We start from the raw sequence: 72,089 nt of genomic DNA, 5'->3' as shown, positions 1-72,089 counted from the left end.
GCCCTGCTTATCACAGACAAATATTTCAAATTGTATTCTCCATTCAGAAATTCATTGTGACAGTGTTTGTCTAATTAGCAATTTTAGTGGCATCCTTTCTTTGGCATCGCACTAGCACAGCCTGTGCACTGATTTCATGCTAGCCTTCCTTATCAAAACCTGCTCTTGGGAAATGCATCTGGATGTAACTCACTCCACTATGTAACTTGATGGTATTTGTTTTCTGGAAAATTGGGAGCCATGGGAAGGGGGAGATTCTGTTTTAAACCTTAAAAAATTAGAAGCTTGGGGGGGGTGGGATTTGAAATATGTGTATAATTGTTTTATCAAGCAGCCTCAACATGGGCTATAAACATGAAATATTTTTCTTTTTCTTCAGTCACTGTTTTCAATCATGCTCTGTTAAATGTCACTTCCTTGTCTCTTCAGGACATCTTGGGAAAATGCCATACCTTTCACTAAAGCCCACTAGGCTTAGTGAAAGGTATGGCATTTTTAAGTCTCTCCTCTCACATTGGCTTAAATCTCATTTGCTCCTCTTCCTACCCACACCTCCTCCCTCTCTCCAGTGGGCCAGGTTTGTGGAGTGGGGAGAAGAAATGGTCTGATTCTGGTTACTTCTTTACCTTTTCCATTTCAAAGCTCAGTTCCCCCCTCCAGTTTGGAGGCAAAGATATTTCAGGTAATTGGTTCCCTGCTGGTGGTGGGGAGGGAACCAAGATCTCTGTCAGGCTCAGGTCCAGTCTATGGCTCTTCTCATAGAACTGTCTCCATGGGGATTCCTGCCTGGCTTTCTTGCGAAGGATCTCAGCTCTCTGCCCCCTCAGCTCCTGAGGCCCCTCAAGTCTCCCTTTAGTCTCTCTCAAGTAGTCCATGTTCCAGTGACTCTCAGAGTGAGGCATCTTCCTACCCCTCCCGGGAGCCTTGGAGAGCTGAAATGGGGTGACTCTATCCTCTTCTAACACAAACCACACCACCATCTGTTATTGCCTCTCTGCTGCCAAACACTCCCTCAAATCTTCTCTTTGCAGAAAATGTGCTGGCACCAAGAATTATTTTTATATCTACCCACAAACTTCAAGGAGCTTGCATCAAACCTTCACATGAAGCTCCCACCATGCTCTGCTCTTATGCAATAATACCACCAGGGTAGGACTACATTGAGAAATGAGATCCTTGTCTTCTCATCTCAGACAACCTCTCGCTGCACTTACAGAGCTTCAAAGACACCTCCTATAATATCCGTTAGGGTAGACAAAATTTTCTGGTGGACCCAAGATTCCTGACCCTTTTGTAATGCCCTCCCCTTAAGTGGGCAGATTTTGTGACTGTGATGGAGTTGAGTAGGTTGTTAATTAGTTCACTTCAAGTTATACAAAAGGGAGCCATCTGGATGGGCCTGACCTAATCAGATTAGCACTTAAAAGGAACTGCCCCCTTCTGGGAGGCAGAGAGGTTGGAAGTGTGAGAGGGCCAAGGGCAGGGGCCATGTGGTAAGCCTCTGAAAATGGCCTCTGGCAGCCAAAAGCAGTTCTAGAAGTTCAATGGGAACCCTAGTACTACAAGCATTTAGAAACAAATTTTGCAAACTTTCCGAGGAAACTTGAAAGTATCTTCCTAGTTGAGCTTCAGATGAGGACACAGTCTAGATTACACCTTGATTTCAGTCTTATGAGACTCAGTTACCCTGGACTCAGGTAACTGTGAGATAATAAGTTTAAGTTGTTTTAAGCCATTAAGTTTGTTGCCATTAAGCAGAAATAGAAAACTAGTGCATCCTCTCTCTTTTTTTTCTGTTCTTCTTATACCATCTTTAAAAAAATTATCTTTATTGTTGAAAGTATTACAGATGTCCCCCTTCCCCCCACACATTGATCCCCTCCTCCTCACTCCCACCTCCTCCTCTGGTCTTCACTGCACACCATACTATTGTCTGTGTCCATGGACTATGCATATCTATATATATAAAAGCCTAAGCGACTGTTACGATCGGTCAACTGAATGACTGGTCGACTGGTCGCTATGATGCACACTGACCACCAGGGGGCAGATGCTCAATGCAGGAGCTGCCCCCTGGTGGTCAGTGCGCTCTTACAGCTAATCTCCTGTGGCTGGCCAACCTCCCATGGTCCCTCCCTTTGGCCAGCCGGCCCCAACCAGCCCCAATCGGCCCTGATCACTGGCCAGGCCAAGAGACCTCACCCATGCATGAATTCGTGCACCAGGCCTCTAGTATGCATATAAGTTCTTTGGTTAGTCTCTTCACGCCCCCCACTCCCCTGCTTTCCCTCTGAGATTCATTAGTCTGTTGCATACCTCTATGTCTCTAGATCTATTTTGTCAGTTTATTTTGTTCATTAGATTCCACATATAAGTGCAATCATGTGATATTTTCCTTTCTCTGACTGGCTTATTTTGTTTAGCATAATAATCTCCATGTCCCTCCATGTTGTCTCAAAGGGTAATAGATCCTTCTTTTTTACAGCTATATAGTATTCCATTGTGTAAATGTACCACAGCTTTTTTATCCACTCATCTACTGATGGGCACTTGGGCTGTTTCCAGATCTTAGCTATTGTAAATAACACTGCTATGAACATAGGGGTGCATATATTCTTTCTTATTGGTGTTTCAGGCTTCTTCAGATATATTCCTAGAAGTGGGATCACTGGGTCAAATAACAGTTTTATTTTTAATTTTTTGAGGAAATTTCACACTGTTTTTCACAGTGGCTGCACCAGTCTGCATTCTCACCAGCCGTGTACTAGGGTTCCCTTTCTCCACATCCTCACCAGCCTTATATCTTCTTGAAGTGGGGTCCGTGCTGTCATGATATCTGTCAGGTAGAAGGACCAGTTCAAACAATCTTATAGCAAGCCTAGAAATAGCTGGCTTACTTTCTTGCTGACTCTTCATAAAGGCAGAGATGCAGGATGGTTAATAGTTCTTTATCTTCATATAAGAGCCTTAATCACAATTCCAGAACATCAACATATTAAATATATATTAGTGCCTTAATATATAAGAGGTGGGGCAAAAGTAAGTTTACAGTTGTTCGTATGGAAAATAATACAATAATCTTATATTAAAAAAAGGCTAATACTCAAATAGACTGAATAGCAGAACAACCAAACAACCGGTCACTATGATGTGTGCTGACCACCAGGGGGCATGTGTGAAACATGGCGGACGTTGGCTGCAGTGGGATGGTGGAGCAGGTGAGCAGGGGCACCAGACCAAGGTGGGGTGACGGTTGCTGTCATCGGGGCGAGCCTCTGGTGGTTACTGAAAATTCTTGCTCCCATGCACTGCGGTCCCGCTTGGTGCTCGCACCCACTGCTGGTGCCAGCCCCACTCGCACCTGCTGCCAGCACCCAGCACCAGCCCTGATCGCCCCTGAAGGCTTCTCCCCCTCCCCCTGCTCCTCAGGGGCAATCGGGGCAGCAGCCACCGCTCACACCCACTGACAGCCGGCCCCACTCGCACCCACTGCTGGTGCCAGCCCCAATCACTCCACGCTGTTAGTGCATGGGAACGGCGGTGGGAGTGGACAGTGAACTGGGGGCCACAGCAGGAGGAGCTGGGCGGGGGCACGGAGAATGGGCCAAGACCTGCCCCGTGTCCATCGCAGCCTCACAGCCCACAGTTTCTTTCAAGGTGCACAAATTCCTGCATTGGGCCCCTAGAAAATAATAATACATTGATAAACTGTGTTTTGCATATTCACAACTATAAATCTACTTTTGCCCATACTGATATGCACTATAGATATTTTAGTGGCTTTATTATACTGTTCAGTTCTAGTTAGAGTATGTTGTGTGTGTGGGTGTGTAAACGGAGAGGGAGAAAGAAACTTGACTTATTCACAAAATTAATACATGAAAAATATATTTTACACTACAAAGTAAGTACCATGCATTCAGGCGACTAAAATGCTGCAGCATTCATTTAACATTTGTTGAGAAGACTCTCTCAACACACCTCCAAGTCTTTGAATTTGCTTTTAAATATTTATAACTGGTAACAAATTGAGCCTCAAATAGCTGAACCCCAAGGAATCAATGCATTCGACAAATGTTTAGTGAGCATTCTGAAGATGAAATCTAAATAAGAACTAGGCCCCACCTTCTAAGAGTTCAGCATACGGAAAATGGGCAATGACAAAAGCAGACACACTATCCATGTCTGGCAGGGAAGAACTACTTTGTAGGGGACTATGTCTAAACCAGGAGGTGTATGCAAAATACTGTGCATCTTCATGTGTTTGTGAGAAAAGAGTTCATTACTGTATCATTTTTTTCTAACAAATCCAAGCCCAGGTTCACAAGGGAAGAGTGTCCTAAACAGAGAAAGATATGCCAAGATAAAGATGTGACATAATATAGACTGGTCCAGTAAATAGATCGACATGGTGACTTCATTGGGTATGTGTAGGATATTATGTCATCCCTTTACTATTACTGCATTGGGAGAAAATTGTAAATATGTAAAGTTAATAAAACCCTGAGATGAGAGCCAAGCAAATATCTATAATAATAAACGCATAACATGATAATTAGACCAGACATCCTTCAGGGGCTGTGAAAGAAGCCGGGGCTGTGAAGAAAGCCCGGGTCCCGGGTGCTAGAGGGAAGCCAGTCCCGGCAGCCGGGGAAAGGAAGGCCTACTTTTGCATGAATTTCGTGCATCAGGCTTCTAGTATATATACACTGAGTGGCCAAATTATTATGACCTCTGAACACATAATAATCTGGCCACTCACTGTATATCCTATGTAATAAAAGGCTAATATGTAAATTGTCCCCTCAACCATGAGTTTGACCAGCAGGCAGGCCAGCCAACTGCCCATGTCCCCTCCCCCTGACCAGGCTGGCTGGACCCCACCCATGCACGAATTCATGCACCGGGCCTCTAATATATACACACACACACACACACACTGAGTGGCCAGATTATTATGCATTCAGAGATCATAATAATCTGGCCACTCAGTGTATAAAGCAGTGTGGTTTATGGAACTTCTCTGATAGATTATGCAGAAAAGCAGCAGACACAATAGAAAGATTGGGGGAACCTGTCTTGATGTTCATACATACGAGTCTAATCCACTCATGGAGAAAAACATGACACATTTGCTTGGATCACAAATCAGCTATCCTAGCTTAGGGCTCAGAGATGCCCAATAGCTGCACAACCAAGATTTTAAGTCAAGGCTCATCTTATAGCTTGATCTTATTCCATCAAGTTTCCAGGCCTGATTAAGACATAGTGATGACACCCCCCTCTGCAGCCCTCCCAACCATTCCATGCTCACATTGCAGCTGGGCTTTCCAAGTGCTGCTCCGATTCTGATGTTGTTCCTGGCTCAAGGGTCTCATTTACTCATGTGGGAATTCACTGATTCGAGTCAATATTATCTCCTCTCTTGACATCTTTCCATATCTCTAATTTAAGATGGTTTCCCTTTCTAGTGGAGTGCACTGACCTCGCTACCTACAAAGTCAAGCTAATTCACACATTTCGTAAAGTGCCTTCTATTGGCTGGAGATTTTGTAGTTCATGGAATTAATTAAAGGGAAACAAACCCATGGTCCCCAAAATGTGTTCTTGCCCTTTTGTAATCCAACCTTTCCTACCCTGCGTCCTTCCCTGGGGAATCACTGATTTCCTTTCTGCCCCTATAAGGTAGTGTATATATATATATATATATATATATATATATATATATATATATATATTAGACTTTTATGTGAATGAACTCTGGAAACTGAGGGCCTCAGTGCTACAACTGCAACTAATCGAATTCCACCAAAAATTACAGGAGCCTGAGCCTCAATGAGATTGAAGCTTCAGGCAACACCTTGATTTCAGTCTGTGAGACACTGAGAAGAGAACCCAGATGTCTGTTCCATAGAAGCTGTGAAATAATAAATGTGTGTTGCTTTAGGCTGCTAACTTCCTGGTAATTTGTTATGCAGCAACAGAAATCGAAAATACTGCCACAAACAGGGACTCTATCCAGGCTACCATTTCTGCATATTTTAAACTAATAAGAAAATTTCCTCCACAGGGTCTAATACCATTTCATGACAGCCTTTCTAAATAGCAGCTAAAAATGTTAACTGCACATTTCCTTTGGTCTACCGCGATGCCGTTCACAGGATCCCTCTTGTGCATCTGATCATTCTGAAGCCTGACCGCACTCTGCATGTTAGTCAAAGAAAGATGAACTGGAAAGCGGTTTCCTTTGAAGACTGGCACTGGGAGTAAAAGGATGACGGCTATTAGAACTTTCTCTGTCTTTGGAGCTCCCATTGATTTCTCAAATATCAGAGGTGCTTTTTAAATAAAAACGTTTGGTGTACCTCTGTGTTAATTTGAACAATTTCTATTATAACATCACACACACACACACAACACACACACCCACACACACACACACCTGTTACCCATTCTTATGAAAGTCATATTTTATTGATTTGTTTATTCCTCGTGAGCCCAATAACAATAGTTGTCATTTGACTCTTAGGCATCATCTTATGCAATTTTACATGCCATGCCACCTACAGGCCTACTAAGTTCAATTATTATCCCTATCCATGTGATTAGAAATACAGCAAAATAGGCTTTGGAAAGGGAACAGAGCTAGATATATTATACATTATCCTATGTAATAAAAGCCTAATATACAAATCAACTGAATGGCAGAACAAACAGTCGGCAGGGGGCAGGGCTGGCGAGCAGGTGCTGCCAGGCCAGCCAAGGCAGGTGCCAGCGGGCAGAGGGAGGGGACAGCGATATTAGGGGATGATGGTGACCCGTGGCTGTGGAGGGTCGGTAGGGAGTGGGGCCGGAGCTGCGCCCTGGTGGTCAGTGCACTCCCACAGGGGGAGCGCCACTCAGCCACAAGCCTGGCTGAAGGCTGGTGAGCACAGCAGCAGTGGTGGGAGTCTCTCCCACCTCCGTGGCAGCACTAAGGATGTCCAACTGTGGCTAAGCCATCAGTCAGACATCCCCCGAGGGCTCCCGGATTGTGAGAGGGTGCAGACCAGTCTGAGGAACCACCCCATCCCCAAGTGCATGAATTTTCATGCATCAGGCCTCTAGTAATATATACAAAAAACTGATAATTGAAGACAAGATCATAAATTTGAAACTTCAAGGGAGAAGAAAACGGATCCCTCTTCCCCTACATATAAGCAAATGTCTAAGACATATATCTCAGAGCCTTGCTTGAAGTACAGCCTGTCTTACCCAAGGATTGTGTACTTACCACTACTTTGTATTAAAATTGAGTCACTAGTCAGGTCTGGTTTTATTCATAGTGAAATTAATAAGCTCCAGAGTTTGAACACTTCCATTTAATCTGCCATGTGAAAAATCTGATATGGTCTGAAGAGTAGCTGGGACTCCGATGCATGCCCTTTTTAGGTCTAGTAATACATGCCTAGAGGAAAGTTTCCACTATAGTCTTGACTGACTGCAGTCAAGGAGATTTCAATCTAGATTTAGATGCTCTGTTCTTTCTGTGTGGATTCAGTGAAAGGCCATTGTGGAAAGAGAAGATGAGATGAGAGCTTTTCTAGAAAGAATGTCTAAAAGGAAGATTAATGAACAAATGCTTATTTTGGAGACACTCTTTTGGCTTCTATAATTTCCAATATTCTTTTTATAATTGTCCTCTTCATTTTGTGGTTTAGGGAAATGTTATGAAATCTTCAAGACTAAGAAATACATGCTGATCTTTCCTGTAGGCCAATTATCTCTGCCAAGCAAAATAGAAGTTCTTCAAAAATTCCCTGCCGCTTTGGAGTCTAGAAGCATCATTTAAGTTCAGGCTGGCTGTTCAGCTGCGAAGGAGGGAAAGTTAGCTCTTCAGTGAATATGAAAGTCATCAATGTCTGTAAAGCAGATGGATGGCAATGCTCTCTTTCTTACTGCTCCCAGCTATACCTACAACTGCTCACTCTGGAAGATACGGCTAGTGTTCTCCTGATATTTATTCACTCTTTTTCCCATGGCACCAACATTTTTAGCTGGGATTATGGCTGCCCAGAAAAAGACCTCAGTGGGGTATGGCCATCTGACTATGTTCTGGCTAAGGTGATGTGAGCACAAGCAGGGAAAGCCTCCCAAGTCCTGCTTCTAAGAGGAAAAGAATGCACCTTCCCTCTCTGTAGTTCCCCCTTACAGTGGCTAGAACATGCTTCTGATGACTAGAGCTGAAAAAGGCATCTTGAAGCACAAAGTGGAATTGTCAGAGCCGCCTGACCTGCTCTGGACTGCTTTTACCTGAGCGGCTATGGGAAATAAAAATAAATTCTCTTCTTTAAACTATTGTTTTTTAAGAATTCTACTACAACTGTATCTAGACCCTAATTAGCTTAGAATTTGATACCAGAATTGGGGTTGCCATAATAGAATCCAATATATGTGTCACTGGCTTAGGCACTGAGCAGCAGGTGGAAGGAATATATATTATGAAGCTGGAAAGTTAGTGACTTGTTATTGCTGGGAAGCACATTTATGAAAACTGATACCTCTGATGTCTTAGGCAAAACACATTAATGTGGCACGTGAGTCCGGGACGTTGTAAAAAAACCAAAACTCAGAATGCTGGTGTATATTGGCTGTCCTTTGAGGCTTTTAGCAAAGACCTAGAGAAAAGAGGAACTCATGCTAGAACTAGAACATGTGTGATCGTAGATTGAAGTGCTCACATAAATTTAGGGAAGCTGTTCTCTGCATGTATCTTCCCACCTAAATGGACAGAGTGCCCCGTCATTTAAAATTGTGCATCACTGAAAAAGTGAATTACTTCTGTATTTAAAACTGAAGCATGTAAGAAGCTGGATGGAAGAATGCAGCGGTATAAACAATATAAAAATCTATTTCTCCTTGGTCATTTTCTTCCTCTTAACTGCAAGGCTGCTTTGGTCAAGCAAAGTCATTCCGTTAGTTTTACACCCATTACTTTGCAGACCAGTGGAATGACTGCTATGAGAAAGTTAATTGAGTTTACTCTGAATCAGTTCACACAGTGTTGCCTAGGTATTGTCAGGTTCAAAGCCATATATACATTGTCTCTAAAAATTGAACTCATTGTTTTCATTTGAGAATCACCTAGAAAGTTCTCATCTACAGGGCTCTGTAGACACTAGTGGACTCATTAATTAGATATTTAGAACCAAAAAGTAATCTTCTGCTCCTGACCACACGGAAAACATCTATTTGTGTCACAAATGCATGAGGACTTCCCATGAATTAAAAATATGTTTATTTGGGGATCTCTCTGAGGGGTGCAAGATGCTATTACAAGACTAGTCACTATTTGAGCTGTTCATTTTCAAAAGGAAAAAGCATTCAAAACCGCTTAAGCAGGTCTGTGTAGCAGATTATAAATTGCTTTAACTTGCTAGGAGTACCTGTCTCAACAAGAAGCCAACATGACAATTAACAATCACTTTTTTTTATTATGGTAAGAACAGTTAATGTGAGATCTACCCTCTTAACCAATTTTGATGTGTACAATACAGAAATGTTAGCTATAAGCGCAGTGCCACACAGCTGGTCTCCAGAGCTTATTCATCCTGCACAGCTGAAACCTCATACCCTTTCAGTAGCAACTCCCTGTTTCCCCTCCTCCCAGCTCCTGGCAACCACCATTCTACTCTCTGTTCCTATCAGTCTGACAATTTAGGTACTTCATATAAGTGGAATCATGCAGTATCTGTCTTCTGTGACTAGCTCATTTCACTTAGCATAATGCCCTCAAGTTTCAACTGTGTTGTTGCCTATGAAGGATTTCCTTTGTTAAGGCTGAATACCATTTCACTCATGTAAATACCACATATTCTTCATCCATTCATCCACTAATAAGCTTTTAGGTCGTTTCTACCTCCTGGCTATTGTGACTAGCACAGCCATGGACCTGGGAGTGAAAGTATCTCTTCAAGATCCCGATATATGTTATTTTGGATAAATACCCAGAAGTGGGATTGTTGGATCATATGACATTTCTAGTTCCTATTTTTTGAGGACTCACAAACACCAAAATGGATTAAAGATGTAAATGTTAAGACCTGAAACTGAAAACTCCTGGAAGAAAATGAGAAAAGTAACATAGGTCTTGGCAATGATTTCTAGGATATGACACCAAAAGCACAGATAACAAAAGCCAAAATAGACAAGTGAGACTGCACCAAGCTAAAAATGTCTGCACAGTGAGGGAAACAGCAGAAGGAAAAGGCAGCCCACAGAACGGGAGAAAATAATTGCAACTATATATCTGATAAGGGGCTAATAATCAAAATATATAAGGAACTCCTTCAACTCAATAGCAAAAACAAGTAAAACAAACACAAATAATCTGATTTAAAATGGGCAAAGGACTTGAATACAGTTCTCATAAGAAAACTTACAAATGGCTGATAGGTATACAAAAGATAAAGTCACTCGCGAGGAGGGCAAAACACCCCATCAAAACAAGAGGCAGAGAAGAAGAGAAAATAAAACCGGGAGAGTAATTTAGTCACTCTCTTTTCTTTGGAGGAAAATCTGGGAGGTTTGAAAAGGATTGAGGGAACGTTTTTGTCTCTATCTTTTTTGTTAAAACTTGGAAAGAAGAAAAAAGACGATAGAGGCTGCTGAGGAGGCAATAATTAAGGTGTTTGTCCCTGAATCTTGCTAAGACTTGCAAAAAGTAGACTCACATAAAGAAAAGGGATAGCTAAAGTTTTACAGGGAGCAGCTAATTAGAGACCTGATGCTCATGGCGAATAGGAGCAGAGGCAAAACTACTTTAGCAGAGGCACCTCTCTTAGTCACCCGGTAAGGAAAACGTGACTACACTGTGATGAATTCAGACGAGAGTTACCGGCTCTGGAGTAGTTCTCCAGCTGTCAAAAAGAAAGCCAAGGCTTTTTATTTTTGCACAGTGCTACTGTAGTGACAGGTAATTGGGAACAAAATATGTAATCCCCATCCTTCCACCGTCTTACAGATGCAGGCTCAGAAGGGACATCAGCCAGACAGACAGTGTCAGAGTGAGGGTAGTTTTCCAAAGCAACAAAAACACTGAGGGCCAGAGGTTCTGGTACAAAATACATTCAAGACAAAACAACTGCCAAGATCAAAATAAGAAAAGCCAAACTGGATGTCAGATTCAATGGTGGCGATCACACCACCATTCAATTAAACAGGCAAGATAGTTTGTCAGGGAGAAGGGAGGGGAGGCAATGGAAGAGGCAGAGGGAGAGCAGAGGGGTGCAGCATTCCAGGTTCCAGGCCAAGGCAGGCACACGCAAAGAATTAGGCTCAAGCAACAATACAAGGAACTACAAAAAAAGCTGAACACCTGAGCGTGAGAACGGAAGGTAGAGAGGGGTAAAATGTATGCCATGTTGAGGAGCTTGGACTTTATTCTGGTGGCAAAGGAAACATGGAAAGTATTTGCTTTTTGGCAACCCTGAAATATAAACAATAGGCTTCTGGGAGGTGACACTGATGGCCAAGGTATCAATAGGAAACTCTGGCAGTGACATAGGCAAGAGATGTTAGTGACCCGAACTGGGATGGTGGCATGAGGATGGGGATAGGTGGGTGTATTCTGAGATACAGAGGTAGCATAGAGAGGATTCTATTCTTTTTACTCAATGATTGGATGGAAGATCCTGGGAGCTCTTAGGATTTTAGGTTCCAGCACTTTTTCTGTGAATAGGGACACAATCATCTTGGCTCCATGTTCTGGGGACCTGTCAGTCAGCCTACTGTGTAAAAACAAAGTCTATGAAAACTCCTGGCTCTTTGAATGAGGTTGCTCTGTGTATGGAAGGAACCTCAGAGGAAGTTCAGGCTTTGCTATTCTGATTCGTGACAACAACCCCTAGAGATGAATATCAAAGGAGCAATCACAAATATAGTCACTTCAAAGGCAGACCAGACCCTGGCCCAGCTGGGGTAGAGCCATGTGGAAAACTTTCCATTTAAAAGGAACTCCATGGCACATCATTTTGTAATGTGGTAACTATTTTGATATTTCAAGGATTACAAATCTGGTTAAACTCCTAAAGAATAATAATGATAGGTAGTACAAAACTGGATATAGCAGAGTCTAAGAAGGGAAAAGCTGCTTGTCAGCCCCAGTACCAAAGTTTTAATGGGCCACGCTAGATTTCATGAATAGCATGAGGAATCATCTTGGAAGTTGCCAGCTTACTAGAAGCACACTTACTGTGGGCAGTCAGAATGTCTGATCTGAGAAGAAAATTTTCCATTATTTTTGTACAGTAAAAATCTAAAGTCTTTTCTAATCCTCTATAATAAAAGGCTAATATGCAAATCGACTGAATGGAGGAATGTCTGGTTGCTATGATGCACACTGACCACCAGGGGGCAGACGCTCAATGCAGGAGCTGCCCCCTGGTGGTCAGTGCACTCCAACAGGGAGAGTGCCACTCAGCCAGAAGCCCTGAGCTGGGCTCATGGCTGGTGAGCACAGCAGCGGTGGCAGAAGCCTCTCCCGCCTCTGCAGCAGTGTTAAGGATGTCAGTCAGACATCCCCAAGGGTTCACGGACTGCGAGAGGGCACAGGCCAGGCTGAGGGACGCCCCCTGAGTGCATGAATTTCGTGCACCGTGTCTCTAGTCTATATATACAAAAGCCTAATATGCAAATTGTCCCCTCTGGAGTTCCCCCAGGAGACCGGGAGTTTGATCTCTTGCTATGACATGTGCTGACCACCGGGGGGGGAGGGGGGGCAGCATGGAATGAAGGAAGGCGCCAGCCGGCAACCAGGGAAGGAAGGCCCTGCTGGTAGCTGGAAGGCCCTGATCATCCCTGATTGCTGGCCAGGCCTAGGGACCCTACCCGTGCATGAATTTCATGCAGCAGGCCTCTAGTAACATTTATAAATTTAATATTTTATATTGTAAAATACCTATGCATTTTCCTCCACAACAAAACACATTTGATCTGATATTAAATATCACATTTAAAGATGTTCATTTTACACTTAAATATAAATATATCTGAGAATATTGGAGTGGAATAACCTTACTGATTTTGGAAGGCACAATTTAAGGGGAAAAGAATAAGTTGGTTTTAGGAGCCATTTGGCACTGCTCACTAATATTAATAAGCCACATAAAAATTGAGAAGCTAATCTTAATAGTATTCAAATTTGAAAATTACTTTATGACATTTGATACATTTGAAACAACTGAACTTGTTCTCTCTGAGTACTTTGGCATGTAATTCAATCTAGCCTTCTGTATAATATTGTTTTTCTCCCCTCCAAAAATTCATCTTCAAATAGTTTAATATATGTATTAAAATCCAAATTATTTTTCAATTTAAATATACATTAAACTGTTTATAAGATACAACCTGCAGAATGTATATATGTAATTATGAACTAAACAAAAAATATTTAAATGAAGTATAATACAATAACTATGTTTACATATTTTCATATGGGAAGTCATTATTTTACAAGTCACAATCTTTAGGCTATTTATGGGAGCATAACCAATGAAAATGCTAAAGGAAGGCTCCATAAACTTTCCCTGGAGAAAATGCTTACCTCTCTAAAGCCTTAAAATAATACTTAAAAACAAAAATACCACTCCACCACGTGGCTCAGTGGTTGAGCATCGACCTATGAACCAGGAGGTCATGGTTCACTTCCCAGTTAGGGTACATGCCCAGGTTGTGGGCTGGATCCCCAGTAGGGTGCATACAAGAGGCAGCCGGTCAATGATTCTCTCTTATCATTGATGTTTCTATCTCGCTGTCTCTCTCCCTTCCTCTCTGAAATCAATAAAAATATATTTTTAAAAAAGTAGTACCTCCAGGAAAGACCCTGAGCACATAGTGAGGGGTAAAAGGGGCTGAACATGAGCAGTGTGGAAGGCGATGAGCCCCTCCCCATGTTCTTGGTCACTTTGCTCAGCAGGCAATGGGAAGATTGCTGCCCTATGCTAAATGAGGCTCAACTTTGTAATTACTGGTCCATAGAATCAGTCAGATGAAGAAACTTATAGGGCAAAACATTGAGCTTAGGCTTTTCATATTTAGAAGAAACTGTTTTATATCAGTACAGTGACATAAATTTGAAGGTTATAAAAATTGCACTGCTTTTGAAAGAACAAATATTTACTATGATGAAAGAGCTTTGAAAAAATTGCTGAGGCAATGAATTCAGTAGGAAAAAAGAGGAAGAGGGTTGGTTGCCAAAATTGATTCTTCATTTGCCTAGATGCCTGAGTGAGAATGTTCCATCACTAAGGAAAGTTTGGGAGAAAAGGCAGGCCAAGATGTCAGAAACAAAGGCCAATTTGGAGAAAGCTGAGGATGGGCAGGAAGGACATTGGAAGAGACTAACTTGGCAATAAGCTGGCTCTGATAGGAGCAGCCAAGTAATTGACTGTCTGATTAGTTTCCTAAGACCAGAGGTGGCACAAGCAATGCCAAAACCAAGAAATACAAATGTGACATAAGCAGCAGGTGTCTGCACATCAACAATTGAAAAGAAAAATTAAGCAAGGTTCTGAACTGGGCTTGGCAGTTGAGGAACAGATCCTAACCTTTCAGGAGAGATGACTGAGGAGGCTCTGTTGGGGGATAGGAACCAGCCAAACCAGCCAAGGTTTTGGAAAGAACTTTTATGATGGAGAAAATTAGAGTTAGGAAATAAAAAATCAGAGTCAGGAAAATTGGAATATAGTCTCAGTTTTATAAAATGAAAAATAGAGAATTTCTGACATGCATAAACATGCCTGGCTTAACTCATCCACCACAGCAATACAGGCAAATGAAGATAAAATTAATACACAGTGGCACCATTCACTCTCATGTATCCTGAATCCCTCCTTCTCCATCACACCCCCAAGCCCTGTAGATTCTACCTCTGAAATGTCTCTCAGATAAATCTCCCATTTCCCTGCCTCACTAATAATGTAATTTACTACTCTTAAGAAGTGAAGTCCTAACCTCAAATGTGGCCATATTTGGAAATAAGGCTTATGAGGAGGTGATAAAGGTTAAATGAGGTCACAAGAGTAGGACTATAGAGCTGCTGCCCTTATAAGAAGAGAGACGCTAAAGATCTCTCTCCCCACCATGTGAGAGCACAGAAAGAAAGCGACCATCTGCAACCCAAGAAGAGAGCTTATTCGACAGTAACCCTACTATCACCTTGATCGTGCCCTTCCAGTCTTCAGAACTGTGAGAAAATAAAGTTCTATTGTTTAAGTCACTCAGTCTATTGTATTTTGCTATGGCAGCCTGAGCAGACTAAGACAATAGGATAAAATGGAGATTCCTCCATATAGACTTCAAGTCTGCCCCTCCAAGCCAATTTTGACATCTTTCTTATGCTAAGTATTTTCCTGCTTATTCCTCTAACTGTACATGTGCCCAAACACTCCCCCCACTCTAACTTTTATCCACCTTTTATTGTCACTATTCTAATGTGTCTCTCTCTCTGAGAGACAGATGGCTGTGATGGGTTGAATTGTGTTCCCCCAAAAGATATGTTCAAGTCCTACCTCTCTGGTGCTTGTGAACATGACCTTGTTTGGAAATGATGCAATCATATTTAAATGAGGTCATGCTGGGTTAGGGTGGGCCATAATCTAGTGACTGGTGACCTTATGAGAAGAAGGACATCTGGTCAAACACACACAGGGAGACTTTGATGAGACAATGGAGGCACAAATTGGAGGTATGTTGCCACTAGCCAAGGAACACCGAGAATGGCCGGCAGCCACCAAAAGATAGGAGAGGGGCTGGAAACAGATTTTTCTTCTGAGTTTCTAAGAAAGATCCAACCCTACAGGCACTTTTATTTCAGACTTCCAGCCTCCAGAACAGTGAAAGAATGAATTTTAGTTGTTTTAAGCCATCCAGTTGATGGTACTCTCTCTCTTTCTAAAAATTAATAAAAAACATATCCTCGTGTGAGGATTTAAATGAAAAACCTAGCTGAGTCAGACACACAACCATAAAATTCAGGGGATCCAGTTCACTATGGGTTGACAGTAGTTGTATTCTGAAATACTTGTGTCCAGGTCCTAAATAGATGTTTGTGTTACAACCACAAGCTGAAGAAAAATCACTTGAAATGAGATGGATTTATTTTTTGGGAAGAGATGGAGACCAAGTGTGTCTGAAATCATTGTAAATTTCAGTTGTTTCTTAAGTACTTTTCATTCCTGACCAGTGATGGTTTGTATTACAGGGATTTTAATTCAGCTTCTCTTTGGGTGGTCTCCTTTGGAGGGGGCTCCTCATGGTCAGTTCATCACGTTGGCACCACCTCCTCATTAAAGCAGAGTATGTGTTACAGGGTCAATGTTAACAGAATCTGCAGCACGATCATAGCTGGAGAGCACAAAACCACATGACTTGATCAACATCTCCTCTTACACAGTGTGCAAATGATCTCTAATAAGCAAGACTGGTCAAAACCATGGTGCGAAAGCCCTTGCATGTATTCTGCATTTAGTATTAGAATAATCTCTAGGTTTGGCTGTGACTCCTGATAAACTAGAAAGCTACCCAAAGCCTTAAAATGTGGGATATGTAAATTACCGAGTACAAAAGTGAATTGTTAAGAGGTCTCTTCCCGGTTTTGTTCCTTTTAGGGCAGAAGTCACGGCAGGCAGCTCACAGGCCAGATCCAGCCTGCTGCTATGTTTTTGTTTTCTAAGAAACTTGAATAATGACAACAGATATTTTAAAATTACAAAATTATGTCTAAAAAATAGTCCAGATTTTGTGCTTCCTGTGTGGGGAGAAAAGGAATCTCACCGCACGGGACCCGCAGGCCTCCTGGAGGAGAGCTCAGTAGAACCCTCTCCTTTTGTGCGGGTGGTGCTGCCTTGTGCTCCGAGGCTCCCACAGGCCCACTCCACTCGTTGACACTCCTGCTTGTGGCCTGTATACTTTGGTGTGTGTGCCCCGTGGTCTAGGATCACTGCAGCTATCAGGAGCGTCTGAAGCCTTGGTAAGTAGCATAGGGCACCTGAGGATCATCGGTGAAAGACAGGAGAATGCACTGAATTGGCCTGAACCAGATCATGCAACACCAAGGTTCTCAGCTTCCCAAATGGCATGCTTCTCATGACTCCTGCTTGTTTCAAGGGGAGAAGCTGGGATTCATCTCCGTCTCTAGAGATGCCACTTAAGAAGCCGAGGCCAGTGCAGCTGCCGTGCCCAGCGGGTTTTAAACTCACCTTTTCGCTACTTGCTGGTAATACATTCAGAAAGGCCAGAAGATTTTCTCAACACATTTCACAATACAGTTCAGAACTCAAACATTCAGAAACGTTAGAAAAGAAGTGTTTATTCGCTTGCTATAGACCCTGGGGTTTTATTTGTTTGTTTGTTTGTTTTCTGAAGCGGTAAATGGTCGTGAGTCAGAATATGAAAATGAGAATTTTGATGAGAAAACTTCCCATGGGAACCCCTCTACAATGAAACTTTCAGAATCTTATTTGACAAGATCCTAAATAATTCAACCCTAGGTAAGTTGGGAAAATGTATTCCAGGGTCAATAGACAAGCAGTTTTCATTTTATTATAAAGGATTAGCACCCTTCAATTCAGCTGAAATCTCCCAAGAGATCCAAAGTGCTGAATGAGTTACATCTCATTTCCACAACATCCAAACTAAATGATCTCTAGTGTAAATAGTTCTCAAAGTGAAATTTAAGAATTGTCCTCATTGCTATAAGAAGGCTTTGATTTTATAAGGCTGAAAATGGTGTAAATACTGACTTCAGTAATATTTTAAAATCTCACTAGAAGATGAAAAATGCCCATTTCTCTCTTTTCAAATCCTTTCTCATATTTTCCCAGTCTAGGAAAAATACAGCTAGAACCATAGTCGGGCAAATAGAAAGTCTGGACAATGAGCAATAGATGATGATGGGGGTGTGGGGGAGAGAGAGAGAGAGAGAGAGAGAGAGAGAGAGAGAGGTAAAAAAAAAAAAAAGAGGGTAGATGAGGGAAGGAGAGAGATGTCATCAGAGAAACCACATAGGACTAATGTGTTCTCTGGACCTTCTAAAATCCAGAATCAAGAAGAAACAAGAAGTACACGCCAACAAACTCCCTTGCTCCTATGTCCGGGTTATCACAGCTGGTACTGAATAATAGTTTTCTGGCTTGCCAAGTCTCGGTGCAACTTTACCATTAGTAGAGTTAGAGTCATTACATGGATAAATTTAGAGCATTAAACACTCCAATTATCTCCCAAATTCCATAGTCCAAACTATTAGTGAGGAGCAGAATTAACTAATTTTAGTTTCACTTCTACTCTGTCCTGATTAAGTCTCAATCAGGGCCAATTAGATCAGTTACTTAAAGTCATATGTGAAGGCATTCCAGCTTGGGATTGGTCCCTCGTGGAGTAGCTATATCAGGCCTGGCTTTCATGCAAAAGTTCAATTTACCCAGATAATCTTTGTTCAGTAATTCAGGAGAATCATTCATTGGTCAAGGATAAATACATGGTTGGATTCTGGTCTTTGGATCTCCAGATGGTTTATGCCTGAAACTAACAAAGCTTAAATGATAGGTTCTATTCTAATACAACTCCATGGAGAACACTGTGCAATCCACTTACTGATAACTCAGTGTGTGAGATCATGCGTACACTGTGTGTGATATCTCTGATGGTCCCACATGAGCCAACACATGCAGGGTTCTCCTGTCGGCCACGTGTGGTACTAGGGCTTTCCCACGCTAACCAAGCATAGACAGCACCACTCCCAGGGAGCCAAGGCACAGTGAGGGCTGGTGGCTGAAGATGGGGCAGTGATTTATGTTGTGAATAAAGGACCAGAGAAGGTAGCCTTCACCCTCTAGAAGACAAGGTCCTGTGCAAGGAAGTTTTGTTGGGGCTGGAGCATCAGAAAGGAGAGGATAATTGATAAGTAGAAAAATAAGCAGAAAGCCTTCCAATAATTCACAAACTATACACAGTCACAAACCTTTGCCCCACACCTTGGGGTGAACATGTTTAAGAGCTCAGAATTGTATCTATTTTAGAAAGGTATTGAAATGCATGTACTGTGTATTATATAGCCTCCCATTAGGGCCTGACCCGGGACTCCGTAATCAAACACATCAGGGTTTCTACAGCAAAATATGTGATTATTTACACTAAGTGGAATAAGTAAACAATACAAATAACCTCTGTCAGTTTAGGTCTGGTTTTACCTTCAAATGAATTAAGAGAAATACTTTAAGTTTTCTGGGCATTGTGGATTTTAGAAATGGGCATGAATGATTGTGGGCCTGTATTCTTTCCTTCAACATAAATTACTAGTTTGGAATAAAGGTGCTGCAGACTCTATGTCTGGCACTTTTATTGCTGCTTCATTTCCAGGATTTGCTTCCAAACCTACTCTCCCACCCTAGGAGAGCCCCTGATTATGCTACATATCAGTGCAATGAGTCCACGATTTCATTCATTTGGTAGACATGACTGATTTATTGAACACCTATTATGGGCCCGTGACACACTTAGAAACAGTATAGCATAGTGTGTTAACTCTTTTATTAAGAGATCTTCTGGAGCCTAAAACAATGGATTCTTAAATTCTAGACTTACTGTTAAAACCGAAAAATGAAACATTTGTCTTTACACTTTCTACTCAAAAGATTTTGATGGCGAAATCTACTCTTAAATTAGTATTATGAGTCTTCTAAGAAAACACCTGTGTGGAACAAGTTTATGTGAAATTAGTCTTGAGCAGCAAGTAATACTTGAAACATTGTTCTTGAATTATCAGGAATTTTTGAATTTATTTAATTCTTTTTATTAAACAACTAGAGGCCCAGTGTACAAAATTTGTGCACTGGGGGGGGGGGGGGGGGAGGTCCCTCAGCCTGCCAGTACCCTCTTGCAGTCCAGAAGCCCTCGGGGGATGTCTGACTGCCACGGAGGCAGGAAAGGCTCCCGCCACCACTGCTACGCTTGCCAGCTGTGAGCCCGGCTTCTGGCTGAGTGGCACACTGTGGGAGCACACTGACCTCCAGGGGGCAGCTCCTGCGCTGAGCATCTGCCCCCTGTTGGTCAGTGCATGTCATAGCGACCGGTCGTTCCGCCGTTCAGTTGATTTGCATATTAGCCTTTTATTATATAGGATAGGTTCTCTCCTCACCATTCATTTTTTCATGAGGAAAAATTTTGATTATAAAATACTAAAAATCCAAAGATTTTTGATTATCCAAACAAATGAAAAACACAACAATGCCACATAAGTTAAAATTTGGCTTAATTAGGTTGAAAACGGAAAAATTACTATCTTTTGAGGCACAAGTTTAATTTGACACACTGAAACCAACAATCACTATTTAAGAATCTGCTTTAATTGCTTTGTTTTTATTTCACTGCAGTGCTTCCAATGTTCCATTTTTGGTATTAAAGTGGACATCCAAAGGATTTTAAATAGTCTTCCAGATTTGGAATTCCTCTCATTTAATAAAAGCAAGCCAGAGAATAGCTTAACTGGGAAATTTGAAAGATGGGACCATAACACAAGATCATGTCAAAACAGATAAAAACACACTAGTGTCATAACTTGGCATCACAAAAAGGATATGAAAGCCATGGCTCTGAACTTATGGAAAATCAATCCAATATTTTCAGTTTTGTGCCAATACCATGTCTGGTACAAAGCTTTGGCCGTGTTGGAGTATGATTTACACCTTCATAATCTTCTGTATCTCATGCCAGCAACCTATAGGAAAAGCCAACCCATCGGTTTCAAGCAGACAATCTAGGTCTTTCATTTGACATGCACAAATATGATAAATAGAAGTGTTGTTTTCGCATTTCTTACAAGCCTCACTAGCCCAGGGAATGAATAATAGTGCAAAGCTTTGAGCCAGTTGCCAAAGTGTGTATATGATTATAACAACATGTCATGTTAGATGCTGTGGAGAAACAGGGCAAAAACTATGCATGTGAGGACAGAATCTTATCACCATAGAAAATACTGAGTGCAGTGAAATTTTACCAACCATATATAACTGATGCAGGAATCATGATATGTCAGTGGCATGCATTTGTAGGGCAGTCCACTTACGACCATTCGAATGTTTGTTGTATACTTAGCTTTAGAGGGAAGTTAAGCTCCCATGGGAAATAGGTCATAACAGAAAACTCACAGTCTCTAGAAAGAACTAAAAACCTAATGTTTGCTCTATCACCAATACTTGATTACATATGTCTTAAAATAGCACCCTACTTTTATGAGCTAATGCTGCTTGAATCAGATTATCCCTAGATCTTATACTGTATTTTGGGTATATTTTTGCAAATGTGAGAACATTCTTTTAATTGTTCACTGAAAAATTCTATCTGCTTTAGATATTCATTCAGTATATGCATTATTGCTAGTCATTGTAGCACAATGCTCCTCAGGCAACGATGAGTATAAGCTCACTTTTATGTTCGTCTAACTGACAGGCTTGATAAATATATTAATATAACACATTTAAGGTATTTAATAAAATATGCATTGAAATAATCCCTTGTTAAATAAACTGATCGGTCCCATATCCCTTTGTCCCCCCCTGAAGGACATATTGTTAAAATATTGTATGTTCTACTCTTTCTAATTTTCAAAATTGTTCATATTAAAAATAAGCAAGATTTTATTAAAAATACCACAATGATAGGAGATATAATTACCCTTTTCACACTAAAAACAATATCTATAGTTCAATTCTTAGAGTGTCTAAGCATCAAATTATAATTATGATGTGGCAGATTATTAGGAGGGAAAAGCAATATAAATCCTAATTTTCTTTTTTTGTTTCAGTCTTTGAACAGACTAAGTCCTTCCTGGAATTAAAATCTGCTCAGAAGGATACCAAAGGTCACTTGACTCTTTGGGCGTTCTTTCATATTCTAAACTTAGTGATATTTTTTTATATGGACCAAAATTGCCGAGGTTATTTCTTACCAAAGCCATTTCTTTCTACCTGATCCCTGCTGAAATTTGTACATGTTTAGAAAGTGAACAAAGGAAGTGAAATAAAGATTGGATCTCTAATTTTAGTTCAATAAGTACCTTGTGAGAATTAGCCAAATAATTCAAGTAAAAATGTTGTTTCATTTTTGTATAAGTCAGCAACTAAAGAGCAAGAGTGGAAAAGAGAATTCAGTCTTTCAGGTTCAATGCTGTTACAAATTCCAATGCTGTCTCCCACCACTCTGCCTATTTATGACAGGGCAGGAGGAGAAATATTCCTCTTCACGCATTTCACTTCTTTTAGCCTCCTTTCTAACTACAGGCAGTCCTCGGGTTAAGTCGGAGATCCGTTCCTACGGCGACTTAACGCGAAAGTCGGAACCCACCTACATAAGCACCTTCGTCACTCACGTGGATCACATACACAGCAGTAATGAAGGGAAACAGTAAAAAAAATTTGAAAGACAGATAACAATTCCTGACCTTTACTTGTGGTAAACAAATAATAAAAAACATAAAGCACATATGTATATACATCAAAATGACGGAACTTTTTAAAAATTTTTATAAATACTGTAAGTGGGAGATGGCGATGTAACCACGAAACGACGTAAGTCGAGTCCGACGTAACCCGAGGACTGCCTGTATTCCATTTTAGCATTTCTTGAAAGCATGGATTGCTTTTTGTGCACTCAACATGCTGTCTGAACTGCTTTTCCTTGAGCAGTATTGACATCCAGTGGAGACTCAGAATAATTACAGGTGTGTCAACATCCCCAAGGACATAGCACAGATGGATGTCTGCTTTGAGATAGATACCACACAATGCAGCAACAAAAATAAGTTTTCTCTATACACATAATTGAAATAGAATGAAAGGGAGCAAATGCATAGGAGAAAACCTGTGACCTGGGGTGAGGGAAAGAGTTCTTGGCTATGGCACCATGTTGAACATCAAAACTGAAAATGTTTTCTCCCCAAAAGACACCATTAAGAAAATAGAAAGACAGCCTATAGAATGGACGAATGTATTTGAAAATCAAGTATTTGACAAAGGACCTGTGTCCAGAATATGTTAAGAACTCTCAAAACTCAATAGTAGATAACTGCTTTCACCCAAGATGAAAAAGATATAGTTTTACCATTCTGACCAACACTACAAAAGTAAAATGGACAAAATATATGACAGGATGTTTGAGTTACTGGACATCAGGCAACAAAGGACAGTGACGTAGAGAGAAGGGAGACAAACCAGTGGACCCTATGATTTTCCCAGCTTTCTGCCTTGGACAGTTTCTGGTCTGTGAGGAGGGAGGGGGAATCCGGGCAGAGCTCAGTGAACTCTCTGAGATGAGAAGCTAAGAGTCTGGGGAGGTGAAGGCAGATTTCACGAAAACAGGATCAGGACCAGGAACAGAGTCTATTTTATTCTTATTCTTCCTTGTATTTCCAGCTACTCACATGAGGACTGGCACACACTAAGTACTCAAAAGATACTGGATGGATGGATGGATGGATGGATGGATGGATGGATGGATGGATGGGTGGATGGATGGATGGATGGATGAGTAAATGAGTACAAGGAAAAATAGTCCCAAGTGAGAGCAAGTTTTGAAGGCAAGATTTATAAAGGAAATGAAGGAAAAATCCAGTTGATGTTTATGAACTATAAAGGTCCTATTCTAATCTCTCATTAGTTTGTGACTTCTTTTATGTGTATGTCAGCTACCCATCACATGTTGTGTACCAACTCTGTTTGTGTAATTTTTGAAGTTCAGTGTAAAATAGAACTTAGTGGGGCGCTCTGGAATGGAAAACATGCACTGACTTGGAAGGCTTGTTTCTGAAATCCAAGAGGTGACGTGCTTCAGTGTTCTGTCTGTGTTTCTTACAAGTCCCTGAGGTTGTCTCCACTGATTCAGGGCAGGGCTAGACTGAAATATTTTACCCCAGCACAGTACATTTCTGTTGAAAGATTCCTTGACTTTTATCTTAATAATTCTATCTTAATACATTAGCTTTTCTGAATTTCCCTGAGAATCTATGCTTCATTTAAATGGCGTGTTTTTGAATGGCACTAAGTCTAGAAACTTAATACCAAAGCTTTTCAGTCATCTTTCAAAGAGATTATCATGTTAGGGCTTTGGAAAGCCCACAGTGATCTAATAATTTCATTCTACTTCCTCCTGGGCACATTTCCACATCACATAAGCTTGGGCAACTGACACTTCAGTTCACCATCTTATGCAAACAGTCCACATACGTGAGTGAATGCTAGATACTGAAAATGAATTCCAGTCTGTTCTGAGAGTCGGTATGGGGAAAGTATATTTTTAGAATATTATACACAGCAATTGGAACTTCTGTTTTGTATTCATATTTCTTTTGTGTCTCACAAAGATGTATATCTTTAAACAAAATTTGGGAATTGATAGAAAATGGTGAAGTGAATCAAAGCTCTTACTTAAGAAGTCTTTCCCTTAAAGTGCCTTTAGAATCATCCAAGAGAGAAGCACACTCAGTAATTGCCAAAACAAATGGAAGTGAGCATATTCTTATTTGTGATGCATAGGATCAAAGCAACCCTAGCAGCCAACTTGAGCTACAAATATTGTCTTAGGAAAGACTTCTGCCAGAAGCCCTATGCTCCCATCCTAGTCCTTTCCAGTATAAGCTTCAACAACGGGTTGAGACAGGATTTCTTGCCTGCCCAACTTCCCCCTTTGTCTAAATTGCCCCTTACATTTAGTAGCTTTCTATAGAGTCTCAGAGATTCAAGACTCAGCCCTCTTCCCTCCAGTCCAATGCTACTTTGCTTTCTAGTCCAGTGTTTTATTCCAGGTCTCTGACTATCTTCACCCTGCAGCTTTGTTTGGATTTTTCCCTTGATCACTCAATTCTGTCTTTCAGGTCTTGCTTTTCTCCCCAATCTTTAATCCACAGATCAATCTTGACCTACTTCTTTGTTGTTCCTGGAGCCTCCGCCCAAATCCAGCATCCTGGGTATATGAAATTATGAGTATTCAAACCACAATAAGAAAATACCTCACAAAAACAAAAATAAGAGTCCAGAAAATGAACTCTCAAAGGAAATGAGTAAGAACTATATATCCTCAACAAGATCAAAAGAGGAATGGCAGGTATAGGCGAGATTGGATTTTAGACCTACTTCAGGCTGATTCAGCGGTAGAAAAGTATAGGAATTCCTATGGCAAATCATATCAGTTAAAAAATAGATAGAGTCCAGGAAAATATGCAGGACCCAGAACAAGAAGCAATAATGTAAGAGAAGATGAATGATGTGGAACTAAAAGTTTTTTTTAAAAAAAGTTACTATCCATTTCTGAAGAAAAGCATAGGATGAAATGTCAGGACATATACTCAGAGGTATAATTGAAGAACATTTTTCAGAATTAAAAAGAAACTAAAATTGGATAGTGAAAAGGCTTTCTATTTGCTAATCAAAATCAATAATAGTGAAGTAACCAAAATCTGGTGAAATCTTTAAATTTCAAGAATTCTTTAAGCTTCCAAGTCTAAAAATAAGACTAAAGTAAAAGAAGCCCAAGTTAGGACATTCTCAGACTCCTCTTCTGTGACACCCCATGCCAGAGATAATGGGGTGATGACTTCCTAGTACTGGCAGGGATGCTTTATCGGGCAAGCTGTCATTTGTACTCGAGAGGGGCTCTGCTCTGCACAGTTAAGCTCTATGTCTTTGGGAAGCACTGTGGGCATTATCCAGAATTCCCAGGTCCTGAGAAAATTTCTTGAATGAGAAGACAAAATGACTGCCAAAAAAGTTAACTTTAAGGATAAGCAAATGAGAGAAATGGAACATGAATTTACTGAAGGAAGAAGGATGATGTTAATAAGTCAACACAATTAAATCTCATAACCAAAGGAGGACACCTCTGTGCACATATAAATGAGAAAATCAAATCCTCATGTGAAACCACTTGCAAGTTAAGGAAGAAAAAAAACAAAATGGTTAAAATTCTCCAAGCTTGAGGTGAAAAAAATTATTGCACTTGATTAAGTAACTTTAAATTTATTATTTTAATATTGCTAGAATTTGTGGTATGTCAGCTATTTTATAAGCACTACTAAAATGTGGCATTTACTTCCCATACCTTACCTAAACATTCATCTTTAATCTTTCATTAATTCAACAAGCATACATCAAATGTTCATTGATCCAGGCCTTATTCTAGGTTACAGGGCATGCCTGAGCCGTCAGCTCTCCTGCTGGCTCTAGACACGGGGAGGGGTACTAATATGTTGGGTCAAGATCAAGCACATCCTTGATTTCAAGTTAGTTAGGTGAAGCTTTTGGTATGATGAGCCAAGATGGTCAAGTTTCTTGTGTCTATGGGATGTAGCTGTTGTTAACTGAGTCTTTTTTTTTGAAATGTCTATTGAAACTAAAATCCATTGATAGGTACGATGGGACGGGGGTCAACTACAATGTAGGAGGACACTTCTGCCATGGGAAAGACCAGGGCTGAGTCAGCGAGCAGAAGGTAGAAGGCTTAGGTGAGCTACTCTAAGCTTAAGGGAGAAAGGTACTTTTAATTTATTTTTTCTTTAGTTTGTTCTTCCCATCACCATTTATCCCCCCATACCTTCTTCTAACTCCTGCAGCTGCAATTACCACATTGTTGTTCATGACAATAAGTTCTTTCTCTTTTTCTGCTCAATCCCTCCGCTCCCCCTGCCCTTCCCTCCACAACTGTCAGCCTGCTCTGTATCGCCGGATACTTTTACTTTAGATTCTTTAACTAGGATTGGTGTTCCTTTGCTTCATCTTACCATCTGGATGACAAGATGAGTCTAGGGGAAAGAGGCCAAGGAGGCCACTTGCCTGTTTTGTATAGAGGCCACTTAGGACTGAGTACATTTTTTAAAAGCGTATCATGGTTTTGTATGATCCAATCCAATTAAGAAGGCCAGGGAATTTTGACATAATGATTGAGGTCAAAATTCTCAGTGTGGAATTTCCATAAAAGTTTTCTCAAAGCAACAACAAAAAGTTTGATGTTAAAAATCTGCTTTTTTAACTGATTAAAAAAAAACTTTTGGAGTTTTATATAATACATAAGCAAATTAATGTATCCAGCAGCACTCTTTATTTAATATTGATTAATTCAGCATTTCTCAACCAAAATTGACCACACAACCTTTTCATGTGAAATGCCTATTTATATGTGGGAAACTGTGATTGCTTATGTAATACTGGTTTAGAGTAATAGAGTGATCATTGCCTGGAGTTGTTCTCATGTCTGCATAAAGTAATAGTAATGACTATAGTTAATACACATTGATTACTTCCCATATGCCAGGCTCTATTCTAAATGCTTTATATGTGTTGTCATTTAATCATCATATCATCACTATGTGGTAGGTCCTGTTACTATTCCTATTCAACAAATGAGGAAACTAAGGCACAGAGAGATTAAGTAACTTACCCAAGAGCACTCAGTTTGTATGGGACACAAACTAGGATTTGAACTCATACAGGCTAACTCAAGAATCCGGGTTCTAAGCACAGCACTGGATTGCCTCCTGTCCAATGATGAATGTCTTCCTTCCAGTTAATAAGTGTCAAACAAACAGCCAGAAATGTAGGTGCTAGGTCCTGGCCATCTCTTCATCTCTTTCCAACTTGAAGACTCCACTCAGATTAGACACTGGAGAAAATAACAAATATAATATTGTTCTCATCCTTAGACTAGTGACAATCAGGAAAGGAAAAGAGACAACTAATAAATGCAACCCACTGTGATCCATACAGCATTCAGATTACTTCACAACCAGTTGGCAAGGGCACCAGCCAATCAGAATAGAAGCTGCCTGCTATACTGATCTCTCCTCTTCCTTTGCTAAAGCATGGAGTGATCAGAGAGTCATGAGGTGGGGCCAAGATACCTACGGTGTTGGAGCACTGTGGGGGCTCAAAGAAATGGCTGTTTTCTAGCTTATACAGAAATATTTCACTGTTTTAACAGCTGATATAACCATACAGCAGCCACATTTTTCTATACTATCTCTCACTGCTACACTTAAATAATCTATTTTTTTTCATTGCATCATACTTTTCTAACTCTCCCCGCTCCCTTCTTTTGCAATACTCCCAAAGTCTATTGCAACATGCTCATTTTCAGAAATGAACTAATTGATTTCATATTCATAGCAGCTGGAAGCTTTTGAAAGCCAGTGATAGAAACTCATGTCAAACTATATAAAGCAAAAGAAGAAAATTTATTGATGGAAGTATCCAAACCACAGAGATGTGAATCCAAATTCATGAATGACTGGACCCTGGGGCTAGATATTTTCAGAAGTGACACGATTGTCTCAGAGTGTTTGCTTCTTTCTTTCCCGTAACAGACAGACTTTTCCCATGTGCCAGTGTGCCAGCAGACCACTCAGGGTCATGACTTTACAATGTTGAAACCAATTTAAAAATTTCTAATAAGCCTAATAAAAATATCTAATAATTTATAATTTTCTACTAATTAGGAAAATATTGGGAAAGAACTCTGGACAGAACTAAGACACATATTCAGTGTAAATAGATGTTTAGAGTGGGAGAAAAGCCTATGTCCCAAAGAAAAAAAACTTACCAGAAAAATGTGGGTAAATCTTAAATTTTCAACTGTATAGGATAAGAAGTTCTTATATAATTTTATGCCAAAATGTGGGTACTTGACAAGCTTGTCTCATATTAAAGAACCTCAGGTCCTTATGGGCCAGGACATTTTGTAAGAATATGTAAAAAGGTATCTCCCATATCATATGAAGTGTTCTAGAAGATTTTATAGATATGGAGATGTTTGAAGGATGAGCAGAAATTTGTATGGTGAGCAGTAGGTAATAATCTAGGCAGAGAGAACAGTGTATGAAAATTCAAGGTGGGATAAAATGGGACAACAATATTTACCAGGTGCTTGGTTTATTCCTTCTTCATCATTCCACACAGGACTTGTGGTGGCTAGGACAAAAGCAGAACATTGTCACATCCATCAAGAGAAGTAATAGAAAAAGGGAAACGAAGCAGTATTAGTCAAGATAGGCTAATGCTATAGAAAGCAACCTGAAGGTCTCAGGGGTTTAATGAAATACAAATTTGTCTTAGTAGGTCTGGGGTGGTACCAAGAACCTGCATTTTGAAGAACTTCTCAAGTGACCTGCTGCTACTGGTCCAGGGACCCCATTTTGAGAACCACTGCTCGAGAGCCTCTAGGGACCACCTTCAGCATTCAGCTGGTGGATGGGAAAGAAGACTAGAGTTAGAGAAGACATAGCTGCTCTGAAATACCTTAGTTCAGATGGCAAACATCACTTCTGGTCGCATTCTATTGTCAAGAACTACTCACCTCAGCCAACCTAGAGACAAGAACTCAGGGAAATGAAGTCTAGCAATGTGCCAGAGAAACGAGGAAAACATGAATTTTGTGAACACTAACAGTTGGCGTTACAGAGCGTAATTAAACTAAAAGCTTCAAATAAAACATGAAAGTCCCTTCAATTTGAAAGGTGATGATTTGATTATTGAATTATGAAAAAAAGAATGGGTTTGTAGATTTTGATTCAGAGAACATTCTGATATTGTTACTTAGCTCTCTTAGTCTTGCATTAAAAAAAAAAATAAAGATTTAGAATTCTTCTGGATAGGTTTATTAGATACTTTGTTCACACACTCACCCCCAAATTTAATTTGCCTTGCATCTTAGCTTACTTTCTCTTTAGATTGAAGTAGGTTGTGTAAAATCCTTCCTGGAAGTAGGTAGACTGTAAGTGTATAAAAAAATATGCACATATGCTTAAATAAAAATTGTTTCCCATGGGGGGAATGGGGGTTGCTTCAACGAAGTGGTAAGCTTCATTTCAGTGTGGGGTTCACAATTCAGTTCACGCTTTGCTAAAATTATTCTTGCCGTCCACTAACATAATGGTAACCTGAAAGATTAAAAGAGCCTCTTGCTGTCACTGCATATGCTGTGCTCCTCATCCGGTGCCCAGTCCATACTGCAGTGGAAACCAGGAGGAAGCTGCCTCCCAAATCGCAGGTTGCCTTCACCTGTGGTTAATTCTTCCAGCTGCCTGTGCCTGCGGAATTTCCTTTCCAAAACTAAAGAACAGTAATTATTTCCTAATTTCCTATTTTTAATCACATGTTCACTCTCAAGGGAAGAAAGGAGTCTTGATTGTTTCCACACCGACGGAGATTCCTCATTGTCACCCTGGCCCTGCCATCGCTTTGACTGGTGCTGCCGTCAGTCACGTGAGAGAGTCTTGCACTTCACTCATTTGAATTTTGGATTTTTCGGGGATTGCAATTTTTGAAAATGACAACCCCAAGTGACAGCACTTTGTGAGCAACAGACTTGTCAGTGTCTCTAATTAATTCATTGTCCTTTGCAGAGAGACTTAGTCAGAAGTCACAAATCACATGGCTTGTAAAATTTTATGAACACGCAATAAAAATCCTGGGAAACTTTGGTCAAATTTCAGGCTCCCGGGATATATTTAAATTTTATGAGCAATTTAACATCATATTAGATTAGTATAAACTGATTACAAGGAAGCATATTTTGAGGTTTAGTGTTTACTCACAAACCAAGCTAATACTGGAGTGGCCATTTTCATAGTGGGCTTATGAATGAGCAAAATCAAAGGATAAGGTGGAATCTGCTACTTATGTGCAACCAGTCTCATGGTTTCATTTCCTTTCCATTCCCAGTACCCAGTGCTCTCAGCCTTTGAGGAGCAGCCTTGTGTAATGAAAAGAGCCAATGGCTTTGCCATCAAGATGCCAGGTTCAAGCACTGTCTCAGCAACCCATTAATTGTGGCCTTGCATTGTTAATTTAATCTTTTTAAATTTTAATTTTATCATCTAAAAAATGAGAGTTACACTGTTAAAAATGGAATCATCTCCACTGCATAAGAAAGTGTTGAAAAGTATGTTTTATAAGCTGTAAATCTGGGTGGTTGTTACCACTGACTCAGCAATGAGCCTAAGACAAACATTAAAAAGTAGATGAAGTGTGCTCCCTGCTTCCTTTGGCCAATCATCTCTCTCTTTTTTTTTTTATTTTAGATGAAAAGGGGGAAAATTTATTGGAAGCAAGTAACAGACTCCCACGTATGGAGAGGATCCCAAGGGGGTAACCCACCAAGCTCTTTTTTGCTAAGGTTTATAAAGGCTGCAGTTCTCTGTTTTGTTTTTTTTTAAATAAATCTTTATTGTTCAGATTATTACAATTGTTCCTCTTTCCCCCCCCCATAACTCCCCTCCTCCCGGTTCCCACCCCATCCTCTGCCCTTACCTCCCCCCAACTGTCCTCATCCATAGGTGTACGATTTTTGTCCAGTCTCTTCCCGCACCCCCCACACCCCTTGCTACCATGGCTAAAGAACACTCACTCATGTCCTTATGATTGTGTGAACGTTTTTATTTTCCCTCCCAATTTTGGCTTTTATCCAGATAAAGTTACAGGAAGATTGCTAAGATATTAATTACAATTGTTTATTCTCATGAAGATGAGATATCATCTTTAATCAGCATGTTTTCATACTGTTTTTTTTTAATTTAATAAATCTTTATTGTTCAGATTATTACAATTGTTCCTCTTTTTCCCCCCATAGCTCCCCTTCACCCGGGTCCCACCCCACCCTCTGCCCTTACCTCCCCCCACTGTCCTCATCCATAGGTGTACGATTTTTGTCCAGTCTCTTCCCACACCCCCCACACCTCTTTCCCCCTGAGAATTGTCAGTCCACTCCCTTTCTATGCCCCTGATTCTATTATATTCACCAATTTATTCTGTTCATTAGATTTTTAATTCACTTGACTTTTAGAGTCACTTGTTGTTAGATATGTATTTCTTGTTCATAATTTTTATCTTTACCTTTTTCTTCTTCTTCCTCTTCTTAAGGAGTACCTTTCAGCATTTCATATAATACTGGTTTGGCGGTGATGAACTCCTTTAGCTTTTTCTTATCTGTGAAGCTCTTTATCTACCTTCAATTCTGAATGATAGCTTTGCTAGGTAGAGTAATCTTGGTTGTAGGTTCTTGTAGGTTCTTGCTATTCATCACTTTGAATATTTCTTGCCACTCCTGTCTGGCCTGCATAGTTTCTGTTGAGAAATCAGCTGACAATAGTAAGGGTGTTCCCTTGTAGGTAACTAACTGCTTTTCTCTTGCTGCTTTTAATATTCTCTCTTTGTCTTTTGCTCTTGGCATTTTAATTATTATGTGTCTTGTTGTGGTCCTCTTTGGATTCCTTTTGTTTGGGGTTCTGTGCGCTTCCTGGACTTGTAAGTCTATTTCTTTCACCAGGTGAGAGAAGTTTTCAGTCATTATTTCTTCAAATAGGTTTTCAGTATCTTGCTCTCTCTCTTCTGGCACCCCCATAATTCGGATGTTGGTATGCTTAAAGTTGTCCCAGAGGCTCCTTACACTATCTTCAACTTTTTGGATTCTTTTTGCTTTTTGCTTTTCTGGTTGGGTGTTTTTTACTTCTTTGTATTTCAAATCTTTGACTTGATTCTTGTGATCCTCTAGTCTGATGTTGGATCTCTGTATATTATTTTTTATTTCAGTCAGTGTATGCTTAATTTCTAGTTGGTCCTTTTTCATATCCTTGAGGGTCTCACTAAATTTTTCGGCTTTTTCTAGAAAATTCTTGAAAAACCTTATAACTGTGCTTTTGCCTCTATATCCAGTCATTTGCTTTCCTCCATTTCTTTCATTTGTGACCTCTTCCTTTGTCTCCGCATTTTGGCTGCTTCCCTGAGTTGATAGAGTGGCTTTGTGTGGTAGGTGTCCTATAAGGCCCAGTGGCTCAGCCTCCCCAGTTACCTATGGTGGACACTCTTGGTGCACCCCTTTGTGGGCTGTGTGCACAGTCTTGTTGTAGTTAAGCCTTGATTGGTGTTGGTATCACTGGGAGGAATTGACCTCCAGGCCAGTTGGCTGTGAGGATCAGCTATGTCTATGCTGGGAGAACTTCTGTGCTGGAGACACCCTTATGAGACAAGACTTGCGAAAACCTCTGTGCTCAGCTTGGATGAGGCAGAGTCTCAGGGCAGAGAAGACAGCAATGGCTTCCTGTCATTCCTGCCCTAACAGGCCCCTGAGTCTCAGTGTCCCACAGTAATCACTGCAAGCACCTCTGAGAGAAAGCTGCTCTCAAGTTCTGTCCACTGCCAGACAGTCTAGTTTCTCCCTGAATGAGTCTGGGTCCCCAGAGTCTCGCCCAGAACTAGAGTTCAGAGCTGTCGGGAGCTTTTGTCTCCATCCCAATTGAGGAAGCCAGCCGCACACTCAGTTGCCAGTCCTCTCTGCGCGTATGCACCTCGGTACCTCTGCCTTCGCAGTTCCTCTGTGTCTCAGTGTGCTTTTCTCATTCCTGTCAGTCCAGTTTCTCCCTGAATGAGTCTGGGTCTCCAGAGTCTCGCCCAGAACTGGAGTTCAGAGCCATTGGGAGCTTTTGTCTCTTTCCCAATTAAGAAAGCCTGATTGAGAAAGCCAGCCACATACTCAGTTGCCCGCCCTCTCCACACGTGTGCCTTGGTACCTCTGCCTTCTGCAGTTCCTCTGAGTCTCAGTGTGCTTTTCTCTGTCCTAACAGTCCAGTTTCTCCCCATATGAGTCTGGGTCCCCAGAGTCTCCCCCGGAACTGGAGTTCAGAGCAATCGGGAGCTTTTGTCTCCCTCCTGGTTAAGAAAGCCAGCCGCATACTCAGTTGCCAGCCCTCTCTGCACACGCGCCCCCTCCATACATCTCCCTTCTGCAGCTCCTCTGAGTCTCAGTGTGCTTTTCTCTTTCCTTCTAGTTGTAGAATTTTTACTCAGCCAGCCTTCATGTGGTTCTGGATGATGTCCGTTTTGTCTTTTAGTTGTAGTTTTGAAATTGTTGTGCGAGGCAGCAGTTTAGGTATTTACCTATGCCGCCATCTTGGTTTCTCCCTGGCCAATCATCTCTTAACAGCAATGCCTGCCCAGCCTCACCAATCTAGTTCCTTCTGTATTTCACTCAGTAAGTGCTCTAACTGAGACTTTGTACCAAACCCTGCTATCTTTTGGAGACAGACTTCCAACACGGATGCTTACAGCTGGGACCTTTTTTCCACAGAATCTCCTTTAGACTTGCAATAGCTTTCAAAACCTTGGAATCATTCTGTGTGCATGGAGACTTGTGTCATCTCTCCACCCATGTGCAGGCCAGTCCTGGATAGTAGACATTTGTTCTATCAGATGTGCAGGAGGTATCTCAACCTTGCGGCAGAGTGCAGAATGAACATTTGTATAAAGTCATCTAGCTTTCTTGCTAGTTTATTTAACCTTGAACTTAGGAACTCAACTGACTTTCCTGAGTCCAGTTTATTTATCTATAAACTAGAGTCCAGGTACATGGATTCGTACACTGATGGGGTCCCTCAGCCTGGCCTGTGCCCTCTTGCAATCTGGGACCCTTTGGGGGATGTCCTGTGGGGATCGGGCTGAAACTGGCAGTCCAACATCCCCCGAGGGATGTAGTAGTACTCGAAGAGGCAGGAGGTCGGGGAGGAGCCTTCGCCTGGGCCGGGTGCTGCACCACACCCACTTAATCTGGCCCCACTGTGCCTGTCACTGCCACCACTTGGTAGCGCTGCCGCAGAGGCAGGAGAGGCTTGCGCTGCTGTGCTCGCTAGTCGTGAGCCCGGCCCATAGATCAGCTAAGCAGTGCTCCCACTGTGGAAGTGCACTGACCACCAGGGGTCAGCTCCTGTGTTGAGCGTCTGCCCCCTGGTGGTCAGTGTGCATCATAGCTACCAATAGACCGGGAGACCAGTCATTTGGTTGTTTGGTCATTTGTTTGCTTAGGCTTTTATAAATATACTAGAGGCCCATTGCACAAAATTATGCACTGGGGGGGGGGGTGTCCCTCAGCCCAGCCTGCACCCTCTCCAATCTGCGACCCCTTGGGGAATCCCACAGGGATCGGGCCTAAACACGCAGTCTGACATCCCTCTCACAATCCAGGACTGCTGGCTCCTAACTGCTCGCCTGCCTGCCTGATTGCCCCTAACCACTTCTGCCTGCCAGGCTGATCACCTCCTAACCATTCCCCTGCCAGCCTGATTAACACCTCACTGCTCCCCTGCTGGCCCAATCGCCTTCAACTGCCCTCCCCTGCTGCCTGGTCACCCCAACTGCCCTCCCCTGCTGGCCTGATCTTGCCACCAATGGCTCTCCCCTGCCGGTCTAATCTTGCCCCCAACTGCTCTTCCCTGCCTGCCTGATCACCCCTAACTGCCCTCCCCTGCTGGCCTGATCTTGCCCCCAACTGCCCTCCTCTGCCAGCCAATTTGGTTCTGATTGTTGGGTTTCTATTCCAGTCAGCATCAAAATCTCCGCCTCCTAGGCAGCCATTGGCTCCTCACAGTTCACCCAGATTTGGTTCCAATTGGTTGGTTTCTATGCCAGTCAGCTTCTCTGGGCCTATCAATGGGGCCTGATCAGAAAGGCGAAGCTGATCAGCAGCCCTGGAGGAGGCCTGGAGAGAAATGGAGGTGAGGCTGCTGGCCAGGCCGGGAGAGAAAGAGAGAGGCAAGTGCAGACCAACAGCTGCCCCAGAGGCTATGGATCAGACCTTGCTTCTCTCTTCAGGCCTCTCTCCGGGCCTGATTTTCAGCCCCCTCAGCAGTCAGTGCTGGGGCACTCCGCCTGCAGCCATAGCAGTCAGTCCTGGGTCACCACAGCAACCCATCTCTGACTGCAGGACTGACTTCCAGTTGGTTGAGCCTCTGGTTGTTGTGGATGTGATGGACCCAGGGTTTTTATATATTAAGATAGATAAGAGTCTTTTGGGAAAGATTTAATGAGATAATAAGTATGCTAGCTAAGAATTACTGAGCAGTTATTGTGTGATAGGAATTGTTCTAAGCACTTCACATGTAGTCACACAAATCATCTTCACAATAGCCCTATGAGGTAAGATTTTTATTCCCACTTGTAGATACAATTCATGGTAGTACATAATTTGCCCAAATTACACAATCAGTAATTGATGGAACTGACACTTAAGCTCAGACCACCTGACTTTGGAGCCCAGGAACTTATTACACATGTAAGGTGCTCAATATATTGAAGTTCTAATTATCCAAGTGGAACACGGACTATCACAAATTTTCTGATGGACAACATGATTTAGAAACTACTAGGTGTAGTAGAGGAGCATAAAATTCAGAATGAAATAAGTTAGATTGTAGTCTCAGTTGCATCTTATCACTATATGATCTTTGGTAAGATTATTTCCTCAAATGAACAACAAGAATACTTATTCCTCAATCACCATCCTTCCTGAGAAACAAATAAGATAGTCTCTTAAAGAATGCCTAGCAAGTCATAGCTGAACAAATGTGGGTGTTTCTTTTAGAAGAACATTCTTTCTGTTTCTCAATCTACTTTTGCCCTTCTTTTTAGCAATGGTACTCTCTCTGCTTTCACATCAGGGCCCTGGAACACTCATGGAGAAAAAATTCTTGATGTGAATACACTACCCTTATATTGACAGAATCTTTTATTCTTTTCTGAAGTGTATGAAGAGAGGGATTGGTTAATCTAAAAGACTGCCTCTATAAAAATGGAATTTCACACACCATTCCATTCGTGTGAGTGAGCTGTTTAAGGCCAAAGGAACTTTCTCAAGTGTGCTCGAAATTCTAAGACATACCATGTAGGTCATCCCCAAGGCAGAGGGTACAGACTGTTCCAACCAGTATTTTTGCCACACAGTGTTTTGTTTTTAAGTGACTATCAATGACTAGCAGTGCGATATGGGCTTAAATGTTCTCCCACGAACAAATCCTTTTAGCTTGGTCTCTATCATGAACAGTGAGTTTGCCAACCCTATAGATTAGCACCTTTCTAGAGCTTTGGAGAGAGATTCAGTTGCTTGGATGAGCCCCTACAGGACTGAACAACAACTGCTGTTTTCATCTACTCAATTCTGTACTTAAAGAGAAAAGCATGATCTCAGCTAGACAGCGAACCAGACCCTGATAAAGCTGACATCAAAAGATAGCTCACCACATTTTTTTTTTTTTTTGCAGCGGGTAGTGAGTCTTTTCTCAAAGGGGGTCTATGTGACGCATCTCTGTATCTGACAACAAGCATTTTTTGTGTGGAGTGGGATGAATGATATGTTTGTTTAAAAAAGTATTGTCACACTTTGTAATACCTAAATGAATCAAAGCAAATAGAGAGGGACATATAAGCCTCTAATCTAACTGTTCAGCTAGATAACGGCTAAGTTCAAGCAAATACAACATACAAGAACATACAAGACATTTTCAAATGTACGGAAATGTAGCCAAGTACAGCTGGAGAATAAGAAACTAAGAGTGGAATAGAGAAAGATAAGAATCTCTTTGTCTACAGATGGAAAATAGGTAACAGGAGAGCAAGAGTGAATGTAGAGAGACCAGTTGGCAAGCTAAGGTAAGAGTCAAGGCAAGAGATAATGATGGCTTGGACTATGGTGATATGGTAAAGATGGAGAGAAACTAACAGATTTGGGTTATATTTTGAAGGTAAAGTCACAAGACTGCTAATGAATTAGAGTTGGTAGATGAGGGGAGAGAAGACTCAGGATGACTTCAGGGTTTGGCGTAGATGGTTGCATTATTTCTCAGGAGAGGGAAGAGTAATTGAGGAGCCAATTTGGGAGGGAAAAATCTGTTTTGGATTTGTAATGTTTGAAGTGCCTTATTACACACCCAAATGAATATGCCAAATTGGCAATCGGCTTTAAGACTACAGCTCAATGGAGATGTTGAGAGCTAAAGATAAAATCAGGTGTTACCAGCACATAGATGGTAATTCAGAACCATGGAGCTTTCCCAGAATTCATGCATCCAAATGAATGGGATTTCCTTCGTGATGTTTCCTCCTCTTAGGAAGCTTCACAGTATACCTTTTTTTCTGGTGATATTGCCCATTTGTATAATACTTCAGGGCCTCAAATATCCTATCTAATAAAGAGGGAAAATGATAATTGACCCTCATGCCATCGCAAAGATGGCAATGCCCACAGCCAATAAGGAGGGAATATGCTAATTGACTGCCACGGCCTCAAAGATGGCAGTGCCCACAGCCACAAGATGGTGACTCCCAGTCCCCTCAGCCCCCCAGCTGCCCAGGGCCGGCCTGAGGCACAGGCAAGCCTCAGATGGTGGCTGCCTAGCCACCCAGGGCCGCCTGAGGCTCAGGTAACCAGGGCCGGCCGAGGCTTGCACTGCCAGCAGTGGCAGCAGCAGAGGTGTGATGGGGCATCGTCTTCCCCTGATCGCCAGGTAGCCTCCCGCCCCTGAGGGCTCCCAGACTGTGAGAGGGGGCAGGCCAGGCTGAGGGACCCCCCCACACACACACAGTGCATGAATTTTCATGCACCAGGCCTCTAGTTTTATTTATAAGAAAAGAAAAAAAGTCAGTGTTCTAAGTGTTCAACAAACTTAAAGAGAAGCATATAAAAAGCAGACTGTGTTTAAATATATCTTACAGCAAACTTTCCAGACCACTGATCTCAATAAAAGCAAATCAAGAGATGACAGTGTCTGATGTAAAGAACCCAGGTCTTGGTGTCAGGAAAAACTGGGTTCAAATCATGGCTCAGCCACATAAACTTTCCCCTGTGAGGGTCATTGTTCTCTAGTAGAAAAGTGGAGATTTTTCAGTGATTTTGGCAATTTTATGTAGATTCAACAGGATATATGTAAGTACCTAGTAAGAGCAGTAACATAGTAAGGGTTCAATACATTTGAACTATTTAAAAACTTTTCTTTTTATGAAATGAAACAAGTCACCATAAAATTAGCAGAATGGAAGGGTGCTTGCCTCAAGTTACCAGACTAGAAACTGCCTGTTCATTACAGAGATCATAGCCAGATTTACTCCTTCCGTGGGAAGAAAAGCCACGGGATACTTCTGCCCACTGTGAGCCCCACCCCAGCTCCACAAAGTAGCAACATAATAGAGTAGGCACTGGATAAATAATTCTCTAGGGCTCTAGGCAATTAATAAAAAAGCCTTCCCTCATCGAAACTCATTGTGATCAGTTTTTCTCTACATTTCCAAAGGTCACTAGAACAATTCATTAGTTTTCTATTTTGTAATCTCAAAATTCATGTAAAAGTTACAAAAAATATTACTCCATCAATAAAATATTTTAGTTTGACACTGATATGAGTTAAATCTTCCCATATTTAAGAAACAACCCTTGATTTTTCCAAGGTAATTGATTGTTAAAATTGTTAAGATATGGGGTGGGAAGGAAAAAGTAGGTTTACAGTTGTGAGTACACAAAACACAGTTTATTCTTGCATTATTATTTATTAATTATCGCATTATTTTCCATATGAACAACTATAAACCTACTTTTGCCACACCCTGAATAATAGACACATGGCATTTTGTAGATGCCGTTTCAGCTGGTCTCAAGCTACCCTGAATGTCTGCAGTGACTTTTAATTTTGCTGAGAAACAAATGTGAATCCATATGTGGTAAAGCTGGTGTGCTATAGTGGTGAGTCCAGCACAGCCAGTCTCTGAGTTTCCACTGCTCACCTTATTAATAAAACATTTTGACCTCAGTCTCCCTCTCCCTCTCCCTCTCCCTCTCCCTCTCCCTCTCCCTCTCCCTCTCCCTCTCCCTCTCCCTCTCCCTCTCCCTCTGCCTCTCTCTCTCCCTCTCTCTCTCTCTCTCTCTCTCTCGCTTAGCATAACATCTCAATGGATTTCATTATTCTGTACACAACACTTCTCATAGATACAGAGAACCAACTGACACTGTCAAAGGGGAAGGGTTAGGGGCCTCAATAAAAATGGTGAAAGGATTAACCAAAAAACCACACACACACACACACGCACACACACACACACACACACACACACACACACAAACAAAAAACCCCACCAAACTCTAGACCAGTGGTTCTCAACCTTTCTAATGCCGCGACCCTTTAACACAGTTCCTCATGTTGTGGTGACCCCCAACCATAAAATTACTTTTGTTGCTACTTCATAACTGTAATTTTAAAATGGTCTTAGGCTCTACAGCAGCGGTTCTCAACCTGTGGGTTGCGACCTACAGGTTTAGAACCACTAGCAGGGTCGCCTAAGACCATCGGAAAACACAGATATTTACATTACGATTCATAACAGTAGAAAAATTACAGTTATGAAGTAGCAACGAAAATAATTTTGTGGTTGGGGGTCACCACAACATGAGGAACTGTATTAAAGGGTCGCGGCATTAGAATGGTTGAGAACCACTACTCTAGACAGACAACAGTATGGTGATCACTAGAGGGAAAGAGGAGTGTGGGGAGGTAGGAGAGGGTAAATGGGGCATAAATGGTGATAGAAGGAGACTTGAGTTGGAGTGGTGAACACATAATACAGTATACAGATGATGTACTATAGAATTGTACACTTGAAACCTATATAATTTTATTAACAAATGTCACTCCAATAAATTCACTTTAAAAAGGTAGGAAAAAAGTAAAAAAAAAAAAAAAGACTTCACAATTGGCTGCCTCTGGGGTTAATCAGCCTAATGACATATTGTGTGTGGTCTACATGGCATTTATAAATCTAGCCAACACTTAAAAACTGAGAGAAGTCCTATGTTTAAAAATTTGTTTTAAAGAAAAAATGTAGCTTCTCTCTGAAAAATTCCTATATGACAAGAATTAGCTAGACAGGTATCCACCCCTCCCCTTTTTTTTTGCTGCACTTCTCACCACTCCCTGTTATTCCTCAGATGAAACCAGGATTGGTGGCCTTTTATTGTCACACTTGAATCTTTATGTTTCTTATAGTAAAAGAACAGTCATATGAACCTGCATTTTTTTGAAAATGGTTTTCTTGTTTTCATTTATGCCAACTACCTGAGTTTTACAAGCATTTAAGTCTGACTCTCTTGTACTACACATCATTATTTATTTAACATTTCTTGACAAGTAATAAAGTATTGTTTCTTGGTGGAACATGGTCCTAAAAAGAAAGCTAATTGCTAGCGCTGAAAATGAAAAAAAAAAAAAAAAAAAGTAAATGGTTCTTGGCCAAGAATTATATAAATATTTAAAATGGAATGTTTAAGCTCTGAAAAAATCACACTACATTCTTTAGTTATATTTTAGTATGCATTGTATTAAAAAAGTAAATCTAATAATTTTTGCAGATTTGAGGGTTCTTTACATTTTTAGGAATGCCTCTAAATTTGTTAAAATGTCTTTGGTTACAGATCCTGGTCCTTATACCTGGATTTTTAAATTCAACATTTGGTCACATTAGAAACAAAGTTTATCAGTAAAGTTTACCAGAGTCTGTATGATCTATTACATCATGTCCAGGAAAACATTTATCAGTATAAATCACGATCACAGCATTTTCCCTCTTATCTACCCAGGTCCATTGTTACATTGTGCTCTCGCTCTGGTTGCCTGCTCAAAGCACTTTATTAATATATCAAACATGAGTGAAGTAAGCCATAAAGCATCACATGTAATCATGAAACTTTCTTAGAACAAAGACACGGGCAATTTTTCCTACGGGAAAAGACCTGTGAAAATGCTTCCCAAAGTAAGGAAGCTATAATTTTCCATCGTACCTCCCAATTTACAAAAATGACATCATTGATTAACAGCTCTCTTTAGTAAACTACTGTTGAAATATGCTGTGGGAAACCATTCCATGTCACATTAGCAGCAGAAAGATTATTGGGGAAAAAATAGTGCTTTTAGCTTCTAGAATTATAGACCATTCAATTAACTACAAAAAAGGTGAAAATCCTTAACATGGCATCATAGGTCCTCTGTACCGTGGTGTCCTCTCACCTCCCTAGGCAAGTCATCCCTCCCCAAATGCCACCTCTGTCATCACGACCACCATCACCATTGCCACATATGCAACACCACACACAGAACCTGTCACAAAAACACAATAAAAATCCCACCTCACCTGTTCTCAAGCTTAAGGTAAACACTTTGGAAGTTCTCAAGCTTAACACTTTGGAAGTAACCAAAGATACATCCAAGGAATGTTTCTTCCCATTTAGGGAAAATCGTTTGACATATTGGAGACTCTCCTCTGTCAAGAATTGACTTTGAGTTTTCTAATTCTTAAAGGAAATCAACTGCTGAGAATTCTATTGACAATGCTAAATGTGTAAACTTTCCTTTGTATCTTTGATGTTCTCTGCTACTAGCCTTTATTGCCTTATAGGTTCTCAGCCTGCTATGAAAGTGGGAAGAATTTTACAGCTTATTTGGAAAATGTATCTTTCCCTACAGAATTCAAACTAAAAAACAAGCATTCATCCACACCCTGACACTTCCTATGAATTATCCCAAACACGCCTCAAGGAACAGTAACTTGGACAACTTTATCATTTCATGCCCAGTATCCAGGCCTGGCATCATAATTTGCCAGGCCCTGTACAAAATGAAAATGGGAGACCCATTGTTCAGAAAGCAGGAAAAAAGTACAAAATCACCAATTTTTCCTTAAAAAATATGTTAATATTTATAAAACATAATAAAAGTAATAGTGATATGAGTATGAGCATAAAATTATAAATTCACCAAAAACCATTTGGTGTCATAACTTTATAAAATAAAAATAGGATTTTATATTATATGCCGATTGATTGTATAAGTTTTCTGCCTTGGATTGCTGAAAATTATTTATTAGATTATTCAAATTATACTTTCAACAACTTCATTTTTTTCCTCAACGGTTTATTGAAGGAAGCAAGAAGAAAAGATACAATGAATATAAGGATTGGAAAGGAAGATATAAAGTTGTCATTAGTCATAGATGACATGATTGTATATCTAAAATCTCCCCAAATCTATATATATGTTATTATTATTTTTTATTGTCTAAAGTTTTACATATGTCTCCTTTTTTCCCTGATTGACCCCCCTCAGCAACTTCATTTTTAATCGATATAATTGAAAGTGACATCCATTACCCTTGGCAAATAAAATATCACAAATAACTTGATAAATTTTAAGTTTGCAAAGCATCTTTCTGCTCATGAAATTGCTACTAGAGCTGCTAAGAATGCTTTATAGACTATGAGAACATTGGAATAAATTTCAGATAAATTGTTTCAAAATATAAATTTTAGTACATCTAGAGCTAATGATCCTTGTGGGGATAATGTTCCAGAAAGACTTAATTCTCCTCACAAATCAATTTCAAGTAAGTGTAAATTTAGTTGCAAATGTAAGTGTATACGATAGCATTTCTATGTCTCCTTTGGCATTTCTTGTGGAGTTTGTATAAGAAACCAAATGTGGCCTCATGGTTTGTATATAGTTCAAAGTGCCTCTTTCTGCATTCTATCACTGCATTTTCAATTACAAGGAATTTTCAAAATCATCTTCCTCATAGTAATTGGTTTATCCGAAGTTTTATATGAAAATTGTGTTGTTTTACCACAACTGTGATGATCTTGAAATTGGTCCTTTGATCTTTAAATTGGTTTCTAAGTCTATGGACACAGTACTAGTATTTGCTTTGCAGTGTTGCAGTTTTCAAAACCAGAGATCTAAAATCTTTTAAGTCTGGCAACTCCCTGATATGCTTCATTGGGCTAGCCATGTGTACGCCTTTTTGTAATATTCACTGAATAAGTTATTGCCTGTCCCAGCGCTCAGGCCTGAAAGTTAATATCCACGCAGCCGCCACAGGATGGAGACTGGCCACGGGAATGACAGGCAAGCCGGCCTCCCACCAGGTCGCAGGGCTGCCCCCATGTGGAGCCCTCCTCTCTCCAGGGAGCCACGGTGCTGCAGCCACCCAGCTGATGCATTGGAGGACACCATCAATGTGGATCCGGGCCCCACCCTCAGCTCCCCGCTGGAGGCCCTGGTGTCCTGGTGTGTCCTGGGCTGCCCCAGTGCGTGTGCATTCAGGAGCCTGGCCAACCGCTCCAATACACGCTGGCCTGGAAGCTCTTATGAGTTCACCACTGCTCAGTGCAAAGCCTCCGCTCCTGCTGCGCATGCTCCACTGTCCCTTTGGCCTTATCTACAAAACCCAGCTCAAAGATAGAAAACTCATTGACAAGTTTCAAGACGGTGCCAGCAGCGCATTAAACCAGACGCAGGGCTCCTTCAGAGAGCTGGGCCCTGTAGAAATGCACCGGTCTGTACCCAGGAAGCCACCCTGCTAGGACCATATGAATTAGGTATATATTAAAGTTCTTTGTGCTTCAGGCCATCAGCAGTTCCCAAACCATATTCTGCAGAAGAGGTGTTCTGTGAAAAGGGGGCGGGGGGGGGGGGGGGAAATGCTGCATTCCATGTCCCCACACTGGGGATTCCGGGTGCACATTAGCGAATTACAGGCTCTGGAAATCCTGAATTAAAGACACTTAGTTTCATTTAATCCAGTCTTTCTGAAACGTGTCTGGCAGAAGAATCCCATTTATATAAAACACCTCCGAATATCTTGGGAAACGTTAGTAGTCCATAAATAAAATTTGAAAAAATGCCGAGCTAGGCTGTAGTTCAGACTCCATTCAAAAAACTCTAAATGCTTTTTCTTTTTTATCCTCTAACTCAGAATAGGCATTCTATTTCCTTTGCTATCTTCATAAGGATAAAAGTGAACTAAGTCCAACAAGGCTTACCATGTATAAAAGTATAAGAAAGCCCTGGCCGATTTGGCTCAGTGTATACAACGTTGGCCTGCGGACTGAAGGGTCCCAGGTTCGATTCCGGTCAGGGGCTTGTACCTTGGTTGCAGGCACATCCCCAGTAGGAGGTGTGCAGGAGGCAGTTGATCGATGTTTCTCTCTCATCGATGTTTCTAACTCTCTATCCCTCTCCCTTCCTCTCTGTAAAAAATCAATAAACTATATTTTTAAAAAAAGTATAAGAAAATGTATTTTGCTTGGCAATCATACAATTTTAATTAATTTAAAAGAATGTTTCATCCTAAAAGTCATATATAAGTTATTGCCTCTCTAGAGTAAAAATTGTATAATATCAGGTTACTCTTCCCAGTAGAGGGTGTCATTTTTAATCACATACAAATGATTTGAGTTCAACACAGTTATACAAAGCAGCTAAAACTGCATTCATATGTGGCAGGTTCATTGAACCTATTCTTGAGGTCCAGAAAACATTCAAGTTCACAGACAATTTCACTGGAAATTTTTTAAAATGTAAGTCAGATTGTATCACTGCTCCTTCTTAAAATATACTCATTTATCCTCGGAAAAAGGCCAAGCTCCTTAGGATGGCCTACAAGTCTCTGAATATTTTAAAAACACTTACTTTCCCTGACTCATTTTGTACAACTTCTCTCCTCATTTACCATAACCAGCCATGTTGCATTTCATTCATTCATTCCACAAATATTTATTTAGGTGCCATAAAAATATGCCAAAGGGATAAGGGTCATGCCCCCAATAGAACAAATGAATATGGAACCTGTATATAACGTCAGGCAGAAATAAATGTTATAAAGAAAAAGAAAACAGGCAAGAGTTTGCAGAGGCAGAGAGGATACTGTTTCAGTTAGGCTGCTGAGACAGGCCTCTCTGAGAAGGAGACTTCAACAGAAACGTAAGAGATGGGAAGAAGCAAGCCGTGCACAGAGCCAGGGGAAGTGCATGAAAGGAAGAGCTGGGGACATGAATTGTACCTCGTGAAGAACAAGATGACTTGCCCTAACCGGTTTGGCTCAGTGGATAGAGCGTTGGCCTGCGGACTGAAAGGTCCCAGGTTTGATTCCGGTCAGGGGCATGTACCTTGGTTGCGGGCACATCCCCAGTAGGAGGTGTGCAGGAGGCAGCTGATCGATGTTTCTCTCCCATCGATGTTTCTGACTCTCTATCCCTCTCCTTCTCTGTAAAAAATCAATAAAAATATACTTTAAAAAAAAGATGACTGACTGCTGGGGAGGGGACAGATGAAGGAAGGAGAGCGAGGCACAAGGTGGTGACAAATGCAGACAGAAGCCAGGTAAGGTAGGATAGCAGGAGGGCGTTGGAATGCAAATGTCATAGGAAGCCCTTGCAGGCTATTGAGCAGGGAGTCTCAGGATCTGACCCATGCTTTAAAACTACACGTTGGTTACTACTTGCAGAACCACACACAAATGATTTGAGTTCAACACAGTTATACAAAGCAACTAAAGCTGGCCTCCTACCAGGTCCCAGGGCCGCCCCCTCCTCTCTCCAGCTGATGCATTGGAGGACACCATCAATGTGGACCCAGGTCCCACCCTCAGCTCCCTGCTGGAGACCCCGGTGTCTGGGGTGTCCTGGGCTGAGACAGTGCAAGAGTGGACACAGAGAGAAAAGACAGGAAGTGTTTGTATTGTTCCAAGTGGGGGAGGGTGGGGGTTTAGACAGAGACAGTTATGGCAGACCTGCTGAATATTTTCAATGTACATCCAAAAGGATTTGCTAGGGGGCTGAATGTGGATGTGAGAACAAAAGGAAGAGCTGAATTTTCAAGGTGTGGAGATCTGAGCAAGTAAGTACATGGTGATGCTGAGATGGCAGACACTGGGGGAAGAGCAAGTTTGTGGAGAAAATCGAGAGCCCTGTTTCACACTTGGTGAGTTGGAGCTGTCTATCAGACATCCAGGTGAAGATGGCAAATAGATAACGGGATGGATGGGAATGGATTTCATGAAAAAGTGGGGACCTAGAGTCATAAAGGGGATAATTACCTGTTAGCCCCTCCAATGCCTCTTGCTCTGCCTCTAGTCCTGTGGGCAGCCTGTTCCCTCTCTGGTCCTCTTCCTTTCACAGGCTTCCATTCATCTCTCAGGATTAACTGTCACTTTCCCCTGGAGGCAGTCTTCCTGGGTTCCCCAGGCCAGACTCAGCCTTTCCGTTTACGGTCTCCTAACACCTTGTACCTTTTCATCATCGTGGATCATACTTAATGGCAAATAAATATTTGTGAGACTAATAATAGTCATGCCCGAGTCTCAGTTCTATTAGAGTAGAGATATCTATCTTCACTTTTAAATTACCAGTACCCAGGGCAGTGTGTTACGTAGCAGGTACTCAATAAATGTTTGTGGAATTAATTGATTAATTGGTTCCAGACAGACCTATTTTTTCATTACGCCTCTACCTTCTCTTGTTTCTCCAACATATGAAGACATAGGAGTTATTGCCAAACGTACCTGGAAGTTACTCTCAAATATACATTTGTTTTTAAATCCTATGAAGATATAACTCATTGGGAGGAGAGAAGCCAGATGTGCAGAACTACATTTAGGGCCAATTTTTTTATTGACTGATAGGATTGTTTTTGAGAAAACAAAAGTATCCACTGATGCCAAGAAATAATCAGAGAAACAGATTATTATGATGTGTCTTTTGTATCATAAAAGTAAATTATGAAATTGGACCAAAAACCATACAAAAACTTTCTGACCAATGAAGAATAGATTTGTGTCTTTATGTTTTTACATCACAGTAAATTCCAGCTAGAAAGCTCAGAGACCTATCAAGTAATGTATAATTTACTATCTTGCCTTAGCTCATGGCAGAGGACAAGTGTTCAACTATAGAACTAAGGAATTTTAAAGTTAAGTTGGCTCTTTATAAATCTGTTCTCAAATCTATCTTTTTCTAGCACTGAATTAGAAATGGATCAAAAACAAAATAAAAAACTAACCTTATCCACCCAATTTAAATACAAGCTTATTTCAGGGGAGAACATCTGAATAATCAACTTCCCATCATTCCACTTTAATTTTCCTATCTTTTACCCGAATAAGCCTTTCGTTTCCTTAGTATTTCAAATAAAGCTTTGAGGAAATCTCAAACTATCTTACAAAGTCACAGGTCATAGTAAAGATTGAGTTTATGTCTCTCCTGTAGTGTTTGTTTACTTATAATAAACTAGAGGCCCAGTGCATGAAAATTCATGCACTCGGTGTGTGTGTGTGGAGGGGTCCCTCAGCCCGGCCTGCACCCTCTCACAATCTGGGACCCCTCGGGTAGGGTCCCTAGGCCTGGCCTGAGATCAGGGCCTATCAGGGCTTTCCTTCCCCAGGCTGCAGGCAGCTGGCCCCAGCCCCACCGCTGCACTGCTTGCCATCTGTGCAGCGCTGCCCCCCCTCCCCTGCCACCGGTGGCTTCCCTCTGCAGGTGACAGGCTGGGGTTCAATGGCTTAGCTGGCTTGGGCCTTCCTCTTTCTTTGCTGGGGGGCGAGCCCAGCCCTGCGAGGGGCCGTCTGCCTATCTGATCACCCCTAACTGCTGGTCTGCCTACCTGATCACCCCTAACCACTGGTCTGCCTACTTGATCACCCCTAACCCCTCTCCCTGCCTGCCTGATTGCCCCTTACTACTTGCTTGGGGGCGGGGCCAGCCCTGACTTCCCATTGGTTAGCCTCTGGTCGTTACTGGTCGTTATGACCCAGGGTTTTTATATATTAGGATAGTTAAAACACCCTGATGGAAGGTTAGCAGACATTTGTCTCTGGAGAGGACATCACCACAAGAACTTAACTTGGAAATCCCAAACTTCTTATTTCCCTCTTCCTAGGTGAAGACTGATACTGTCTCCAGTACTAGTCACCTAAAGTGACTGAAAGATGGATAATTTAAGGTGAAGTAGTTGTTGCTAAATGATCACATTGTTGCTACATGTCACATTGTTATCAGTGGGGTCCCCTCTGCATCCCTACCTGTTGCTGGTGGAAGTGGGCATTGTAGGGTGCCATGGAATGAAGACTTGCCTGAGGCCCCCACAGGAGGATGAGGTATCCTGGAAAAGTGTATTGATGTAACATTAAGGGGATTCCCCTCCAAGGTCCCATCCCCCTCTGTCCTGCCATGGAAAAAGTCCCATGTTGTCTTCAGCAGAGCTAGAATTAAGGTCACTGCCCAGCATCTTCACTCCATATCAAAAAACAGTCCAATCCAGCATCTGACTAGTTTAGTTTGTGTTTCCAGGTGCAGTCCATTCTGTGTAGGGTTCACATGACCATGGGCCATGCAGCTGCTTGGGCCACAGGGCAGGCAAGTGTGGGTCATGGAGCAAGCAAGAAGCAGAAGTGCAAGAGGAACAAGAGAGTATAAACTCTTTGCCTCGGGGTTATAACTAAGAGCTTAACCAATTAAGCCTTCAGGATTTCAAGCACTTGCAGTGGCCCTGCCTCTCTAGCCCATGATCTTCGTTCCCAGGTTAGACTGACAAACAAGCACCTTCTCCACATCACCCAGATTTTACTGTGCATGCACTCCTCTTCCTCTTGTTTGGACTCCTTCATCAGTGGTTCCCTGTGGAGCATGAAGGTGCAGCTCTCTGGTGAAGCTGCCCAGATGACCATGCTTATAATGCCTGCCCTTCCCTTTGCTTCTTTCTTATTTATTACTAGGGGCCCGGTGCATGAAATTCATGCACTGGGGGTCGGGGGTCCCTCAGCCCAACCTGCCCCCTCTCATATACTGGGAGCCCTCAGGGGATGTCCTACTGATGGCTTAGGCCCGAGCCCCATGGGGAGTAGGCCTAAGCCACAGTCTGGCCTCGCTTTGTGGGAGGCAACTGGGCTGATCAGGGGAAGGCACCAGCCCCATCACCCCACTGCTGGAGCCACTGCCAGTCACTGCAGCCACCATGGTGTTTTCATCAACACGGACTCCAGTCCCTTCACCAAGAAAAAATGACAACTTTCTTTAGGCATTTTCAAGATGTGTTTTTCATAGGATATGCATTTCTTTATTTATTTTTTATTCTCACCTGAGGATATGTTTCCATTGACTTTTAGAGAATGTGGAAGAGAAAGGGAAAGACAGAGAGAAACATCAAAGTGAGAGGAACACTTTGATTGGTTGCCTCCTGCATGAGCCCTGATCTGGGCCCCAGACAGGGAGGAGCCTGCAACCTAGGTACATGCCCTTGATCAGAATTGAACCCAGACCCTGCTGTCTGCAGGCCGAGGCATTATCCACTGAGTCAAACTGGCTAAGGCAGGATATGACATTTCTTAGCCCTCCAGCAGCAGACCTTCATTTTTTTCTCCAGAAGTGTGGTGGAAAAACCCTAGATCACCTTTTTGGATTCTTATTACCCAAGTTACTAAAAATATTACCAGTGGCATACAGGAAGCTTAGCCAATGTGCAGTCAGAAAAGGTGTTTCCTCTATAGTTCACACCAATCGAGGGCTGGGACCTGCAGAGGCCTAAAGCCTCTGGCCGAAGCTTTAGGCCTGGGCAGGCCCATCCAGCTCCCTCTGATCACCGGCTCAGCCCCTGCCCAGGCCTGCCCAGACCGAAAGCCTCTTGGGCAGGAGCAGAGCCCCAGCTCCCTGCAATCAATCGCAGGGGGTCTGCTCCTGCCCAGGCCAAAGCAACCCCCAGCTCCCTGCGATCGATTGCAGGGGGTCGGCTTCCGCACCAGGCCAAAAGCCTCCGCTGGAAGCTTTCAGCCTGGGGCCAGAGTGAACACCCAGCTCCCTGTGATCAATCGCAGGGGGTCCCCTCAGGGCGCCTATGTATGCAAATTAACCGCCATCTTGGTTGGGTTAATTTGCATACTTACCCTGATTGGCTGGTGGGCATGGCTTGGGCGTAGCGAAGGTGTGGTCAATTTGCATATTACTCTTTTATTAGGTAGGATTATGACGGTAACAACATTGCATCAAAGTGAATGAAACAATAGCAGCAAACTTACTACCCCGACACTGGATAACCAGGAAACACAATTACACGGTTTCAAATGTAATGTTTGCTAGTAATCATGTTCATGAAAACAGATAGTTTACTAGTATATATTGTTTATATCACCTTCAATAAATGGCAGGCATAAATGAATGAGTTAAAGCTAGAATGAAACTGAGTCCAGAGCCCACAAATGCCATGTTCATTACTATTATTTCCAAGGCCTCCCACAACACCAGGCATTCAGTACCTGTTCAACAAATAGCCACTGTTCACACAAAGAAAAAGTGGAGAGAATAAAAATAATGCATGGAGGCAATTATAAGCCTCATAACTTTAAATATATATATATATATATATGTATATATATATATATATATATATATATATATATATATATCTTTATTGATTTCAGAGAGGAAGGGAGAGGGAAAGAGAGATAGAAACATCAATGATGAGAGTGAATCATTGATTGACTGCCTCCTGCACGTCCCCTAATGGGGATCAACCCCACAACCCAGGTATGTGCCCTTGACCAGAATCGAACCTGGGACCCTTCAGTCCACAGGCTGATGCTCTATCCACTGAGCCAAACCAGCTAGGGCCCTCATACCTTTTTAAACCAGGTAACTTGGATTCTAATCTCAGTATTTGTTTATTTGTTATGAGAATTAAGAAAGTTACATAGTCTCTCTGAGCTTCTAGAAATGATGCCCAAATTCTCTTTCAGATCCAAAATTCTATTGTATTAGATGCCACTTTCTGCAAATCTCTTACTCTATTTTATGAGGTTAAAATATTACAAAAGTAATGACAGTTCCTTGTGTCAAGTGATATTGTCACGTGAAGAAAAAACACACAAAAAAACACCACAGTAATTTCTCTGTTCTCTTCTTCCTGTTCTAAGCCCTGAAGTGACAATGTTAACACTTTGGCGTAAATTCTTCCACACATACCTGTATTTATGCAAGTACTTCTTCCTGGATCATTTGCCTCTTCAGCTCAAAGCTAAAACACACATACACCTCTCCACCTTTCTTCTCCTGGTTTAATTCCTACTATTCCTTCAGACATCACCTCAACCATCACCTCCTCTGTGCAACCCACTGATACCTCCCTGACTAAGTAAATTGCTCCTTCTATTGGGAGCTAATAGCTGTTCATCAAAACCTATTGGATATAAGCCTAACCAATGGACACAGACAACAGGGGGGTGAGGGCATGAGTGGGGGGCGTGAGGGGCAATGGGGTGATAAGGACACATATATCATATCTTAATCAATAAAGAAAAAAGAAACATATTGTCTCCTTCAAGCATGCTGTTATGGCATTGATAGGAAATGCACTGCCCAGCAAGCCTCTGCAGTTAGGTATGCCCATGTGACCAAGCTCTTTCATGTGCAAGTGGAAACATTATGGAGTGTGTCTGCCCCAGCCCTCATCTCTGCCTCTCACACCCAACCATCTTTTGAGGATCACAGGTTTTCGTCATAGATTACCACCAACTGTTTGGGGTATCTTCAAAGCACTGTTGCTTTCAGGTGCCCACATTCATACCCTCTTATCCTAATAACCCTGATTTTCTTTAGGAAAAATGTCCCTTCCTCACTCTAAATCCTGTGACTTGAATGCCTGACTTCACCTTTGGGACTCCAGGGAAACAATAAATGAACTATCTATGCTTTCATGTACATGATTACTAATAAGCCCACTCCATCTGTCTGGCAACAATAATTAGCTCATGGGTAGGCACTTGACCAAAGTTGACCCAACAAGAGGAAGCCCCAAGAGTTTTGCTGGAATTCTTGGGAAGAGGCATTCTTTTGCTGCGCCTGTTCCTTGGGTGGTGTAGCATAAATATAGAGCTGCCACTGCTTACCTTTGCCACAACAGAGATAGAGCCTGCCTTAAGATTATACCAACTCAGAGGTGATAGTGCTAGCGTAGCGAAGAAAGACAGATTCCTGATAGCTCTGTTGAGCACCTGATCAGTCTAAATGTAGTAACACTCTTCACTTTGCGCTTGACAGAGCCAATAAATTCCCATTTATATTTTAAGCCTGTTTGAGCAGATTTTCTGTCCTTTGGGTATTGAGAATCCTGAGTGATATAATCCCCGCACCAATAAGCTCAGATCTCTGATTTTACCCTATTGAGGGCAGATATTATTTTACCCCCTTCTCCAAAGTTTTAAGTTCCATGAGGGTAAGGATGCCTTATTTTTCTTTGGTCTCTCCAAATGCCTTCACACAATACCTAGTACTTAATAAATTCTGAAAGGCTGGCTGGACAAAACAGGTTCTATGGCACCCAGAGGACTGACTGAGGAAGGTGAAGACATAGTTCCTCTTCTGAAAGGAGTTTATAAATTACTATTAATTATTCCCAGATGGAGGTGTATTCTTCCTAATTCATCAGCTCCAGCTATGAATTTGAGGAGCTATTAATTATGTGTTTCTATTGGATGATCCTACAGATATGTCTTCTACCATACAAATGATACTAACTCCATTCATCCTTAGATTTTTCCATCACTTATCTTTTGAGGGCTGGCTTGCTTGTTTAGCTGAATTCTCTCCAAATATCCTTCCAATCACATGATACTAATCCATCAATATCAGAGAAGGGCTTTGGGGGGGAAGGGAGAGCTATCAGGGAGGGAGGAGAGAAGCCGGGGAAAGTGAAACCACATGAAATGGGCACAGCACCAAAAACATTTTTGAAGTCTCTGGTGAAACTTTTTCTGGCATCACTACATAACAATAGCACATCATTTTCATTAACTTGAACAAACAAAACTAAACTGAGATTAAAAACCAGTACAGATGTGATATAACTTTCCACTCCTAGCCTGGGCTAGGATGCTGTGTGGAGCCACTTCCCTTCACAAGGCAGGACATGTTCTTTCAGTCTGTCCCAGGATAAACAGAATATGGCAACAAATGCACAGCTCTCAACTCCCTCGTTTGTTCTCATTCTGCTCCTCCCATTAGGCTCCTTTCTGATGACTGACATGATCCTGGTGTTGTCTCCATCGCCGCCCCCTTTTTATTCCCTTTGTTGCTGACCTTCATGATGCTCCCTGTACCTGGAATCCTGTCTTGCTCCTTCAGTGCCAAGCACCTTCTCCCCGTGTCTCTCCTATGGAGCACTTCCTTTAGCTGAGCCTTCCAAGGCTGATCTCATCGCAAACCCTGTTTGCAAACCGTGAGTCTCTTTCCTGTTATCTCATGAATCGTGAGCATCTGAATTCCATTTCCATGTCCTTGGGGGACAGTCATGTCTGGTGTGTGTTCCACACAGCCCCACATCAATGGATGGCACGCAATAAATACATTGTGATGATAACAGTACCATGAACATACACTCGAGAAATATTTCACAAAAAAATGGATGATTGTTGGACCTAGCCCTTGGCTCAGGGACTGAACTTGCCTGGTCAGGATGGGTTTTGGGTCTGAAGCTATCTCTCATGTACATTGTGGCTTCCCAACTATCAGGGTAGCACATGGTCCTCAGGGTCCCAGGAACTAAAGGATGAACACAGTAACAAAACAGCTGCGAGGAACCTTAGAGACAGGATTTTCCTGCTGAGGACTCTGATATCCAGAGAGATGACATTACTCTTAATCTTATCCAATTTAATCCTAACGACAACCGTAGACATTAGTTAATGTTTTATCCTCACTTTAAAGATAAAAACAAAACTGAAGCACAGAGAAGATAAGTAATTCTTCTAATATTTCATAGCCAGTAGATGGTAGACCAGTTATTGAAGCTGGGCGTTTTAAAGCTAGAGGCCATTCTATGATATATTATCTACTCCAGGAGCATGATAAAGTGCAGCAATGTAGAAATGTAAAGCATTAGCCCTAACCGGTTTGGCTCAGTGGGTAGAGCGTTGGCCTGTAGACTGAAAGGTCCCAGGTTCCATTCCGGTCAAGGGCATGTACCTTGGTTGCAGGAACATCCCCAGTTGGGGGTGTTGCAGGAGGCAGCTGATGGATGTTTCTCTCTCGTCAATGTTTCTAACTCTCTATCCCTCTCCCTTCTGCTCTGTAAAAAAATCAATAAAATATATATATTTTTTAAAAAGAAGTGTAAAGCATTATTTTAAAAAATTCTGGAAGTACCAGGTATCATTGTTATTAGGAATAATACATGGTATCATAAATAAAAATAATTCAGAATAGCATTAATAGAAATCAATTCTTCCCTCACTGTGACCATCTTACCAGTGATGCAAAGTAAGATAAACATGATCCATGGAATGGCATCCCCTGCACTTAGAGCCTGCTCTCCTTTCATTATCTACATTAAAAAAAGAAAAGAAAAGAGATCTAAATATTGCGTGTGATTCACCCGCCTTGCATTGAGCACACGCCCTGTAATGGGAGACCCGGATCAGCTGCTTCTCCATCAGCCTTCATGGCTGCATTCCACCCACCCCTAGTGAAAGCCACTCACCACCCGGTATGTGACTTCTGGCGTTAGAGATTCATATTTTTCATATGCATGCCCTCTACATATAAGCCAATTCTTTCATCTGGTGCCCATCAAAAGAAACTGTAACCTGCTCCTACCCGAGGGGAAAACTTGGCTCTTGATTGAATTACTGAGAGATGTTGTTATTCTTCAATGTGACACCTTCCTAGGGGAACCCTCGAGGTATTTCAACTATGCACAATGGTTACTTTATTCACCCAAGCTGGACTATCACCCCAGATTAAATGGAGGGATAAGCCAAGTACTGTAACTGAGTGTGTGTGGTGCTGGCAGCGACGGGGGTTATTCTAACTGCTGAGGGGGGACCTAAAATATTTTTGAGTAGGAGGGTTCATTTAGGAAGAATACCCCTTGAGTGAGTGACTGAATGGTATCAAATAAACACCAGCTTCTCTGTATACTCTGCATTCATCACCAACCTTTTGCAAGAATAGCCAGACATCCAGCAGTATTCCCCGTTACGTGCACACACTATCCGAGACAGAAATACAGCTGTGAATAGGGCAGGCAAAGTACCTGCCTTCATGAGGCTGAAATTCCAAGGGAAAGAGACTGAAATTAGATGCAGCAAATAAATAAGTTCACTTCAACTTCTGATGAATGCTACTAAGAAAATAATATATTATATTTTATCAATTTTAAAATGCATATTTTCACATGTCACCATTTCCGAGATCTGGAAGAATCTTACAATCTGCTAGTAAGTCTGAGTTCAATTGGCAGCATTTTTTCCTTTCTTCGTGGTATGTAAAATAATAAGGCATTTTATGACTGATGACAACTTAGATCAGATGAAAATAATACAAAATGCGGTAGACAGTAGGGCCTTTGAATATTCATTTTTAAAAGCAATGATCATGTGACAAATTAATAACTTCACAATTTCCAACACTAAAGAACTAAGGTGAATCAAATGACCTTGACCATGAAAAAGCACAGAATGGGTCAGAGGAAAGAAAAACTCATTTCAAATTTTTATAAACCATTTTACTTTCTTTTTTTTTGTTGTTTATTTTGTTAATCTCCACCTGAGGATATTTCTCCATTGATTTTTGGAAAGAGTGGAAGGGACGGGGAGAGACACACAGAGAGAGAAACATCAATGTAAGAGAGATACATCCACTGGTTGCCTCACAAGCCCACAACCCAGGCACGTGCCCTTGACCAGAATTGAACCTGCAGCGACCCTTCAGTCAGCAGGCCAATGCTCTACCCACTGAGCAAAATGGGCCAAGGCAAAATTTGTATTTTCTTTTAGCCTAATTTCTTTTAGTTGTTGGTATGCTTCTTTGTAGCTTGCACTGAATTTCCTCTTATTTATTTTTTCTTTGAAATGCCTATACCATCTCTTCCACAGATATAAAAACAGCTGCTCTAGCCAGAAGATGGCCTTTCCTTACATTTTTGCTTTTCATGTTTAAGAAGTTCCCTTTCATCTTTGTTTACTTTTTTTAAAAAAATCTCCACCTCCACTTTTCTTCTTCTTCCTTACTCCTATTCGGTGGAGGTTGCTTCTTCCAGACTTTCCTGAATACATGCATTTTAAAATTGATAAAATATAATTTTCTTAGTAGCATTTATCAGAAGTTGAAATACAGACTCTCCGCTCCTCATAGACTTGCATACAAATCTCACCTGTCTGTCAGCTCAATCTGCTTCTAATCCCCTCTGCTGTGTGCTCTCCCTCTCTGCTACCTGTGTTTGCTGAGGTCTGACACCGACCCCGAGTTGCTGGGTGTACTCCCTTACAGTTTCAGGTTTCCCTTTATGACTTAACGTTAAAACATGTCAGCACATGCTGGGCCTTCGCATTTTCCTTCAATGTTTAAGTCACATTTTATTTTTGGCAACTGAAGTTATGGTTAGGGGAACCTTTTTCCCTTCTCCTAATGTTTCCATGTGGGAACCTCTACTCCCAGGTGTCAATGGTTTTGAAGTAACTTGCCTAGCCTTCCTTTTCGCCCATCCCTCCCTCCTCACCTAGGGAGAAGAAATGATTTATCTGACTAGTAAATCTGGGAGAGAGAACTGAGCACGCTCAGCCCTGCCCTTCGGCCCTTCCTCTGGGTCTCCCTACAGAGTGGGTACCTCTAGTCCGTTCCTGGGGCCACCTCTGGCCCCTGAGCGGGGAAGGGGTTTCTATTGCACTTGTGACCCAGTGGTTAGGTAGGTCCAACTGAGCATGGGGATTCTGTATAGGTGCCACCTCAGGTTGCCTTTGCCAACCCAACTTCACCATGCTCGTCTGACACCTGTGCTTGATTTTTCAAGTAAGATTAGAAAAAGAGCAGATAAGACAGGGTTGGTTTTTTTGATCCCCTAACACTTCCTCTCATAATGCCAACATATATAAGATCAGAAATGACATAATCAGAAGGGATTTTAAAAAGCCAGAGGTGTCCAAAAATGAAATTAGCTGTCATTTTCTGGAGATATCCAACCTTGAGGCGGGGCTGGGGGGGTGGGGGAGGAGGTAAGGTGAAATTGATTGTGTTTGTGCCTCTATTACAAGCAACTTTTATATCCATTTTTTCCTTTAATCCTTACAGCTGCCCTTGGGGTTAGACGTGATTAGACTGTTTTTACAGTTGACAAAACTGGCACAGAGATCCCCCAGATGATAAGAGAAACAAGGTTGTAATTAGTCAGGTCAGGCTGCCGTAACAAAATACCAGAATGAGTGGCTTAAATAACAGAATTTATTTTCTCACAGTTTAGAGGCTGGAAGGCAAGATCAAGGTTCCAGCCATCTATTGATTCTGGGGAGACCTCTCTTTCTAGCTTACAGATGGCTGCCACTTGTTACCAGGAATCCAACCCACAACCTTTTTTTTTTTTTGTTTTGGTGTATGAGAAGATGCTCCAACCAACTGAGCCACCCAGCCAGCACAAGTTCCATTTTTAAACAGAATAACAGTGGCATGGTACCTCCATGCTTCAGAAACAATATTGTCTGAAAACTTCCGAGCATCTAGAAGATCTGAAATTAATATTTTCTCAGATTTATGGTGAAATGTCTCTTCTCTAATTCTGTAGTTACCTTAAAGCTTACTTTATGAAGTGCCTAAACCAAATTTAAAATTGTCTGAATAGATCTCCTTGCTGACAGCATTGCAGACAGGAGACATGATTAAAATGATAAGTTTCAAGTAAATAATTTTGCATTTCCCCTTTTACATTTTTTCTTATAGTAAGAGTTCATTTTCAAGTATAGTTAGTAATGGTCTTTTTGATCCATCTTGTTTTTATAGCCACTATATGTAGAGATTGCAATTCATGCCAGAGAAAGCACGAGGTGAGATTAGAAGTCATGATAATGTTTCCACAAGCCACATATGAACACCAAGCTTATCATGTAAAGTAATCCCTTATGAAATGTTATGGAAAAAAATGTCAAAAAAACATTTATGTTTATTGAGCACTTAAAGAAAACAACATATAATGCTGTGATATTTTACTGCATCGTTTATTAAACTTAAAAGTGATGGTACTTCCATTCCAACACAAGAGCCTAAAATACACCACAACAGACTTACACATATCATTTGTAAATCATTTTAACCCTAGTTCAATCACATAAATGCCCCACTGATCTCTTCTATATGATGCTCTTTGTTAATTTGGACCTCACTCCTCATTTCTTGATTTATTTTCTTTCTAAAATAAATCCCAGAACAATGATGCTGGGACATGTGCCTTGATCTTAAATTGATGATCATCATAGGTCAAAAGTCCAGAGAAGAAAGAAAGGCAACAGTTGCTGATGAAATCACATGAGTTGATGAAATCCATAAAGAGCAGCTGTTCTATCAATCAAATCAACCAAAATTTCCTTAAAAGTCACCCCAAAGTTTTTACCCTATATGATTGGTGGTTGCCCAAGTTTTATGCTTTGGTGTGTGTTTTAAAAAGCTTTTGGTGTGAACTTAGGTAAGATGTCAGAGAAACGACCTTAATAAGGTATTGATTACCTGGGTGAAATCTATGATTTCATCAGGGAATTCTTGAGAGAAAGGAAAATCTTTGTTCCTTCATTACTTGTTTATATGTCCTCCTATTTGCCTTTTATTATCAAGTTAAAATATCTTTTATTGACCTTCCCACAAACCAGTAAAAACTGCCCTGCTTCACAAGAAAGTAAAAGACACAGAGAGTAAAGCCAGATGCACAGATTGAACACACACTCATGAAGCTCTCTTCGGTCTTATCTCTATAGAATGTGCTTTTCTAAATGTTTCAAAACCACATAATACGGTCTCCCATGCACAGTGTGCTTAGTATTTGAGGACGATGTTCCTTTCACAGCTGAGAAGGTGTTGGACAGACCTTCAACAGTAACTTGTCCAATCCGAAATTGATAAAAGTTGGACAATTTGTAAATTTATTTTGGAAGAATGGCCAAGTGGCCTACTGCAGTTTCACTCTACTTAACTCTCAACTTTAGTTCTTTATAACCACTGAATTTAACGTAGTCTCATTAAAAAATAAAATAGCATAGAATCCTTGTTTTCCTTGAGAACGAGTCATATTATGGCCTTGAAGCCCACCTAATTTTAGAAATGTAAAATCATTTGGTCTACAGTATCTAGAAGAGCACAGAGGTGGATCAGATGATGTTTCCTGCTCATTTTTCCCCCCTAGAAATGATTTAAACTTGTGGATATTTGCACCTGGAAATGCTTTTCCCGTTAATCAGCCTGAAAAGACTATGAAGTTGGTATTACCAATTTACTGGCTGACTCTGAACTGAAGTGGCATTTCACACATAATGTAATCGTCTTCCCTGATTCAAAACCTAAAGCAAGGCTTGGAAACAGGCCAGCACATCTGCTGTATATCCCTGCATATATCACCACCATCTAAATAGAGATACGTATGGAAACTTGAACATTTTTATAATAATTTTTTTCTTCATTTCTTCTTTGGACACTATATTTTTTCCCCTTGTCATTTTATTCCAGATTGCCAGACTGGAGCATTCACACACTTTAACTTATAAAAAATACATCTAAATGAAATGTCAGGATAAGCATCTATTTATTTCCACTTTGTGTCAAGCACTATGAAACGTTAATAATTTTGTGGGAAGTGTTATTTTTTTAAATGCCACATCAGAATGAAAATATGCACTAAAGTCTAAGTAGATCCCTCTGGTTTTCTTCACACAACAGATTTTCTTTATGCTTATGTGAATTCCAGGACTATCTCTTTTTCCTGGGGCTCAGCAGAATAGTGTGTGTGCTGGCCACTAAAAATTTGAAGAGGATCTTTAAACAAAATGTTTAGATTCTCTTCTACAACACAATAAAAAAAAAAAGACAGATAACTCATTAGAAAATGGGCAAAAGACTTGTACTGACATTTCACAAAAGAGTATTTCCAAATGGCCTATAACGATAAACATATGAAAAAGTGCCTACATTGGCCAATAGGGGAAAAAAGTGAATTAAAATTATAATGAAGTATCAGTGCACCCTCCCTAGTCTAAGACAGACAACACGAATATTACAATGATGTGGAGCAACCAGAACCCTCACATTGCTGATGAGAAGGCAAATAGATAAAATCACTTTATTAAACAGTTTGGCAGTTTTCTAAAGCTGAATGCATTTCCTACAACCAAACAACTTCCTACCTAGACATATGCCTAACAGAAAGCCTACATATATTCACCAAAAGACAGGTACAGGAATGTGGTTAGTAGTACTATTTGTAGTAATACCAAACTGGAAACCATCCGAATGTTTTTCAATAGCAGAATGGATCGGTAAATTGTGGTATAGTTCTATCATTAGAATTCTATCTGTAATGGAACAAACAGTCCTCACCTATATGCCATGAGAGGAATGAACCTCACAAAGAATGAGCACTATGTGATTCCATTTATATGAAGTACAAAGGTTGGAAAAATAGTCTAAGACAGTGTAAGTCTAGTAACCACTATTAGACTTATTGTGCCTTAGACTCTCTTGGCAATATTTTAAGGAGGATAGTGACTAAAGAGGAATACAAGGGAGTGGGTGAGTGTTGGGTTGCATGATATACTGTCTTTTGGTCTAGCTGCCACTTCAATAAGCTATATAGTTATATGTGCATTTTTGTATATCATACTTCAAAAATTATTTAAGCGTTTTTTTCTATCAAGTCTTTTTCTAGAAATTTAACCTGAGAGAAATCAAATTACAATAAAGTTCAAATATATACTTACGAGGATGTTCATTGCGACACTAATTTAAATTTTAAAATTAACGCCCCCCCCAAACACACACACATGTTCATTAGTAGAAAATTTGTTTAGAATTGTGATACATTAAAAAGCAAAACAGCCCTAACCGGTTTGGCTCAGTGGATAGAGCGTTGGCCTGCGGACTGAAAGGTCCCAGGTTCGATTCTGGTCAAGGGCATGTACCTTGGTTGCCGGCACATCCCCAGTAGGAGGTGTGCAGGAGGCAGCTGATCGATGTTTCTCTCTCATCGATGTTTCTAACTCTCTATCCTTCTCCCTTCCTCTCTGTAAAAAATCAATAAAATATATTTTTAAAAAACACACAAAACAAACACTGTTAGCTACCTAAAAATATCATTGAGATAACTATTTATCATTCCTACAATATTTGAAATACTAATAAATGAAGAGTCAGGTGGTATAAGAGTATGTTTGATGTGTTCTACTTATGGGAGCCCGGGCCCCTGCCATGTGTTCCATGAGCTCTGTTGCCGTTTGTAGTCTGTGTGAAGGTAACCCCTGCAGCTATGAAATGCACAACGTGCTAATGGTGCGTGACCATCCTTCGGGCATCCATCAAAACCTTTCTGTTTATCTCTGAGCGGTGAGATTAGAGACATTTTTATTTTTCTCTTTGTAAATTTTCTGTAATGAAAATGTGTCAGTTCTTTTTAAAAGGAAAAGAAAGCTAAAATAGTACAAATCCCAGAACACTTACTTCAATTATTTTATAAGAAAGCTAAAAACTGCAATTTCATTATCAATTATATTCATTGGTGTTTATCAAAAAGAGTGGAAGAAAGCTTATTTTTTACCCCCTTGGAACCTCTGATCAAAGTCAACCTATAATCATGCAATTGGTGTAAGGATATAAAGTAGAAACACAGGAAAATGAACAATGGACATAGAAACAACACTTAACAAATGCACTTTTTTAAACCTCTCTCCTTTTGTTGAAACCCTCCACATTCTTTAATGCCGGGTTTAATTTCTAAGCTTTTTTACAAAGAACTTCTGGACCATACTAGTCAAAATAAGCTTCCCTTCCTTCTCCAAACGCTCATCTCATTTGTAATCAGTAAAATTTGTGCATTCTTAGAAAATTCTACATGAGCTATCTTCCCAAATAAAAAGTAAGAGTTTTGAGAGCAGGAAATGCAAAATACATTTTTACTTTTGAGTAGCCTCTCCCTCCCCCACTGCACCTGGCATAGTGCTTTGTATTAGAAATAAAATATTTATTGGTGTTCAGTAAGTAGATAGTGCATTGGTGAGTCACAGTGACGCCTTCTATTAATGCTAAGTGATTATAAAATCGATATGACAGAAAGGGTGTGAAGGGATCATCAGTATGTGCTCTCACCACTTCTATGAAGGTGAATGCTTGCACATAGCAGGACCAAGACAGAGGTCATTAACTGAATTAGACCATTCATGAGAGACTCCAGTTCTTCCCATGGGCAAAGAGGACCCAATATAGTGGGAGGGCCCTGAGATGCTCTGGGACTGACGGTGGGCAGCTCACGCAGCCCCAAGTCTTACTGCCAACCTGCAGCTGCCAGGGAAGAGAGTGGCCTCAGATGGAGCGTGCTCATCCATAGCAACCGGCTCATAGCTCTCCTTTCTGACCTGAGCCATTCTAGCCAGATTCATCTTCGAGGGTTGTCCTAACTAGACCAAAGCTGAATTGTCAAGTAGAGCATGTATCAAGAAATTAAAGTCGGGGTGATCTTACTGGCTTTAAAATCTCTGAACATTATGTTTAGCGGAGGAAGGAAACACGACTGAAACCAGAGAGCAGGGTCCCTTAGACGGGTGTCTTGCAGGGGAGGAGTTTCAGGTAAACAAACAAGATCAGGTGTTCGCTGGTGGGAACAGCAGCACTCATAATGGAAATATCACATCAAGTTCCAATGCTGGAACTAGCCTGTAGGGGCAGTAGGGGTGGGAAGGGGGGTAAGAAAGAGTGAGGAGCTTGAGAAGAGATACACCATGAGGCCCGGCCACCAGATCAAAAAGTTCCTGAGCCTTAAATACTGCATCTTTCACTCCCTTTTCTACCTTACCCAGGCTTCAGCTCACCTGCTCCACTTCTTTCGAGCTCCCTATATTTCTTCACAACCCAACGCCATGAACTTGCATGTATCTTATGAACCCAACCACTGTGGGAAATTTAAGGGTACAGAGAGAAAAGATTTTCTAATTTCCATGGTTCAAGGTCATAATCCCTGAAACTTTCCCATGTTAGAAAAAAAAAAAAAAGGAAGAATTTCGACATTATTGTGATTGTATTTCCTCACTGAAAAAGCTGATAAACAAGAGGATTTCATGTGGTTTTTCCTTTCTTTATGGCTGTTTCATTGATCAAAGTTGAGCTCCTATTCCACTAAAAATAAAGCCAGCTGTTTCAAAAATCTTTATCGTTTGCAGCTCTGCAAGCGACCCACAGTGAACCAGTTAGTGAGTACAGATGGAGAACTGGGAGAGAAGGGGTGTGTGGGTTTATAAAAGAGTCTCCTGGACTTTAACTAGCCTCAGGCTACAATAAAATGTTAATGAAAATGCATTAGAAGAAACAGTCAGGGACAACAATAATTAACTACATAAAACACTATTGAGTTATTTAAAACAACGCCCCCCTCCCCTCGATCATTACACCTGCACAAGGAGAACAGGTCAGATGGAAAAGATCTCACAGCATAGCCCGAAGGTCAAAATTCTAGGCAAACCACAGAGGACAAAAATTCAGAGGCCAGGCTGGAACACCTGCCTGAAGTCAGACGTGAGGTGGTTATAGGAAACATATTCCACCGGACCTTGTCTTCAAATCCATGTTCAAACGCATCCTGAACCAGAAGTGTTTTGTGGATGGTTAGAGCAACACAGTCTGCTGAAGAGAGCGTTTGCTTGCTAGTAAACTTCAACAAAATAATAGGAGCCAGTTCACGATTATTGTTTCTTTTCCCAGAAATATGCATTTCTTTGTTTATGCGCTGTCCTCCGCCATACCGAAGGCAGTCTAATTGGACATGTTTTGAGAAACTGATTTTTGCAATAGTCTCATTTGGAGTGAAGGAATGAAATAAAATATTTTTGTAGGGCAGATGAAAAACGTAAGATGCTCTTTCAAAGGCTCTCGTGCCCTGGCCTGTCACGTTCACGGGCCTTAAATTCCACAAAACTCTTCACTCAACCGAACGACATTTGCTTTCCTAACCACAGGAGAAGAAATCCCACAGACGAAAAACTGTCCCTGGAGATGCAAAGTGCTGGTGCAGCAACATGGCAACATGCGCAATAAAAAAACAGGTTAAATTTAGTGATGGATGAACATCAAACGATTTCTCGCTCTGTTTCAATTTAGATATTTATTCAAAGCATGTCGAAATGATATAAACCTCGTGAGCTTACATAATTGAGATTTAAAAATTTCAATTTTTCCTTACAGCATTCTCTCTCTCTCTCTCTCTCTCTCTCTCTCTCTCTCCCCCTCCCTCCCTCCCCTTTCCTTTTTGTTTTTGTTTTTTTTTTTGGTATAGAATCTGTAATGTAAAAGCCAAGGACTACACAAATATGAAAACAATCATTACAAAGATGATAACTACGGTTCTGTCTGTTAAGACTAAAGTGGGGTTCCATTTTCATTCACTTTTCCTATAACATCATAAGAAAGTTGTTTCTCCATATGTCACATGGATAGGTAGGAACTCAACATGCCAAAAAGTCCCATTGTCTTTTGGATATTGAGGAAATAAGTTACCATCATGGACATACTGGTACCTTTCTTCCAATTTCTTCAAAGTTTAATAATTTTATTCTTCCAACACTTCAGCATTGTTTTAAGAATACATATTTTTCCTCCTTAAGAATAATGCAAAGGACAGAAAAATTATAGTAAGTAGGCCTCCCAGAGGTCCCAGATTTGCCACTTAGTCTCTTTGTAGTAAAGTGTTTCCTTCAGTAAGTTTTGAAGATATTAACCATCTGATGCCCTGGGAGCTAAAATAAGAAACACTCACTCACACCTGACAGTTCTGAAGGAAGTTGTCATGCCGGGCTTAAACATAAAGAGAAAAGGAGAGGCAGGGCTCAAGGACTGGCCCTAGAACCACCGTCTCTAGGCAAAAGCCCCCAGACTTTTGGAGTTCTGATCCTGTGCTCTCACTCCTTTCCTGAGTTCCTGAGGCCATCACTTCAGAACAATGGAATTTTAAAGAAAATATTCTTATTGCTACCTTGAGATGTTTAAAAAAAAATTCCAAATTTACCATGTTCATTTTGCTTTGGGAAATTCATGATATATTTTAGAACTATTTTCATCAAAAATACCTAAGCCCAGCCGGCGTGACTTAGTGGCTGAGTGTCAACCTGTGAACCAGGAGGTCACAGTTCCATTACCACTCAGGGCAGGTGCCTGGTTTACAGGCTCCATCCCATTTGGGGGTGTGCAGCCAATCAACTATCCTCTCTCATCATTGATTTTTCTATCTCTCTCTCCTTTCCCTTCCTCTCTGAAGTCAATATATATATAGGTATACTAGAGGCCCGATGCATGAAATTCATGCAAGAGTAGGCCTTCCTTCCCCTGGCTGCCGGCACCGGCTTTCCTCTGGCACCCAGGACCCAGGCTTCCCTTGCAGCCCCAGCTTCCTCTGGAAGGTCATCTGGAAGGACGTCCGGTCTAATTAGCATATTGCGCTTTTATTATTATAGCTATAACGTACCTAAAATGTTAAGATTTTACAATTTGAGGCTAGGTGTTCATTACCAGGGACACTGTTTTCTGTGACTATCTGATTCTCAATCAGCGGTGCAGCAGCGGTGCAGACCACAGTGCCAGAGCTCTTCCTTAGTCACACCACGGATGAGGTCTTTAAAAAATTTTTTTTAATTTTTAAATTACAGTTGACACACAATATTATATTTGTTCCATGTGTATACCATAGTGCTTGCACATTTATATAACTTTCAAAATGAAAGGATGAGGCCTCTGGGTTGGAGATGAACAGGAGTCTGGCATCAGAGCTGAGAACAGCACAAGAAATGGACCCCATGGGTAAGCACGTTAAGGCCGGAGAGACCTAGAACAGAGTTCCCGGAAAAAACACACCACACTTAGTCAGAGTCAGTGGGCGCCGGAAGAATGAGACAAGGAGAAAACTGAATTTTTTATACTGTCAGGAAACTGTGACAGTGAAGCCAAAAGACCGTTGGCCAACACCGGATTCTAGTAGATCCCAGCGGCCAAAGCCAGAACCATCTGAGCAGCAAAATAAATAATGAGGCAATTGGACAATAAGCCAAAGAAGAACATAAACATCTAAAAGTCTGTACTGATAGAACTAAATAATTGATTAAACCAAAGGAGACAAATCTTCCTTACAGAAGAAACCAAAGCAATAATTGTTGAAGGCACAATCCATGGATGAATGCTAAAATCAGTGGGAGAAGCTTTTGGGAGAAACAGGATGTTTGGATGGCCTCAATGTATCTCCCCCGAAATGTCTATTAATTACTATGGTGGTTTTAACACTTGTCCACAGTTCTTTGATACTCCTTCCTCCAGACGGTGGAGCTTAATTTCTCTGCCCTCAAAAAGAGGCTAAGTAGTTGTGGGGATATAAAGTATAGCAATAACATTGTAATAACTCTGTATGATGCCAGGTGGGTACTGGAAATATTGAGGGGAACACTTTGTAAAGTATATGATTATCTAACCACTATGCTGTACACCTGACACTAGTACAAAGTAATACTAAATGCAAACTGTAATTGAAAAATAAAATAAAGTAAGAAAGGATAGAATTTAGTGACTTACTTTCAAAGAATAGAGTATGAAAAGGGGAAAAAATAGGAACGTTACAGTGAAGAAACCTGGCAAACATTATTTAACAAAGTGATCAGGTTACTGTCACCAGTGATGTGCCGTGGTGCTATTGGGTATCCCTGATGTGAGAAGGGCACTTCACCTGTGTGATATTCTTTCCCAAAATACCCAAGTCTAACCGTGAGAAAACACCAGTCAGACCCAAACTCAGGGACATTTACAGAATACTCTTCAAAAGTGTGAAGGTCATCAAAACCATGGAATGCTGAGAAACTGTCACTGATTAAAAGAGACTAATAAGACATAAGTATTAAGTACAATGCAGGATTATGGATAGGGTCCTAGACCAGAAAAAGTATGTTAGTGGAAAAACTGGTGATATCTGAATAAATTATGCAATTAAGTTTATAGTCTTATACCAATGTTAGTCTTTTAGTTTTGATAAAAATGTCATGGTACCTTTTCACCTTGTTTTATCAAAGGAGGAGACATTGAGATTCTGCTTCCCAGCAATTGTCGACAGTTTGGCTCAAATAAACTCCCAAAATTCTTTGCAGGTTTGAATGTTTCTTATGTTAACACCAAGATGCCCTACAATAGGTGAGTGGATAAACAAACCATGGTACATCCATACAGTGGAATGTTATACAAAGGAAAGAAATGAGTAATCAAGCCAAAACAAACAAACAAACAAACATGGTGAAACTTGAAGTGCATATTACAAAGTGAAAGAAGCCTATTTAAAAGGCTACATCTTGTACGAGTTCAACTAAATGACATTCTAGAAAAGGCAAAACTATAGACAGTGAAAGGATCAGTGGTTGGAGAAGGGGTAAATAGGTGAAGCACAGAATTTTTAGAGCAATGAAACTATTCTGTATGACACCATATGTTGGACACTTGTCAAAACCCATAGAATGAGCACCACAGAAATGAGCTCTTACACAAACTGTGAACTTTAATAAAAAATAATGTATCAATATTGGTTCACCAATTATTACAGTAATGCAAGACAAGGGGTTGGAAGAATGAGGAGGTTTGGGGGAACTCTCTATACTTTCTCAATTTTTCTGTAAGCCTAAAACCAGCATAAACAATAAAGTCTATTAATTAATCAGGAAAAGGGTATCGTGGTGACATGAGATGTTAATATTAGAGGATGCTGGGTGAAGGGCATATGGGAACTTTCTCTACTATCTGCAGCTTTTCTGTAAATCTAAAATTATTTCAAAATTAAATGTGTGTATATGTGTGTGTAATACCCCCTCAAAAAAAGATAAGTCCTGGCTGGGTGGCTTGGTTGGTTGGAGCTTCATCCCGTACACCAAAAGGTGTGGGTCCAACTCCAGGTCAGGTTGCTGGTTCTTTCCCCAGTGGGGACTCACACAGGAGGCAACAACCGATGGATGTTTCTCTCACATTGATGTTTTTCTTTCTCCTTCCTCTCTCTAAAATCAATAAAAACATACTTTTGGGTGAGAATAAAAAAAGATAAAATAAATTTCAGAAGCCAGGTTAAAAAATAAAAATTATTGATGTAGAAGAATATAAGTTAAACAGACTCAACTCCAGCACTGGAGAGCTGAGGTTGAGAAAACTCAAATAGATTCTCAGGACTTTGGTTTCTGGTTGCTAAACAGTTGATCACAATCTTGAGCAAAGTCTGGGACAGCTTAGGCAGTGGGCCATCAGCCTTCTGAATCTTTACATGCATACAAATTTGAGAAAAGATGTCAATATCCAATCGATCTAAAACCAGAATGTTCTGCCCTAGCTGGTTTGGCTCAATGGATAGAGCGTCAGCCTGCGGACTGAAGGGTCCCAGGTTCGATTCTGGCAAAGGGCACATGCCTGGGTTGCAGGCTCGGTCCCCAGTAGGGGACGTGCAGGAGGCAGCCAATCAATGATTCACTCTCATCATTGATGTTTCTATCTCTCTCTCCCTCTTCCTTCTTCTCTAAAGTTTATAAAATATATTTTAAAAAATAAAAATAAAACTAGAATGTTCTATTTCCCAGCTCACTTATCACTCAAAAGAAAGGAAAAATGGGGGGGGGGGGAATCACATGATTTAGAAATAGAAACATTGGGTTAAAATTCTCTCAACTACTTAGCTAAGTCAATCAGCCTTACTAAGCACAGTTACCGCCTCTGCAAAATATAGGCAATAATAATAATGTCTGTCTTATTCACTTCTAAAGGTTTGAGGAGCCTTAAAAGAGATTAGGTAAGTCAAAGGACTTAGCAAAATACACCAAACATGGTTCTACAGGCCTTCTGCATTTTCTAAAAAGCAGAAATTACAAACTGCATACTTTAATAATGTATTCTAGTAAAAATTTTCTATAATAAGAACAGTTGATTAACTGCAAAGCCTTCCTTCTCCCTGAGAGCTTTCTACGGTGCATTTCAAGTAGACCATACAGGTATAACTAAATTCACTTCATTTCCTGAGATTTTTTTCATCCCAATATATAACAGGTAAAATGAAAAGGACTCTTCATTTCTTCACCTGTAAAATGTATATATTGGTAGACAATCCCCCCAAATCTTTCCAGTTCAAACGTTTTTAGGACACTTATATTCTTCCAAAGATGCAACCATTCAATGCAATGCTTTACAAGATTATCAGAAAAGAACTATATCATCTGTAAACTTACTACAGTTTTAACACGTCACACACACAAATAATTCTTATAGTGGACATCTTAACTATGAACACATCTTGAGGAGATCCCAAGCCCAGTAATCATCTCTCTAATTGTAAATTGCAGTTTCCTACTTAGATTCTTTGAGATCTATCATCTGCAGTGGTCAACCACTGACCGCCAATAACCCAATCAACCAATGAACCATAATAAAGACGTCATTGTGTTTGTTCCTGTCTCAGATATTACAGCTGAACTCAGTGCATACATTCAAGAATTCCATTCATGTAATTGAATTTGTGTGTGTGTGTGTGTGTGTGTGTGTGTGTGTGTGTGTTCCTAGTCCTCTGAATTAAGGTGAAAATAAACCGCATTAATTGTTTTCAGGCATATAAATTTGCCTGACTCCAAATAGGCAAATCAAAGCAATCAACTCATTTTTTCCAACTTTGACCACTTCATAGGAAAGGAACTTATAAATCTAGTCCAAATAAATCTGTTACATATCAGTCCAGAATAATTACCCAAGCCCAGCTCAAACCCAGTTCAATTAACCAATTCTTTTATCTTTGTAATATTTACATAAATCTTATCATAATCATCACTCAAGTTTTGGCTTGAAGATTGCCAAAAGAAGAATACTTTTTTAAAAGGTAAAATCTTCATGCTTTTTACCTTTACCAACCTTATAATGCTAAAAAGAACCTTAAATACATGCTACATGCTTCCTATTTTTGTGAATAAAGAAGCATTTAACATGTGAAAGAGTTTTCCTACTCTCTCCTCCCACTATCTCAGAGGTGTGTTCCCTGACAATAACAGAGCTACCACCACATTTTGGCGTGATACAAATCAAAGTACTTGGTGTGGCATTGCCGATCCATCCAAAATAGTGAGTGTTTTAACTCATGCAAATAGACAAGTTTGAGTGGGCATATTCCTAACCTAAGCCAGATGGACTTCAGGGTTAAGATTTTTCAGATTTTGGAGAGGTAATAGGCTCATATACTGAGTCCCTTGTAGCATCCCCAAGGAAGTCTGATGAAACACTCCATTCAACATGTGATTAAGACTTCAGGGAAGTGTAGGAATATCACACTCAGTGGGATAAATAAAGATTTTTTAATAGCCCCACATCCATTCAGGAAAAGTTTTGTTCTCAAATGAATTATGAAAAAAAAAATACTTTCAAGAATTTCTTGGATTTGGGAGTTGAGGTTAATGGCTTGTGGACTGGAGTTGGCAAAAATGACAACACTAAAGCTGTCCTACTTTGGGCACATCATGAGAAAGTCAGGGTATTTTGGATAAGACAATTACGTTGGGGAAAACAGAAGGCAGCAGAACAAGAGGAAGACCAAATACAAGATGGACTGACTTCATGAAAGGAGGCCTAGACACGATCTACAGGAGCTGAGTAGAGATCTTGAGGACAAGACAGAGTGGACAACATTCATCCGCAGGGTCACTAGGCGTTGGAGTTGACTCAACAACACGTAATACACACAGTGGAACTAGTATGTGAGTGTGAGAAGGGAACAAAAAAGACAACTCCTGTCATTTTAATGCTCTCCTTTCTAGAAAAGAAACTGTTTCTCCATTTCCAATAGTTAAAAACATCCTTTGAGGGTTGACCCTTTCTAATTGAGACCTCAGCATGCCACCTTCAAAAGGATCCCTGTAAGCAGATAGCATGTCTCTGTCCTTCCAATGTAGACTCTACTATAATTTATTGCTCCCAAACTCCAACCAGTTTCTTTTATAAAGTTCACAGTTTCAGAAGACAGTTTTGTTTAAGTTTGAAATAGAAACCCACCTGGCTCCATTTATCCCCCTTTCATAGTAAGGGCAACGTAACCCAAAACCTTTATCTTCAACTTTTAAACAGACCATTTGGAAAATTTATTGTATTCTTAAAGAGAGTTGTCTTTTTCATTCACCATACCCACTACAAAAACCAGCTCAGTACCTGTCGGCCATCTGGTCTCTGTGTATATAGCAGGCCAAAATTTCCAGATTTCCTCCTTGGAGTTTGTTCTGTAGAAGACGAATCCGATTAGGTTAAAAAATAATGCTGGAAGAGTTACAAGCCATTATTCTGAGCGCAAATGACATTTTCTTTAATAAGTGTTCCTTTGAACTTCAGATCTGCCTGGATGCTGGGGCTTGTTTGCAATAGCC

The 72,089-nt window shown here is 40.9% G+C and overlaps 1 long non-coding RNA gene across 3 annotated transcripts; it reads right to left on the bottom strand.

Annotated features, from left to right (window-relative positions):
- Positions 1-16,114: 16,114 nt before the first annotated feature.
- On the bottom strand, positions 16,115-56,898 carry LOC114227785 (uncharacterized). Of its 3 annotated transcripts, none has more exons than XR_008556492.1 (6): positions 56,843-56,898; positions 55,627-55,737; positions 54,937-55,012; positions 28,935-28,985; positions 27,460-27,668; positions 16,115-16,383 (listed from the first exon to the last, which is right to left on the bottom strand). It is a non-coding gene; the product is annotated as an uncharacterized LOC114227785 (long non-coding RNA). The 3 variants fall into 3 exon arrangements; XR_008556491.1 differs by having other exon boundaries at positions 27,460-27,681; positions 55,627-55,759; positions 56,843-56,892; XR_008556490.1 differs by having other exon boundaries at positions 55,627-55,759; positions 56,843-56,892.
- Positions 56,899-72,089: the final 15,191 nt, after the last annotated feature.

The sequence above is a fragment of the Eptesicus fuscus genome, chromosome 7 (genome assembly GCF_027574615.1).
Source record: "Eptesicus fuscus isolate TK198812 chromosome 7, DD_ASM_mEF_20220401, whole genome shotgun sequence".
Lineage (NCBI taxonomy): Eukaryota > Metazoa > Chordata > Mammalia > Chiroptera > Vespertilionidae > Eptesicus > Eptesicus fuscus.
This window is presented reverse-complemented; position numbering and strand designations above follow the sequence as displayed.